Source organism: Schistocerca gregaria, chromosome 1 (assembly GCF_023897955.1).
Source record: "Schistocerca gregaria isolate iqSchGreg1 chromosome 1, iqSchGreg1.2, whole genome shotgun sequence".
Lineage (NCBI taxonomy): Eukaryota > Metazoa > Arthropoda > Insecta > Orthoptera > Acrididae > Schistocerca > Schistocerca gregaria.
In genome coordinates, this window is record NC_064920.1 from 863,273,926 (window position 1) to 863,338,222 (window position 64,297).

Genomic DNA, 64,297 nt, shown 5'->3' on the forward strand with positions numbered 1-64,297 from the left:
TTAGCTTTGGTGGAATATTTCTGAGCAGACAAGTTACAGCCAGGTGCGGGCCTGTTGACAGTAAGTTACCCTACCAGCGGTTGCGAAGTAGAATGAACACCACAGGGCGGTAGATCCACTAAAAGGAGTAAACGCAGTGGTTTGCATGGCACAAGTTACAGGCAGAAGTGGTCCACTGGCCCAACCCAAGTGTTATGAGTACATAACTTGGAGCGGCTCATTAGCAAAACAGGTGCACAGCCGCATATAAATAGGCGTCAGTTGCCTGACAAGGATTCAAGTGTGACAGCTCTCCTGGATGGCAGGGCGTGCCACACCACTGGCGGCACGCAGCAGGAAGTGGGGTGCCAGCACTCCAGTCGACGGCAGGTCGCTGGTTTGACCCTCTGAGGCCAACACGGGATACACAGCCAGCCAGCGGCGGGCCAGGCCACGACTCCCTACTGCGGGCAGTCTTGTTGGCTCCCAACACGCGCCGGAGGCATCCTGTGGCGAGGGCCACATTCAGACGACGGATCATTGGCGCCTGTTGTCGCCACGATCTTAGACACGCCGGCGAGAAAGCACGCCACGGGCCACTTTGCAGTAGCTCCCAGCGAGCGGGGCTGAGGCGGCAGAAGCGAACACCGCTGAGTGAAATGCCAGTGCATCCTGACGTCGGCACTACTCCGCAGTCGTACAAGGCCGACACACGCAAACATTTGGGGTACACAGGTACAGAGGTACAGCTGCCCAAGCAGCTTCAACACGATACCACAGTTCATCAAGAGTAGTGACTGGCGTATTGTGACGAGCCAGTTGCTCGGCCACCATTGACCAGACGTTTTCAATTGGTGAGAGATCTGGAGAATATGCTGGCCAGGGCAGCAGTCGAACATTTTCTGTGTCCAGAAAGGCCCGTACAGGACCTGCAACACGCAGTCATGCATTATCCTGCTGAAATGTAGGGTTTCACAGGGATCGAATGAAGGGTAGAGCCAAGTGTCGTAACACATTCTGATGTAACGTCCACTGTACAAAGTGCCGTCAGTGCGAACAAGAAGTGACCGAGACGTGTAACCAATGTCACCCGAGACCATCACGCTGGGTGATACGCCAGTATGGCGATGACAAATACACGCTTCCAATGTGCGTTCACCGCGATGTCACCAAACACGGATGCGACCATCATGATGCTGTAAGCAGAAAATGGATTCATCCGAAAAAATGACGTTTTGCCATTCGCGCACCCAAGTTCGTCGTTGAGTACACCATCGCCGGCGCTCCTGTATGTGATGCAGCATCAAGGGCAACCACAGCCATGGTCTCCGAGCTGACAGTCCACGCTGCTGCAAACGTCGTCGAACTGTTCGTGCAGATGGTTGTTGTCTTGCAAACGCCCCCATCTGTAGACTAAGGGATCGAGACGTGGCTGCACGATCCGTTACAGCCATGCGGATAAGATGCCTGTCATCTCGACTGCTAGTGATACGAGGCCTTGGGATCCAGCTCGGCGTTCCGTATTACTCTCCTGAATCCACCGATTCCATATTCTGCTAACAGGCATTGGGCCTCGACCAAAGCGAGCAGCGATGTCGCGATACGGTAAACCGCAATCGCGATAGGCTGCAATCCGACATCGGAAACGTGATGGTACGCATTTCTCCTCCTTACACGAGGCATCACAACAACGTTTCACCAGGCAACGCCGGTCAACATCTGTTTGTGTATGAGAAATGGGTTGGTAACTTTCCTCATGTCATCACGTTGTATGTGTCGCCACCGACGCCAACCTTGTGTGAATGCTCTGAAAAGCTAATCATTTGCATATCACAGCATCTTCTTCCCGTCAGTTAAATTTCGCGTTTGTAGCACATCGTCTTCGCGGTGTAGCAATTTTAATGGCCAGTAGTGTAGGAACTGCCAGATATCCCAGTCTGATGGGTCACTAGTCGTCGCAGGGTTAAAGCCTCACCGGGCAAGGACGCGACAGCCTAACAAAACGGATATAGAGAAAGCTGTTAGTGTATTTCCGCGCACAGGAGGAAGAAAACGTGCGCTCCAGAAACCAAGCGCTGATTCACTCACTGCCAGCAATCACTGACAAACCAGATAGTCCACAAATAGCCTTCTTAGTACACTCTCCCTCTAGCCATGACTAGTCTGTTATATTCTAGGACCAATAAAGTCTCACATACATGACATATTGACACTGATTGTTTGCAAAATATAGGGGTACCTTTCCTCCTGTAAAACTGGTCTTGTTCTGAGCAGAGCCGCTGTAATATGGCCGAAAGGCATATTTCATGATTTATATTTGAAAGTATTTTGTACAATGACGCAGTACAACACGCAGGAGAATATTAATCAACATCGACTAGATTTCACTATCTCCTCAAATCACTGTAGCACGATTCTTACCTTGTGACACGGGCAGTTATCCTACTGGATGATGCCATAGCAGTCGGGAAAGAATTAAGGGATGCAGACGATCCGCCATAATGTTCACGTAGTTCGTAGTTGTCATACTGTCGTTGATTACTATCACAGATCCCGCTGAAGCCTAGGTAATTGTCCCCCAAAGTATAAGACTTTTGGAGCCGGCCGCGGTGGTCTCGCGGTTAAGGCGCTCAGTCCGGAACCGCGTGACTGCTACGGTCGCAGATTCGAATCCTGCCTCGGTCATGGATGTGTGTGATGTCCTTAGGTTAGTTAGGTTTAAGTAGTTCTAATTTCTAGGGGACTGATGACCACAGATGTTAAGTCCCATAGTGCTCAGAGCCATTTGAACCATTTTTTTTATAAGACTTTTGGCAAATATCCGTGGCACAGTGTAGATTTTGATCAGCCGCTAGCCTGGATGACAGGTTATCCGGACACGACCTTCTACCCGGTGTAACGAGGAACGTGATTCATCAGACTAAGCGCCTCGTTCCCAGCGGTCCAGGAGCAAATCTCAACGAAACTGTGCCCACTGCAATAGGGGTCTTCTGCTACGGAGCACCATATTCAATCAAGTGTGTTTAACGGTTTGCTCTGTGACACTTGTGACTCCATTATGGCTGTACACTGTCGTCAGAATTACCACATATCGCCGCCTATCTTGATTTACACAGAAGGAAAGCCTTCGACTCAACGTTCTGTGTTGAGGTGTGCACGTCCAACTCCGTGTCGTCTATTCGTGACTTCGCCGTCCTTTAACCAGTTTCCATAGACAGTCAGGAAAACAGCACGGGAAAAACTGACCATCTTCGCCATTTCCGAGATGCTCATTTCCAGGCGACGGCCAGAGCAATCTGTCCTTAGTCAAAGTCACTCATGTCATTGGATTTCCTCATTTGCGACCCGCATCGTCGCTATAATGATTCCTCATTCGTCTCTGCTCCGTTGTGTACCCTCCTTGCAGCTTCATGTCCCCATTACGCCACCAAAGAATATTCAATCTCGCGGTGGCTCACCATGTTATGTGCTTTGCTTCAACAACATTATTGCCTGACGACTCTCAGGAGAGACGGTCTGTGTATATAGGGTGAATCACCTTAAACTTGCACTGCAGATATTGCGCAAATGGAGAGTACTACTGCCGTGCGGTTTTTGCAGAATGGATTGTTTGTCAGACGCCCTTATTGTTAGCCAATCATCAGGTCGTAATAATACTTAGAAAGTGTTTTTCTTTTTTTGTGCAAATATAAACTTTTAAAACGGGACAATGCCTATTGACTTTAACAGACTAAAAGTATGGCACATTAGAAGTCAGTGGCGTTTGTTGCAGGATACTAGTGGGGCTAGTTTACGAGGTACAGTAGTTTGAAAAGTGTCCACTCCGACAGCCTGCGTCGTTGCTAAGTGTGATGTCATCTTTGCTTAAAATGTGCTTGTGTCTTCCTTGAGTGTACTGCGACTTGCTCATCAGTTAGCGTGTGACAGTCCAAGCAGTAGGTCGTGAGTGGACGATGAGATTTACCATTGCAGGAAAAACCGAAATCTGATGGTGTCTGGAGAGTATAGGAAGAACGGAGAGAGCGGTAGTGTAACACCTAGAGAGAAGAAAACAAGTGACGACTGAAGAGGGGCAAATTAATGTTCTGGCTTCTGTTGCACTTGATCTGCACGATACGCAATCGCACTAGGAAGTGGCATAAGTCAGTCAAGCATCGTATGAATTCTCTGTCGACGTAGCTTCGATCCCTATCACTTCTCTCTCCGTCAGGAGCTGCACGGAAACTATTACGAGAATCGTGTTAACTTCCGTACATGGGTATTCAGACAGGATACACCAGATGTATCCTGTATCTTGTTTAGTAATTTATGCCACATTTAGCAGTCATGGTCAGGTAAACCGCCGAAACATCCATTGTTGATCTATTGAAATTCCTCGTTGGCTTCGTCAGGATGAACGTCAGCGTCCATGGAGTGTAAAAGTATGATGTGGGTTTTTCATAGACGGAAATCTGAACGCGCGCACGTATGGCAGTCCCCTGCCAGACGGTCTTCCACGGATGCCCAAAGATGTTCCTTTGCAGACTAGGAGAGCATGTAGTAACAAGACGATGTCTTCACGAATTTTTTCCATATCTTTCGATTGGACTCAGAGGACATGTACCTTGGCCGGCCCGTTCCCCGATTTGACGCCTGTAGATTTTTTTCTGTGGGGAAAACTGGAAGACGCTGTTTACAAGAACATGCCAACTACACGTGATGATATGCAACGACGTATCACTGCGGCCTGCTCGGACATCTGAGCTGAAATGCTAGCAAGTATGCAGCAGTCGTTCCTTATCAGACTGGAAGTGTATATTGGGGCTGCCGGTAGTCATTTTGACCACAATGATGCTCAGTTGTCTTGTTACTGGTCAGAATTCACGTCGCTATTATATATACTAGTGTTGTTCTTTAGCATCTTCTACCACAACTATTGTTCTACTGTCGAGAAGTGAACTTTGTAAAATACGAAACCTCTTAAAAGACTCGCTCTAGAATACTGCAAGAGACACAACTGATATTCTAGACCCGCCAGGGTAGCCGCTTCCTGGACTCGGGCAGGCGCGCCGGCCCTGGATCGAATCCGCCCGGCGGATTAACGACAAGGCCAGCCTGGATGTGGTTTTTATGCGGTTTTCCACAGCCTGCTAGGTCAATACCGGGCTGGTCGCCATGTTCCGCCTCAGTTACACAGCTCGCAGACATCTGAACACATTCGCACTATTCCATGGATTACACTCGACGCAGACAGTTGGGGTACACCAATTCCGTCCCGGGGGTACGGGATGGCGGTAGGAAGGGCATCGGCCACTCCATGACCGTTAACATGCCAAATCCGATTAACGATGGCTGAACCTGCGGGACAAGGCTCAAGCGATAAAACACAACTGACATTCTTATTTATACTACTATTATTTTTTAATGTCAGTAGGCATTGTTCCATTTAAAAGTGTATGCCTGCACAAAAAATACACTTTCTAAGTATTATTATAACCTCTTGATTGGCTGCCAAACAATTCTGTGAAAACCGCACATCAATTGCACTTCCCACTTTCGCAACATTTGCGATGCAAGTTTTAGGTGATTCGCCCTGTATAATGCGAACCACAACTCCGCCGATAAATTTTTAGAGGTTGGTTAGTGACTCCTTCTGTGTGAGTTAATATAGAGGAGGCACGATCTCCGGCGGCTCATGACAGATTAATAGTATAATTAAGATTTATTCATTTTGCTATCGCAATTTAGTTTGTTTATGCGAAAGTACCTTCAGAAAAGGAAAAAATGACTGTAATAAGAAATTATCTGAATGTACAATATAAAACACAGAATTTGGTTTCTATGCGCAGCTGAGGCGACGTGGCTAGTGCCGCTGTGGGGACAGCGGGACTTTGCGTCGTTATGCCGCTCTCCCACTGCATTCAGTGAACCCATAAAAGAGGTGCATATCGTCCAACTCTTGATCAGTAAACCTATCCATAGTTCTATTAAGTATCACTGTTGACGTATTACTATCACCTCAGGAAACCAAAACACTACACAAACTTTGAAGCAACGAGGTAGAGAGGGCATTACTGTTATCAACAACAGGTATCGTGAGCGAATAGAAACAAGAGACACAGCACATACCGCCGACCTTTTCAATGTGCAAAAACGAGGTGCTGGAGACTGTGGGTCTCTTATACTGCACTAAGCTACTCAGGAGCTCTGAACAACATCCGAAAATTTTGCGATAGATTTCTGGTTCACCCTGTATGCGGGTGTTTCATAATTTCTGATACAGGGATCTACGTGTTGTAGAGGAGACTTAGGAGATAAAGTTTTGATAAGGAAGTCGTGTTCAGAAATGTACCAATAGGATATAAGACAAGTTGAAAGAGCGTATCGCTTTCGAATCTCCTGTTTCACGTTATGCACGTACACTGAGAACAGGGCGCCGTCATGTGTAATATGACATCAAATACCGTTTTCGTCTGGCTGCAACACTGACTGCGAGAAACTGGAACGTTCAGAATTAGAAGGGGTGGCTGTGGGGGCAGTGGTTGTGAAGGGAGTGAGACAGGGTTGTAGCCTATCCCAGATGTTATTCAATCTGTATATTGAGCAAGCAGTAACGGAAACAAAGGAAAAATTCGGAGTTGTAATTAAAATCCATGGGGAAAAAATAAAAACTTTGAGGTTCGCCGAAGACATTGTAATTCTGTCAGAGACAGCAAAGGACCTGGAAGAGCAGTTGAACGGAATGGACAGTGTCTCGAAAGGAGGATATAAGATGAACATCAACAAAAGCAAAACGAGGATAATGGAATGTAGTAAAATTAAATTGGGTGATTCTGAGGGAATTAGATTAGAAAATCAGACACTTAAAGTAGTAAATGAGTTTTGCTATTTAGGAAGTAAAATAACTGATGATGGTCGAAGTAGAGAGGATATAAAATGTAGACTGGCAAAGGCGAGGAAAGCGTTTCTGAAGAATAGAAATTTGTTAACATCGAGTACAGATTTATGTATCAGGAAGTCGTTTCTGAAGGTATTTGTATGGAGTGTAGCCATGTATGGAAGTGAAACATGGACGATAACTAGTCTGGACAAGAAGGGAATAGAAGCTTTCGAAATATGGTGCTACAGAAGAATGCTGAAGATAAGGTGGATAGATCACGTAACTAATGAGGAGGTATTCAATAGGATTGGGGAGAAGAGAATTTTGTGGCACAACTTGACTAGAAGAAGGGATCGGTTGGTAGGACATGTTTTGAGGCATCAGGGGATCACAAATTTAGCATTGGAGGGCAGCGTGGAGGGTAAAAATCGTAGAGGTAGACCAAGAGGTGAATACACTAAGCAGATTCAGAAGGATGTGGGTTGCAGTAGGTACTGGGAGATGAAGAAGCTTGCACAGGACAGAGTAGCATGGAGAGCTGCATCAAACCAGTCTCAGGACTGAAGACCACAACAACAACAACAACAGGGGGAATGATATGAAGGTACTTCACTGCCATCAGAGATGCATGCGCGATGATTTAGGAACTCCACAGTAAATCTTGATTATTCGGTGACTACATTTGGGAATCTTTCTCGGTAAAGTCTCTTATTGAAGCATGGGTAAACTAAATCGGAATGATTAGAAGGGGTTTTGGGTTCTCCTCCTCCCCTCCCTATATCTTTCCCCCCAAAATCAATTAAGTCTCTCAACTACTCTCTAACTTTGTTTGGTAGCACTGCTGAAAATACAATCATCTTCCGATATTCATACACCATTCGAGCAGAATAAACGACAAGCATGACATGAAAACTATTCAAGGTGAAAGACTGTAGGGTACGTGACATTAAAAAAGGTACACTGTTCTTAAAAGAAGCACAGCAGGAGTCCCTCTTTTAAGAAGAGTCTTTAGTGGAGGGAAAGGAAGAAGATGAGACGCCTGTAGTTATGAGGACCTCGGCTGCGCTGCACTACGTTGCGCTGAGTTACCTGTGCGCGACCCTGCTGTAGGCAGACTCGACGAGAGCGGCGCCTCGGCCCCCGGAAGGCAGCGCCAGCAGCACAGACGCAGCCAGGGCCACAGCCAGGGACCCCACCAGCAGCAGCGGACGCCCCATCTCGACTGCGCGCGGCGCCGCCTCCCTGCTCCTTATATACCGTTCCTCCACGTCTGAGTGTGACGCTGGCGCTCAAGGCACTGTCTGATTAACAAAATCTTCTCAGCCTACTATAGCGTGCACCTGACTCTGTGCCCAGTAGTGGCTAACACACCCTAATGACGTTGCTCTCCACCCGGAGGAAGTTGTTTCTGATCCTGCAGCCTAGATCTGGTAGACCTTCTCATCGCCTGTAAGTCGGATCGAAAGGGACGAGGTCACGAGTCTCAAATTGTGCGATAACGCCTTTCGTCAAATGTCAATCTTCCAGTGGAGCGAGAGTAGATGACATTGTGGTTTCGTCCGTCGCCCGTGGTCATTAGTCGGTGGCCCCTGAAGTGCTATCCAAGAAGAGCAAGCTACATATTGGGACTGAGTTTCACAGTCTTCCTTCTTTTCGTTCCCGTGATAATTATAACGTACCACACCAGCACACTGCATTCGTATTCATAAGAATCACTTTTGTATCACAAATGTGCCCTTGACACGCCTCATAGAAGAAATAATATAGGCGTCATGTAGTATTGCACTATGTCCCATAAACTGCCAGAGAAACTGATTTTGAGACACAAATTAGAGACTTGTCACTATCGTGAGTTTAACAACAATTAACATATTCCTATGGACGTGCTGGTGCCTACGTCCATGCTTTGGTTGAGAGGTTTGAGTTGTATGTCGTCTTTGTGCTCATTTAAATTTTCGTTACGGTTTAGATTTTTCAGATGACTCCGTCCAAAAATTCAAGTGTATCATAGGACGACAACTCTAACAGGTCACAGATAATACTTTGGCCTGTCCCTCTGCAACAAAACTGGTGCTACGTCTCTACTGGCTTCGATATCCGTGTTATGTGACTCTCATTCTCTCAGTACACTTTCAAGCGACATCAAAACTTTCATTTCACAACTGAAAGTCAGGATCTGGTTATATCACAGACGACACTTGTTCAACGGCGTTACTATCTGCCGCTTTATAGCTTGTTACTCACTAAAATTTTTTAGAAGAGAATTCTCTTTCTTAACTGAAGTTTTCAGTTTTTATAGAATCGCAAACAATAACAACTCTCTCTACAATAGGCAAGATAAACTTTCATTGACAATCTTTACAGAGATACAACTAATAAATATAGTAGTACGTGTTAAATAGAAAATCGTAAAATTATTGTTACACTCAGGATATTGTACGTGTTTGGTCTCGTTATTCATTTTTACGTGATTACCATCGTCCTGTTATTTTGAACACATTTGTTTAAGTTTATGTTTTAAAACTGAATATCTAGAAACATTTCAGTACTTTGCTTTTTGATTGCAAGAACGCGATACGATCCTTTGCGCACTTAGATGATGTCATAACAACTGCGAAGTCTCATCGAGTTTCATAAATTGCTGGCGTCTATTAATTGTGAAGCGCAACGCCTTTGAAGCTCAACGTCTTCACTTTACATTCGGGAGGACGACGGTTCAATACCGCGTCCGCCCATCCTGATTTAGGTTTTCCGTGATTTCCCTAAATCGCTCCAGGCAAATGCTGGGATGGTTCCTTTGAAAGGGCACGGCCGACTTCCTTCCCCATCCTTCACTAATCCGATGAGACCGATGACCTCGCTGTTTGGTCTCTTCCCCCAAACAACCCAACCCTCTTCACTTTACCACAGAGTTAATGATTACAATGTGCACAGTGTTCGGATCGCCTATCACCAATTAAGAGAGAAAACGTAATGAAACCTGGACACGAGGGTAGAGAGCTTTCACAACACAAGAGAAACTGCGGTATTATAAGCAACTGCGCTTCTTCTTACGCTGCAGTATCTACCACATGAGTTTACGATAGCACAGAAAACTACTCGTATCTCGGCATTATTCTAAAAGTGGAAGCAGCTGCAAAAAGTATTAGCCTACTTGCTTCAATTTTTCGCGTACTAAATTTCCACACTTTCACATTAAGCTCTCCCCAGAGTTGTCCATCTTGTCTTTAGCATCAAAATGTTTATATTATTTGGAACATAAAAAAGGTATAATCCTTCCACCGTGTTCCTTAGACTTAAAGTTTCCAGCATACTTCGTTTCATAACATATAACTTCAGGATTAAATTTCTGCTCAATGTACCGATTTCTCTGGTAAAATATCAATCTTCCATTACCGCATGTTCCTTCAGTTATTCTCCATTTAAGCATAAAATTACGAGTAGTGCGAGCAGGACAGTAATGCGCAGCTCATGTTAATTTCTTCCGTCATGTAAATGGTGGACATGCTTATGAAAATTGACCCGACATCCATTGTGACAAAGTCTACTACTTTTTTTCAGATATATTTTTTGACAGCAAAACGATGTAGAAAAAGTTCTGAATTCCTATTGATGAAGCTCAGCGGCCGCTAAACACCAGCGTTCACCGTAGACCGTATCAGTATCATATGATTCTAAGATAAAGCCGCAATGTCTATTACAACCGAGCTGTATCTTAAGGCAAGGATTCGCGATAAAAAAGAAAAAAATCTTGTTTTTGTTTACAAGGAGAAGTAAATTTATTTACAGAATGAATTTTCAATTTTGTAACGGAATGTGTACTGTTTTGAAACTTATGAACATATTAAAACTGTATTCCGAACAGGGACGGTTTTTATGTTTAGTGTTACGCCATTATTTTCTAGTTGTTCCAGTGTCCTATTAGGACTTCCTAACACAGAACGTCAGCATTTGACGTCTGAGTTAGAGCAAAAGAATTTTAATACGCAAGGGGTTTAGTAAAAACGTCAATAGGTTTGTTTATAAATAACTAATCTGCTACCAATCACGATTTTCTTTATTTTATTTTTCACACGACGCGTTTCGGGAAATGATTCCCATTTTCAAGTGTGTTTTTTGTGTTTGTTCTGGCATTTCTATGCGATGTAGTCGATGTGTGAGAGTCTGCTTTATTTCGTTGACATTACTGCAATGTATAAGAAAACACACGATTTTTAGTTGGTTGTGTTTTCTTATATATTGCAGATGTGTGAGAGTCTGCTTTATTTCGTTGACCTTACTGCAACATACAAGAAAACACGCGATTTTTAGCTGGTTGTGTTTTCTGATACATTGCAGCAATGTCAACGAAATAAAGCGGACTCTCACACGTCGACAACATCACATAGAAATGGAATAACAAACACAAAAAAAACGCACTTGAAAATGGGAATCATTTCCCGAAACGCGTCTTGCGAAAAAGAAAATAAATAAAATCATGACTGGTATCAGATGAGTTATTTATAAAAAAACCTATTGTTTTCACAGTTGCAGGCTATCAGAACCATTTATAACGGATCAATCAGATTAAAAACGTCAGTTTTTGCTCCAAGATCAATAGACCTTTCAAAATAACAAAGGATTCAAACATGAATTGCTTCAGCGGAATGGATCAGAATATTGAACGTAACAAATGTAGATTGTACTTGGATCGTGTTATTCGTTCGCTAGTCCATGTACAAATAACTAAATATCTTTGGTTCGAAAGGTTGAAATGGTTCTGAGCACTATGGGACTCAACATCTGAGGTCATCAATCCCCTAGAACTTAGAACTACTTCAACCTAACTAACCTAAGAACATCACACAGATCCATGCCCGAGGCAGGATTCAAACCTGCTACCGTAGCGGTCGCGCGGTCCCAGACTGAAGCACCTAGAACCACTCGGTCACACAGGCCGGCCTCAATATCTTTATTTCTGCGCCAGTCTCTCTCCGGGGAAGCAATCCAACTGGTGAATAGGAAACAGCTCTGTGCAATCCCAGAGACACGAATCAAGATCTTTGCTTTTCGCAGACATTATTCTTACCATTAAAGCTATCCGGACGCGACTGAAGACCTTTCCTCGCAGTACCTTTCTACCACCTACTAAAAGGACGGGGTAAGAGTATTGCCCGCGGAAGAAGGTTTTGGATTCGAGTCCTAGTCCGGCACACGATTCTGCTTTCACAATGGAACATTCTTTCTGAAACCGAAAAAAGTTTAAAATCTTGGTTATACATGTAAAATTTCTTATAACTGAATATATCCTTTTTCTCGTAGTCTTTTTCCTCCCTCACTGCCTCTGTTCCTTTTCCTCTCGTGTGTGTGGGGAAGAACGGGGTGTAGTGGAGGGGAGAGCCAGAGCGGGCGCGTCTTATCTGGGCAGAAGGAGCGGCGACCAGCCGGCCAGCCATCCAGCAGCGGAAGCCGGCCGCCCCTGCTCGGCGTGCCGAGTGACAGCCGCGCGTCCCATTTGCAGCTGCGCGCCGTGACGCTCTCATCAGCGCGCGGACAGCACGCCGTTACAGCCGTTAGCAACCGGGGCACGGCCGCCTGTCTCTGCCGGAGTAAACACTGGCTCATCCGCGGCGCGGCGCCTATCTGGACCACGAGAGCTTGGGAACACTGCCGGTCAAGGCCTGCCCAACATTCCAGCAGCCACTACGGGGCGACATCCCTGTCAATACCGTGCAGGCGCAAATACGTCACTGCTCAACATTGATAGCTCTTCACCCAAACACCGTTCTAATGCTACCGACACCACACTGTGGCAGACCATGACTCCAGATAATTCACCACAGTGACTGCACTTTACATCTACATCTATATTCTGCAAGCCACTGTGAAGTGCATGGCAGAGAGTATTTAAAATTTTTCTAATGGCTCTGAGCACTACAGGACTTAACTGCTGAGGTCATCAATCCTCTAGAACTTAGAGCTACTTAAACCTAAGAACATCACACACATCCATGCCCGAGGCAGGATTCGAACCTGCGACCGTAGCGGTCGCGCAGTTCCAGACTGAAGCGCCTGGAACCGCTCGGCAACTTCGGCCGGCTCAGAGAGTATTTCCCACTTTAATAGTTATTAGGGCTACTTCCCGTTCCATTAACGTACATAACGCGGAAAGAATGGCTGTTTAAACACCTTCCTGCAGGCTGTAATTCATGTAATTTTGTAGCCACAATTCCCACGGGAGCGATACGTAGAGGGTTGTAGTATATTCCTAGAGTCATCATTTAAAGCTAGTTGTTGAAACTCTGTAAATTGACTTTCTCGGGATAATTCTGGTCAACCTTCAAGTGCGTCAGTTCGGTTTTTTTCTGTATCTCCGTGAAACTCTTCCACAAGTGAAAAAACCTGTGACCATTCGTGCTCCCCTTCTGTGTATAACAGTGGTTCCCAACAGGTGGTCCGCGGAAAACCCAGGGGTCCGCGAGCTGTGCTAGAGGGGTCCGCAAGATGCTATTAGAATAAAAAATATATTAAATATATTTCGCATAACAGATTCTTTGTTTTGGTCGCTTCCTGCATGAGCAGTTTTAAGCTCAATATTTTTTCAATAATGAATATGTCAATGTTTTTGCTAAGTACCAAAAATAGAAAACGTATAAACAGACTCTTAATTTGGCTTTTTTAGATACTTTACACTATGATATGGCAAGGTACCAATCATTCTCGATGGGGAGGGGGGGGGGGGTAATTGTTGTAAATGTTGTTGGGAACCCCTGCTGTATAAGTTCAATATCCACTACTAGCCCTACCTGTTATAGATCCCACACAGGTGAGCAACATTCTAGGATGGGTCGCACGAGTGATTTGTAAGCGATCTAGCCGCCCGGAGTGGCCGAGCGGTTCTAGGCGCTACAGTCTGGAACCGTGCAGGTTCGAATCCTGCTTCGGGCATGGATATGTGTGATGTCCTTAGGTTAGTTAGGTTTAAGTATTTCTAAGTCCCATAGTGCTCAGAGCCATTTTTGTAAGCGATCTCCTTTGAAGACTAATTGCATCTACCTAATATTCTACCAGTAAACTGAAGTCTGTCACCACCTTTACCCATGATTAAACTTATGTGTTCATTCCATTTCATATCCTTACAAGGCGCTATACTCACGTATTTTCACGAATTGACCGATTCTAATCGTCATTTGCCGATGTTTCAGTCATAAGACAACATGTTTTCATGTGTTACGAAGTGCATAGTTTAACATTTCCAAACATTTAAAGCAAGTGCCAATCTTTCCAACACTTTGAAATCTTATCAAGGCCTGACGAATATGTGGGCGCTTTGTTCACACAGTAATTCATTATATGTAACTGCATCATATGTGAAAAATTTGAGGTTACGTTTAATATTGTGTTGAAGATCATTAATTTACAACATGAACAGCAAGGGTCCCAACACACTTCCCTGAGGCGCACTCTAAGTTACTTTTACATCTCAGGACGGCTCTCAATTCCAAATATCATGCTGTGTACTCCCTACCGAAAAGTCCTCCATCCAGTCACAAATTTGGCTTCGTGCCTCATACTATCGTACTTGTGAGGATAATCGTAGGTGTGGTGCTGCGTCAAATGCTTTCCCAAAATCGAGAAATAGTGCATCTACTTAACTGCCTACTCCATGGCCATGTGAGAAAAGTGCGTGTTGAATTCCACATGGCCGATGTTTTCGGAATCCGTGCTGGTTGGTACGGAGATACCTCATTATATCTGAGCCCAAATATGCCCTAACATTCTACAACAAATGGACGTCAAGGATATTGGACGGTAGTTTTGTGATCACTTCTGCTATCCTACTTATAGACGAGTGTGTCCTGTGTATCAGTACAGCAACTAAACAGAATCTCACTTTATACAATCAAAGAAATACATAATTCATTAGGAGTTTCGATAATCCACAATTGACATAAAAATTACAATACAATATTCGTGATGTTAATATTACAGATAGTATTGTATTTTATGTATTGGTACAGGATGTTTATAAATGAATATCGGGGATTTAACGTTTTATAATATTTATTATATTAAACTTACATTTATAAATGATATGTCAGTGAAAGAACAACTCAAACAGTTTTACCAAGAGCCTTATAAATGTTCAATGTAAGTACACGACGAACATCAGGTCTATAGCCGAGTTCTTCCCAAACGTTGATAACTATGTCTTCAGTGATTGTAGCAACAGCTGCTTCAGTCCGGTTTCTTAATTCAGGGAGATCTACTGGTAGCGGAGGTACGTACACACGATCCTTGATCAAGCCCCAACGGAAAAAAAATTGCATAGCGTTGGGTCCGGTAAACGTGGAGGCCATGCAAAGCAAGCTCTGTCATTGGGCCCCTTGCGACCTATCTAGCGCTTGGGTACAGTGAAGGTCAACCAATCACTATACCAGTGAACATTTATAAGGTTCTTTGTAAAACTGCTTGAGTTGCTCTTTCATTTAACATATCATTTATAACTGTTAATTTAATGTAATAAATATTATAAAGCGTTTAAACCCCAATATTCATTTATAAACGTCCTGTATAATGAAATATAGCCGATGGTTCTCTGATGGCTGTCCAAGATTGAAGAAGGTGCGGATTTGATATGTGAGTTGAACAACATTATAAATAAGGACTTTTCTGCCAGTTGTATGAACGTTCTATTGGTTGTACTCAATTTGGACAGGTGGCGTGGGGGGAAAGGGGGGGGGATGAGAGGGAGAGCGAAGAGACTAGATGAAACACTTGGATCATTGAATTGCCTCTTAACTTTTCTCTTTTTTTTTCAATTCAGTCTCGAAACTTTTTGGAGTCACATGGTACATAGCTACTACACGGTAAAGTCTCATATTTAAATTTTGACGAGTGAATAACTAATTGCGTTTAAAATGCCTTCTCCCATTCACACAGTTTTATGAGACATGATATCATTGTATCTTGTTACTTCATTAATCCATAACGAGTTTTATGTTTATTAGAAACGGCCACTTTTTAAAATGTACCAGTTGTTTTCGTAGCCAGACCGACTGCGAAGTTTTCAGTGTAGTTCTTACGTTTAAGAAGTGCATTTCATCTGTGGATCTAGATTCTATATCAGCGTCATTCTTATTTCCATAGTTATATCATTTATGAATTTCACGTTCCAGTAATAGTGAAGACATTGCTAACCCAAAATAACAGGTGGATAGTGGGCTGGAGTGGAAATCAGCCGTAATTTCATGAACGAATCGCACTCATAGGAACAAAGGTGAAAGGTAAGCAAAGCACACTTTATTGCTCCTCAAGTGAAACCAGGCTGCTCGCGCATTCTACAACACCACCTGCTCTTCTGATAATGCCGCATACATTGGTATTCTGGTTTTAACTTGCAGACAAGATTTTTTTCTAACATTCGGCCGTTTTACAAGTATTTATTAATACTGTGTGATATCGTATTAGTCTCTTTATAACTACTGATTCTGTCTGCCAATACAGACATTATATAAAAGTAATTTTCCGCTTTTTGTGGCTCAAAATGTGGTCACATGTAGTATCTCTACAGATGGTTTCGTGACTGTTTCATGTGCTGACAAAAATGAAAGTGGTATACACGTTACACGTCTGCACTTCTTTTTCGACTGGTGTAGATACCACCGGGGAATCATTCTTTCAGGTAACTTGTGCAAGAAACAGCACATGGGGCAAGACGTAATTGGAATTTTCTATGAGCAGCTGGTGACTATCATTCGTCAAGACAACCATGTCAGTCATTTAAATCGACGTAACTGGGCACCATGAGCAGTTTATACTGAAGTTTTGCTTTGTCACCAACATATCATCTCTGCTGTTGCACTTCTTCTTTGAGAAATTAAATACTCGTTAGGACGTCCGCAAATTAGTAAATTCTCTCATTATTATCACTTGTCTCTTCACAGGAAAAGGATGCAGATTCTTAATACCTCAAAGATCCGCCTCAGTTTGAAACGTCCCCTTTGAACAATTATACACGACTGTGCTTAAACTGACACACAATATTTTTAGTGCAACGCAGTCTGACTTTCAATAATCCCTACAAAAGAAAGGCACTGACTAACATTAACCTATACGTTTCACATATCACTTACCTCACAAAAATCTTGGTTACTCGAACTACTGCAATACAGCGAGCGCCACTACTGCCAGCTAAATAAAAGATTCAAACTATTGAAGGCACTAACTACTGATAGGCATAGTTAGCAAATGAAAGATTTTAATAGAGAACAAACAATGTATTTACCTTAGTAGTCATAATATATATAGCAGTTCATGAGACCCAGTCTTACAAATGTACTGTTTCTGATGGACACACCTCCAGATTATCCATTCTCAAAAATCCGCCATCTCACTTCCCCACATCCACCACTGCTGGCGGCTCACCTAGAACTGCGCAACGCTGCTACGCGCTGTCCACATCCAGCTGCCCAACACTACAATGGCAGGCAACAATGCAAACTAGCCACAGACTGCACACAGCACAGCCAGTGATTTTCATACAGAGCGCTACGTGGCGTTACAATAAGAAAACCTAAACAGCCTACTTACAAGTTGCGAAAAGTTACTGGTCTTTACCCAGGTTTCAGCAAGAGTAATCTAGCCTTCTTCAGAAGCTTCTGGTCTTTACCCAGGTTTCAGCAAGACTAATCTTGCCTTCTTCAGAAGCTTCTGGTCTTTACCCAGATTTCAGCAAGACTAATCTTGCCTTCTTCAGAAGCTTCTGAAGGAGGCTAGATTACTCTAGCTGAAACGTGGGTAAAGACCATAACTTTTCGCAACTGAGGCGGATCTCTGACGTATTAATTTATCATAGTTGCTGACAGAGCTACAACATGTTAATAATTCTTAGACGCAGATTCTTACTGCTCATTCGAGCAAGTTGTATAAGACTCCTCTTCGCGAATGATAATTTATGAGAGCCACAAGAAAATTCAACAGTGATGTCATATTAAAGGCATATATTATGCAGAACAGATGCAAATATCGTAAGGATCCTTAATGAAAACTTGTCCGTTGCGGGATGTATATTTATGTCATTTATTTTTTGCGCTATTAGTCAGTTTTGACTAACACGTCATTATCAAGCACATGCGAGGTCTGTTCAAAAAATTCCGGAACTTTGTCCACTACATTTTTCTACGCTTATCTTTTACTTATCGCTCATGGTCTCCTTCGAAATACTCTCCTCCACAATTGATACACCGCCCCCAATGCCGTTTAACCTGCCGGAAGCAGTCTTGGTACGCCTCTTGATGGATCACGTGAAGCTCCATCTCCGAATTTTCTTTTGTCTCGTTGCAAATGTTTGTCCTTTCAACATCATAGCCGTAGGCCCGCGTCTCATCACTAGTTCTGATTCTCTTAAGGGACATCTCGTTCTCATTTGCGAGGTTGGAAAACTCTTCAGATTGCGAGGTGAAGGTCTTTCTGGTCTTGGCTCATGAGCCGTGGGACGAATTTGGCGGCAACACGATGAGTTCCACGATGCTGTGTCAGGATGTCATTATATGATCCCACTGAAATGTTACATTCTTCTGTAATATTTCGGATAGGCAGTCTTCGATCAACACGCACGCTTTCGTTCACTGTCTTGACTTGAGCGTCGTCGGTAGGAGTCGAAGGGCGTCCTGGGCGAGGGTCTTTTTTAACTTCCGTCCGGCCATTTTTAAACCGTGTGAACCGTTCGTAACACCGAGTACGCTTTAAGCACTCATCACCATAGGCTCTCTGCATCATTTGGCGTGTCTCTGTTGAGGTTTTCTCAAGTTTCGCCTAAAATTTAATGCTGACGCGTTGCTCCTCTAACTTGCCATCTCGAAATTCGCATACTGTGAGACTTAACTTTCTACTCAATAGAACATTGAACAAATACTAACACATACAGCATTGGAACTTCCGGCAGTTACACATTAACCACAGGCGTGTTCAGGGATGCCAACTGCCTTTCACCCCTAAACATCACTGGCGCGAAGTTACCAGTGTTCCGGAATTTTTTGAACAGACCTCGTATACGGTAACAATAGCACCACGTCGCACGAAATGTTACATGCATATAAAATGATCTACGTCGGGAATGTATTTGCTAGAATGTAAGAACATACTGCTGCAGTTAATCCTTTCATGGTTAAAGTTTATTTAGTACATATTCGAAAAATAAATGTTCGAAACCCATCTTCTTTTGTGTTAAATAATACACTTTCACAACCAAAAAAAATTTGAAGGTGACCTATTTTTAAAATCGGTGAAGGGGCAAATGTTTGCCACGAATCTAACTAAAGCCATGTTTTCATATGAATCTAGGATTTTCAGAGTTTTTTTAAAAATTTTAGAATGATTGTATCAGGATGATAATTATGGAAAAAAGTACACCAAATAAGTTCCAAAACACATTTATAATCCTGAGAGTGAAAAACATGAAATGTCCCACACAAGTTTTCAACATAACATTTGAAATGTCTGTAACATACCACACATCACTATTTTCTACGCTCTATGAAGTTTCCTGGCGCATATATTTCCCAGGAGAACTACTAATGCGTGTAGTAATGTTTCAAAACAATGTCTGTGATATATAAGAAAACACAGTTTCTTCTGGTATTCTCGTAATGGATAACGTGCTAATTCGATCTGATTTTTGTGAAACAAAAGCAGAGTGCCAACTATGAACATACCCCACCTCGTTTGATCGCACACAGCCTTCTTTATATCCACCCCAGATCTGCAGCATTTTTCTCAGGGTTTAGGAAGCATTTCGCTACATGCTAGCGCTAGACCGATATCAGATACAGACATCCCAACGCTAAAAAGTCCATTTTGCTTTAAGGGGACATACGTATCCCATCAATCACGAATAAGCTGATAAGAATGGGAGATATAAATACATATGATAGAAGTTTTACCCTCACAATTTCAATTTAGAATACTGAGTTTATTAAAACGATTTTCTAAATCTTACTCAAGTTAGGACACCTGCGACCACAGAATAATTCTTTTATCACTCAGAAACCAACATGTAGGCCATCTTTGCCATAACGATATGACTTTCGATTAAAGTTGATAGCATACGTAACTTAAATCGATTACAGTATTATGCAGTTTAGTATCTTGGATTAGATTGCTTTAGTTAACAGCTATTAGCAGTATACGTTTCGTGCGGTTTTTATAATTGATGAAGTAATTGCATTAATGATCTAGAAGGCATCCAAAGCCAAACTCCAATAATAATAATATTTGGTAACTGTATATAATTGTCTGGAGTGAAAATGACGTAGTATTCATGCTGGAGTAACAAGTATGAAACAAAGAATGCGACATTTGAGGCTCGACTTGTGCTGACACATTCACATTTAAATTCCGCCTTTTCATTTCATTCATAATGTCAAATTAGAAATAATGAAAATCAATGAACGTTTGTGAAGTACCCAAATCCAATTGCAACGACTGGGTGGTTTACAATAACAGATAAACGAAGAAAAATTAATCGCCAAATGATAATTAGTTGTACATAACTGCCAGAGAGCGACTAGACGACCACATTTCAGTTTAGTGGCTCGTTTTTGAACATAGGAGTTTGTTGTGCACTGTTACATTGCGCTCTTATGAACTCCTTTAAATAATGAAAGCTCTCCCTAGTGCACAATTACTGAACACATTATAAAGCACAAGTAAATGTGAATCATTAAATAACGAAGATACCGGAATAGTCCAGGACAGAAAGTAACCTAACCACAGCACGAAGATGCACTTCAAACTTTATTTAGCATCAGAAAGCAACTTACATCGAATGGTGGCCTTAGACAGACTAATATTATACACAGTGAAACAAGTAAGATTGGAAATAACTGACCAAGCAAGCGAGCAGAGAGAACGCAGACGATTACTGTGTGTTAAAGGCATTGCGCAGTGTACGAAATCGTTGCTCAGAATAAATTCCTAACATTTAACCAGTTGCTTAATGATGTTTGCAATGGCCACTTCTTTAAATCACAGTGTTCAGTAACAGATGTCTATGCAGGCAATCAGAAATTTGACACTTTCAATGTTGCAAACTATTCCAGGAAAAAAACACAAAGTCCAAACTAACCACACACCACGCTATCACTTGATCACACGTGGCTCACAGACCGCTCAATACCTTACCAACGGCACCCAACTAGACGAGAACATCAAAATACCTTTACACTATTTCAGCTCGCTTATTTAAAGTCTCCGTCACCTGACGAACTACCGTGTTCAATTTGCATCTCTCAGCGCCATTTTGATCTATACAATTCTTTACAAGTTTAAATTTCTGAAACGTATACACGAAACATGTTCGAAAAATTGCAATCAAATATATGTTCATTCTTGTAGCACATTAGCAAATAACTAAAATTAAATTAATTTTTTTATTCTTCGCACAAACCGAAACAACAATCACTAGTCAAGTGAGAAACGCTATACCTGTCGTTGGTGCCTCACTACGTTATTCAAATGCATACTTCACAAACATTGATTCACCAATATGTTATTAAATAATATTAACTATCAGAAGCATAAGTGCAGAGGCTAACCTACAATTTTTCGCATAAACGTTAATAGCTTCGTTAATATTGGTTTTGTTAATGTTGTGATAACTTTATTGTAACTCTCGCTTCATTACGAATTTAAAACTGAGTTCAGGCATCTTGTAGCTTGTCTGGGATCAATTTAGATTTTTGGTGAATATTTGAGACTTCACGTATTGGCGCAGTCAGACTTTGGCCAAGTTAGCTCATTTCTCACGAGCGAGCGGCGGTAAAGATTTCATGGATCTCCAGCTTGCTGCTCGTCAGCAGTTTACCACAACGCCACAATGCCCATCACCCACCTGACATTGCTTCCCCGCTGAAATTCGCCATCGACATGAGGCACAACGTTCTTTTTACATCATTAGTTTATATCTCGTTTTTACAGCTTCTAACCTCGTACAATCCACGCTGACGGAACTAGTTTACCTATTTTCCGTTTTTGCACATCTCATATTAACATATAAAATATCATTTAATAAAATACTTCAGCTCATTCTCTCTGAATCTTCTGCAGTTCTATTTTACTAGTATTTTCAATAATGATTAATTTCAATTCGTAAGAATAACATTTTGCACAAATCTGTATTGTTTCATTGTTATAAAATGTGCATGTTGTATTTTTTTGTTTATTTCTTCTAACTTCTGTACAACTGAAATTGTTCGCAAGTGTTTGTCCTACAACGACTGTTACAATGATATTTATTTAACGCGAATTCCATGTTTTTCGTCTAGCTCTTTAAGAGACAAGGAGCGTTAATGAAAGTTCGTTTATTTCCTTTTCAATCACTTGCAGCCACACTAACTGCTAATAATATTTTCAAATTATTACCCGTTATTCGTGAACGCGTAATTTAACCTTTGGTTTTACTTCGTAATTCACTTAAAAGTGTATCTACTCGCTTTTTAGCTTTCTTACTATCACTTTTCTATGTCTTAGTGCATCTTTATGTTTTAATTACATTCTGTGACTACAGGAATAGACGAAAATATTCTTTTATTCGAAGTAGAGTATCTCTTGAAAGCCTCTTGTAATGGCAAAGGCATGCAGCATCTTATTACTTATCACTTACTTATTATTTCTGTTACTCTGTAGCGTCATGTAACATCCATAATCTATCAAATCCAGGTAAGTTTATCTTCACTGTTTCATTAAACTGTCTTTCAGTGACTAGGTTACGAGCAGAATCCAGTCATTTGCAAGTCTAGTACACAAGAGCAAATGAGCACACGAAGATCGCAGAACTATGCGCTACATAACGAATGAAGTAGTTAGGAGTTTAACTAAATACACAAAATGGTGTTTCACCTGAATAATAAAATTAGAGCTGTATGAAAACGTATAAGGTTAGTATCTTCCTTGTTGCTCCACTTGTTAATGGCTAGTGGTGAGCCATAACAGGAATAATGATTAAAGGGTGGAATGAATGTTAAGTGCTTGCTGAAGAATTACTGCGATATACTTTCTTCAAACACTTTTGAAATACATTTATCTGAAACAATATGTCTGTTTATCTGTCAGCTCCGTTTTTTCGTGTTTTCATAGATTAATGCAGAAGAATGAGACTATTAATTTATAATGGGTATTTTATTTTATCCCCCCCCCCCCCCATGAACCATGGACCTTGCCGTTGGTGGGGAGGCTTGCGTGCCTCAACGATACAGATAGCCGTACCGTAGTTGCAACCAAAACGGAGGGGTATCTGTTGAGAGGCCAGACAAACGTGTGGTTCCTGAAGAGGGGCAGCAGCCTTTTCAGCAGTTGCAGAGGCAAGTCTGGATGATTTACTGATCTGGCCTTGTAACATTAACCAAAACGGCCATGCTGTTGTGGTACTGCGAATGGCTGAAAGCAAGAGGAAACTACAGCCGTAATTTTTCCCGAGGGCACGCAGCTTTACTGGATGGTTAAATGATGGTGGCGTCCTCTTGGGTAAAATATTCCGGAGGTAAAATAGTCCCCCATTCGGATCTCCGGGCGGGGACTACTCGAGAGGACGTCGTTATCAGGAGAAAGAAAACTGGCGTTCTACGGATCGGGGCGTGGAATGTCAGATCCCTTAATCGGGCAGGTAGGTTAGAAAATTTAAAAAGGGAAATGGATAGGTTAAAGTTAGATATGGTGGGAATTAGTGAAGTTCGGTGGCAGGAGGAACACGACTTCTGGACAGGTAACTACAGGGTTATAAACACAAAGTCAAATATGGGTAATGCAGGAGTAGGTTTAATAATGAATAGGAAAATAGGAGTACGGGTAAGCTACTACAAACAGCATAGTGAACGTGTTATAGTTGCCAAGATAGGCACCAAGCCCATGCCTACTACAGTAGTACAACTAGCTCTGCAGATGAAGAAACTGGAGAAATGTATGATGAGATAAAAGACATTATTAAGGTAGTGAAGGGAGACGAAAATTTAATAGTCATGGGTTACTGGAATTCGACAGTAGGAGAAGGAAGAGAAGGAAACATACTAGGTAAATACGGATTGGGGCTAAGAAATGAAAGAGGAAGCCGTCTGTTGGAATTTTGCACAGAGCATAACTTAATCATAGCTAACACTTGGTTCAAGATTCATAAAAGAAGATTGTATACATGGAAGAAGCTTGGAGATACTGACAGGTTTAAGATAGATTATATGATGGTAAGACAGAGATTTAGGAACCAGGTTTTAAATTGTAAGACATTTCCAGGGGCAGATGTGGACTCTGACGACAATCTATTGGTTATGAGCTGTAGATTAAAACTGAAGAAATTGCAAAAAGGTGGGAATTTAAGGAGATGGGCCCTGGATAAAATGACTAAACCAGAGGTTGTACAGAGTTTCAGAGACAGCAGAACAATTGAGACGAATGGTGGAAAGAAATACAGTAGAAGACGAATGGGTAGCTCTGAGGGATGAAGTAGTGAAGGCAGCAGAGGATCAAGTAGGTAAAAAGACGAGGGCTAGTAGAAATCCTTGGGTAACAGAAGAAATATTGAATTTAATTGATGAAAGGAGAAAATATAAAAATGCAGTAAATGAATCAGGCAAAAGGAATACAAACGTCCCAAAAATGAGATCGACAGGAAGTGCAAAATGGCTAAGCAGGCATTGCTAGAGGACAATTGTAGGGACGTAGAGGCTTATTTCACTAGGGGTAAGATAGATACAGCCTACAGGAAAGTTAAAGAGACCTTTGGAGAAAAGAGAGCCACTTGTATGAATATCAAGAGCTCAGATGGAAACCCAGTTCTAAGCAAAGAGGGGAAAGCAGAAAGGTGGAAGGAGTATATAGAGAGTCTATACAAGGGTGATGTACCTGAGGACAATATTATGGAAATGGAAGAGGATGTAGATGAAGAAGAAATAGGAGATACGATACTGCGTGAAGAGTTTGACAGAGCACTGAAAGATCTGAGGCTAAACAAGGCACCGGGAGTAGACAACATTCCATAAGAACTACTGACGGCCTAGGGAGAGCCAATCCTGACAAAACTCTACCATCTGATGAGCAAGATGTATGAGACAGGCGAAATACCCTCAGACTTCAAGAAGAATATAATAATTCCAATCCCAAAGAAAGCAGGTGTTGACAGATGTGAAAATTACCGAACTATCAGTTTAATAAGTGACAGCTGCAAAATACTAACACGAATTATTTACAGACGAATGGAAAAACTGGTACAAGCCGACCTCGGGGAAGATCAGTTTGGATTCCATAGAAATGTTGGAACACGTGAAGCAATACTGACCTTACGACTTATCTTAGAGGAAAGATTAAGCAAAGGCAAACCTACGTTTCTAGCATTTGTAGACTTAGAGAAAGCTTTTTACAATGTTGACTGGAATACTCTCTTTCAAATTCTAAAGGTGGCAGGGGTAAAATACAGGGAGCGAAAGGCTATTTACAATTTGTACAGAAAGCAGATGGCAGTTATAAGAGTAAAGGGTCATGAAAGGGAAGCAGCGGTTGGGAAGGGAGTGGACAGGGTTGTAGCCTCTCCCCGATGTTATTTAATCTGTATATTGAGCAAGCAGTAAAGGAAACAAAAGAAAAATTCGGAGTTGGAATTAAAATCCATGGAGAAGAAATAAAAACTTTGAGGGTCGCCGATGGCATTGTAATTCTGTCAGAGACAGCAAAGGACTAGGAAGAGCAGTTAAACGGAATGGGTGGTGTCTTGAAGGGAGGATGCAAGATGGACATCAACAAAAGCAAAACGAGGACAATGGAATGTAGTCGATTTAATTGGGGTGATGCTGAGGGAATTAGATTAGCAAATGAGACATTTAAAGTAGTAAAGGAGTTTTGCTATTTGGGGAGCAAAATAACTGATGATGGTAAAAGTAGAGAAGATATAAAATGTAGACTGGCAATTGCAAGGAATGAGTTTCTGAAGAATAGAAATTTGTTAACATCGAGTATAGATTTAAGTGTCAGGAAGTCATTTCTGAAAGTATTTGTTTGGAGTGTAGCCATGTATGGAAGTGAAACATGGACAATAAATAGTTTGGACAAGAAGAGAATAGAAGCTTTCGAAATGTGGTGCTACAGAAGAATGTTGAAGATTAGGTGGGTAGATCATGTAACTAATGAGGATGTATTGAATAGAATTGGGGAGAAGAGAAGTTTGTGGCACAACTTGACTAGGAGAAGGGATCGGTTGGTAGGACACGTTCTGAGTCATCAAGGGATCACAAATTTAGCATTGGAGGGTAGCGTGGAGGGTAAAATTGGTAGAGGGAGACCAAGAGATGAATACACTAAGCAGATTCAGAAGGATGTAGGTTGCAGTAGGTACTGGGAAATGAAGGAGCTTGCACAGGATAGATTAGCATGGAGAGCTGCATCATACCAGTCTCAAGACCACAACAACAACAACAACAACAACAATAACATTTTATTTTATATGATACCCTTTGAACTTTGTATGATTTACGCCTTACTGATTGTAACGGAATTTATTTAATGATTTTTGATCTATTTTCTGTAATGCAAATTCAACTTATGTGTAGAACTTTTCTCATCATTTTTTAAGATATAATTTGTCGGCACCAAACATTTTTTGACTTGGTTCCAATATGTGCTTCAGCTGACAAAGATCCATTTCACAAGTTTGTATTTAGTTATAATATGTAACACTATTTTGAATATTTATCGATTTCCAAAATAAATATGTGTGATTTGCACCAACCTGTTCACTTTGACATCAACATGTAGCTGTTGTTTGATGACTGCTCCGTATATCAGAAGTACATTTCAAATAACATTAGTGTTTGTTCAGCACCTAAAATTTAAGTCTCTTTTTATCAGCTGTGGATATAATCTTTCTCCTCAAAGCGAATACCGAGTGAGACGGTGTAGTTTCGAAAACACTCATCATTCATTCTCGGGCAGTGGGGTTTAAATCCCCATCCAGCCATCCGAATGTAGGTTTTTTGTGTTTTATGTAAATCAACGAAGATCACAGGTTCTTTGAAAACGACATGACCGATTTTTTCCCCATCCTTGTCTTATACAACCCGATGTTCCGTCTCTAATGACCTTGTATTTCAAGGGACGTTAAACTTTTCCTCAATTTCTTCGTACAATTATCTAGCTCAGTTGACAATGCAACTAAATCTGCACGCAAGCACTGCAGTCAACATATCCTACAGGGGGTAGAACCACAGCTCTAAAGCATACCTAGGGTTTGCATTTAGACTAGAAATTACATAGAATTTCCACTTACATTTGCAAAGGAGTAAGTATTATGCTTCACTAAACTAAAATTTACAATGTTGTATGTCCAGTATTCTTTAGCTTACAGACCGATCTAGCACAAAAATTATGAAACGTGACTCATTTCTGAATTTAAACGACATTCCATCGTCTAGATATAAAGTATCCTTGGTTTTTGTACATCGTTCCAGGTTTATACCCCTAAGATTCTGTCAAGCATTTTCCTCTCTCACTTTCCACCAAATGAACTAGTACTTCTTCCTTAACTCCATGTGTAGGAGTTTAGTCCTCCTGCTTCTTCATAAGGAAGTTTGACTCATTTCTAACAACACCTAAGTTTTGACTTTGCCACTGTCTTATCCATGCAAGAGTGTTTTTCTGTAACCTACCCAATTTTAATTCCAGTTAATCATTATGTCTTAATAATCAATCCAATTGTCAAAATTTTTTCGTAACAATTGTTTGTTACATGTTCTCTGATATTTTTAAAGCTCAATTTCTGTTGCAGACGTTTGTTACACATCCTTTTATATTTTTTAATGCCCTGCTCCCTTATAGACGTCTGTCTAATTGAGAAGGGGAGAAGTTAAGTATTTTAAAGTCTGAAGATGTAATAACTGAAATATATATATTTTTTCCAGAATGAATTTTCACTTTGCAGCGGAGTTACTACTGATGTGAAACTTCCTGACTGCCATAGGGTTCCGAGCTCGAGTCATAGTCCAGCACACAGTTGAAATCTGTCAAGAACTTTCATTCAATATTATTCCAGGATCAGGATCTAACAGAAACGATATTTTCCAGCGCGGATCATCTTTGTGTTACTAAATCTTTGCGGTCACATAAATGAAGCAGCATTCTCAGATACATTAAAAAAAGTGGTAATTGACACAGTACTGCATCTAATTTTTCACTTAAGTAAACAGGTTATGCTAATCGATAAATGTATGGGCTAGTAAGAAGTACGTGGAGTGTCAGTTTTCATCCAGTTTGCATACGATAATAACATTCTTCTCCAATAGCTTTTCAGAAATATACCTTATTTGTTTGTTCTAGACTATGATTGAGCCATCCATCTGTTATAGAACCGTCTCTTATCTAACCACCGTCCGGATGCAAACTATATTTCTTTCTTTCAGTCATCACGTTTTCGATTGGTATTCTGAGAATTAGCTCAAGGAATAACTTTTCGGTTGAATAGTTGTATTTTCTCGCATGGCTTTTATTTTTCTTTTGCTACAAGTTAACTTCTTGTTTATCAAGAGGATTATTTCGTAATTTTAGACTCTTGCCACTTCAGGATTGCGAACCTCCGCTGCAAAAGCATTTTATCCTATTTCTCGCTTCATCTGTTGTCAGTAGGATACTGTCAGAGTTGTCTGAAACAATACATAACCATCTTTCTCTTTAACACTACCTGCAGCTTCTTTTACGGTCTTGTTAGAGTTGAGTGTATGAATAAGGTAAAGTTAAGAATTCCTTACGAGCAAGGATAGGTGTGCTTAAGTATTTACCAAATGTAATAGGTGCCGCCAAATGATGATTTATGGACGAATAGTAAGCTGTTACATGCAGGAAACCGACAGGTGACAATATTTGTCTAATTTACTCTTCGAGCTCATATCTAACTACGTAAATGAAATGCCTCTTGCATGCATAGAAGTATATAGTTCACTATATGAAAATAATGATCAGTGGTGACTTTATTTTATCATTATAAATTTCTTGCTTGTAATTGATAACTGTAAACTTCCCATACAGCGAAGACGTTTCGTGCTGGATCAGTTACGAAACAGCCAGCATAAATTATTGTTTTACAAAGGTAACTGTACAACTCAGCTAGTCAGTCACAGATACAACACGTAACTTTATTATTAAATTTTTGTGCGTTCAGTGGTGAGTTACACTAGTCATGTGATTGTATGGTGTTATATACTACATACTTAGTTATTAGTGTTTTGTGTGCTTGTGAGCTTTACTACGATATTTTTCAGTAATTAGGTATTTTTTATGTGCTGTATTGTTAGAGTAGTTGTATACAATTGTTCACAGTTTCCTCCTCGTACGTTTATATAAATCCTTAAAGGTGTCTGTCTTAGTTCTGTAGTTCAGAGATGGAAGGTACCGTTACTGGTGTGAAAACATGCTTGTGTAACCTGAATCCATTTTTCAGATCAAGAATCTAACGTCGATACCAGTCTTCCACGGCAGTTCTGTATGAACTGCCGACGTTCCTTTACTGCGTTTTTACTTCTGAGTTTCTTTTTGTAGTTTTTAAGACCCAATTTTATTCTCAATGTCTAGGTATTAAAATCAAATTAGTGGGTGACTTAATTTAGTCTACCAGTTTAAAACTTGCCAACAAAATTCTACAAAAAAACATTTTACATTTGAATCAGTTCTAAATACGTTTTCCACCATTGTGTGATAAATCTGTTCATGTAAACCAACCCACACACAGGTTCTCTCCATTATTTAATGAATGTGACTATCCTGGTTAGATCCCTCGTGCCTACAGATACCGAAGGTCCGATCTGATATTTATATGTAATAGAATGAATTTTTATAAAAATTTATTTGCGTTTTCAGGCTTCCGGTTTTACATTTGACGATTACGGTTACGCTCCATTCAATGTTTATTTTTGGACTAGTGCGGTTTACGCTGTCTAAGGTAAGCTATTTTTATAAATTACTTAAGTCAATAGTACACAGTAGCGGTTGGATAAGCTCGTGGCCACAACTTTATATAATACATACGTTATTGTTAATTTATGGGACGTCTGAAGACGCTCCACTAGCGCGAAACGCATTAACTTTAAAATAAATATCTCCAATAGAGACTGCCTTTTTATTTCAAAATTAGATCAACTTTTTTTTTTGTGGAAACTCGACTGTTTCTGCTAAAGAATAAACAGATGACTTACAAACACCATGACAATAAAAAACGTCTTTACATACTCATTGTCCAAAACCCTTTCATTTCAAGATAAAGGTTCTTTGAATAACTATAGCTACGTTCGAATTCGTGTCGAATATCTAGCGTGTAGGTCTAACTCAAAAGAATGCTTGTATTTGAGAAAGTCAGCATGTGCAGTTTGACCACTTCCTCTGTGCCAACCTGAGCCAGAATGAGGCATGTAGCACACCATCGGTGCCACCATAGCTAGTGTGTTCGGCAGGTATTGTTCGTGTAACTTTCTTATTACAGTAACACGAAGTACAAATTCACATATGAAGGATTTGGTTGACATTTATAGTTTGACTGACAGCAGTGAAATAGAAGCACGGAATCTGAGCAACGATTTCTTTTTGCATGATCTCATATCATGAAACCTATACAAATCCTCATTTCAACATCAGAGTAGTTATAAGTTTTACTCCACATTACTTCAGCCCAGGCAGACTCAATCGAAAATTTGAAAATTTGGTCACTAGGATTTCAGCGGTAGAACACGGCAAGCTGAACGTCTGCTCCGATAGCTTTGCTTTGATGATTACTGCATGAACAAGAGCAATAGTTGCACCACAACCAACTAGCTTGTATAAGAATGGGTAATATGCTTTTCAAATAGATACTTTCAAATGATGAACGCAAGAGGGACATAGAATTAACATTTTTCAAAAATATTAGGGACTGTTATCATCGTCCATCAACACTCTTATGGAGTTTTTAGCATTTTTACACATAAATGTACTTGATGTACAAATATTACGAATACCATTTTACATTCTTCTGGCGAAAATATGTTACTAAATTTGTTTTACATGCAGAAACGCTTTTAAAAATCTTACTAGCAAGATTTATGTTTAAAAGTACGAAATGAAATGAATGGGTAGGATAGCAATTCAATTGCAAATTTTATACTTATTATTCCAAGTCGTTTTTAAGTTATCAGTTATTGGAGTTTGTTCTGTTTAAGGTGTTTACAACCAGCTACCTGAAAGTACAATGTTTCTTTTCCATATACAGCCGTTTTCCTTGTAGTTGCTAACAGCATTTCTCTCATAAATTGGAGATGATGCGCATTTGAATGCTGACGTAGCTATGAAAACAGCTACACTAATTCCTTAACGACACGATGTCTGTAGGTCCATGCTTCTTTTGCATTTTTTATTAAGTACATAGATGACTTGCATCAATTTTCGCAACATTTATTCATATTTAATTTCCTCAACTACGGTCTACAGTTGGACTGACGGGACAAATGCTGCAGATTTCAACATTATTTGTAAATAAAATACGAATTGGTCATACACTAACCACATCGTACTGGATTGATAGTGCCGCGTTCTCTACGGTAGATAGGTTCGATTACATATCGTTATTTTAACTTAACCTTTCAATTATTCTAAGATTTTCCTGATTCGATCCCATAATATTTTGCACTGATTGCCTTCTGCATGGATTCATAAGTTCAGAACTTCCGGTGATGCATTTTTACTTCAACTTAATGAAAACGGAATAATAAGTCTTCGCGTTTTAGTTTATAAGAAAGCAGCGATGAATGTTCTTTTTAAGCGAGTAATTCCGTTCTTTTCGTGCAACTGTTTCTATTGAAAATTATGTAGTTTCTTAGACTATTCGCATGTTACATTTGAGAGCCTTCCATCCTCTTGCAAAGTGCTACTAAATACTCAATTAAATTTTGAAGTTTTTGCCATAGATTTTGGCCAAATTTTAGGCACGGTTCCCTGACAATGCAATCTGACTCCTAAATTTTAGTGATGATACTAGTAGTTCTTTCGCAAGTGCAATGAGAATTTCATTTGAAATTTTCTGGATTGGCACATGCATAGGTTTTGAACAATAACAATAAAACTCGCGCTAGTCAGTGTATTTGCCATCTGTATATTACGAAGTTGACCAAGTAGGATAAGAATTTTTAACTCCTACCAAACAATGACGAACATTATATTGAAGGAACTGATCAGGGGATCTCGTTACTCTGCGCTGCATTCATCAGGAAACTTCGACTCAGTGACTTACCTGACAACAGTAAATACTACTAATACAACAAGATCATGCATGACGAAGTAAACGGAGTGTGACAAAACATTAAAAAGGTGACCAGTGCACTGTTGTAAGAACATAAAGCCACGCGGTTGTGAAATCGGACTAAGGCTCCATTTATTGTAAAGAGAAGACGAAAGCCGAACTGTGCCAGAAAGAGATTCTATTGCTCGGAAATACTGTACACGATAGATAACTCTCTGTGATTGTTTACAACGGGTTTCAAAAATCAAACAGAAATCGTGAAATACATCTGTGTTTCACATGAACAAAAATATTACAGTAAAATCATTACTTGTTTCTTTCGTCTAGAGAAAGAACATTTATTTACCATCATTGTTCACGGATGTGATTATCCTAAGTGGATACTGCCACCTACCAGGCCGCTTCTCTCCCATCTCATCACAATGAAAAGTAGGCTTCCTCATAATTTGAACAAATACTTGTCTTGAGAATTTAGTCTGTATTTTGCAAAAAGCGAAAGTTATACGAATGAAATGCTCTGCTCCACTCCTTAATCCAAAATGATGCATCAATCTCGCACAAATATGTGAAACAGTATGAAGATCTGTATTGTCCATCAGAAAACTATAACGAGGACATCCACACCACTCGAAAGGTGGTCCAGGGCACTTTCCTCTGCAAACTACGTTGTCGCAACTATAATGCCTGAGCCTCTCGTAGGGCAAAAACTCTTAATTTCACTAGACACACAATACGAGATCGTCCAGTGGAACTGTGAGAAATGGCCAGAGTAATGCTCTCAGACCTCACAACTTTGACACGAAAACAGAACACAGGCGCGTGGCGCACTTGTGCACTCAATTGAAGGAAGTCGTCACGAGGAAACAACGCCTTTCACATTTTCAGTATCTACAGTCTAAGAAAAGTTCATTGGAAGTATGTGGAGATTAAAGAAGAGAGGCATTACTAGAGAAGGCTCGATCCTGTAAGACATCAACGAGAAAAGAAAACTAGCGATCAACAAATAACAATGTTAGGAACGTTTCTCTTATTTACAGAGGTAGACTGTAGTCGAGAGTACTGCACTACGAACGTTAATGTTTCTCAAATGAACATATTAAGATTGTTTCGTGATTTCCTTAAAGAGTTTTAGAATTCTGCGGCAGAGGTACTACATCTACGAATATAGAGATCGTTCGAAAATAGGGGATTCTTCTCCATCAAAATGAACTCATATCGATCGGTATTTACTAAACTGTTTCCCAGGTTCGTCACAGCTGATGTATTTTAATACCGCTAGACAAGAGCCTTTAAAGCTGAAACTGGTCAGCCTTGGTGTGGAAATAAATTTTATTTTTTAATATAAACGTACAGTGTTGGCGGAACCATGATTTCAGCTTTTACCAAAATTTTATTTGGCTACCAAATCCTGTCTGTTTTAACAAATGAGGTATAGTAGCTAAGTGAACGTGTAGATATTAGCAAAGGTGGCCTACCATAAGTTTTATTGTTGCGTTAGTGAATATTATGTCCCTCTGTGCGTATCACCACATATAAAATTAGAGTCTTTTTCTATACTAGTAACTGTATCGTTAAAAATACAAGAGTAGAACGACTCATAAAATCCTGTAAAATGTTTGGTGCAATTTCTTTTTAATTATTTGTTTTATTTAACAATTATTTATTGATGAATTTCTTTTTCCCTCACATTACTGCGCTGCTATAATATGAAAATATATGATACGAAAATTGAATAATTGAGAACTTCTTTATCTATTTGTGGGAAGAACTTACGTAATTTTGTCATCCTCAGTTTTAGAGATGTACAGAATTACTTCTATTTCAGTATACAACAGTGGTCAATAAAACACATGAAACAGCTTACTTCATTTAAACTGTTTTATTTTAAAAATAAATAAATGAAATGAGAATGAAGTACATAATACACAAAGAAATAACAGTTTTACTGTGCTGTACAAATAAATAAATAAAATGGTCGTGAAAAATGTTATATACAGTGAAAATGTCTAATATGAATCGTAGTGCTATCAAGACAATCTGTTACTCTTTTGAAGACACATTAAATCCTGTCTCGACAGAACCTGACCAGCATGTAAACAGTTATACAGATACTTGAGGCCTCCTTGACCAAAGGTACACATTTTGCACTTCAGAGATAACAAATAACTTTACATTGTACGTAATACAGTTGTTAAGAGTTTCCAGTTGTAAATCAACTGTTTGAGAGCTTATTCAGTAGTTACAGAGATAACAGAAGCCTAAACGCTGGAAGTTATTGACCATTTATTAGCAATTATTGTGCTTTTCCAACTAAATGGCAAACAGATTGCCGTGTTGCAGAAAGTGAGAAAAAGGTAAAGAGGGAGTTACGCTGCAATTTTTAGTAAGTAAGTGTTCCCTAATTGCTCACATTCAGCCAAGACCACAGAATTCCAAGAATTACAATGAATGACTCGACCAGAAACTCTCAAGGGATCTGTTCCGTGCATATTTCTTACAATTAAAGTGTTCGGATTCAATTGTCACTGGGAGCCATTGAATTATCTCATTGCAGAATTTTGGTTATGTCAGAGAAACATTAGAAAGAATTTAGCAGAAACCTTAAATTTTTCTTTACTGTCTGACCTATTCCGTTCAACAGTTGGGAAGGCATCGTAACGTATGGCAGAACTCTCTCTCTCTCTCTCTCTCTCTCTCTCTCTCTCACTCACTCTCTCTCTCTCTGTATGTGTGTGTTTGTTTGTGCGTGTGTGTGTGTGTCTGTGTGTGCGTCGTTTAAGACTTTTATATACAACGCCACAAAACATAGGAACAAAGGCAAACAACAATAAATAGGCTTTTTGCAGTGGGAAAATGAGGTAATTGAGTATGATTTAGATACCACAGAATTCATAATGAAGAATACACTGCGACCTGTGTTATCCGAATGTCTGTAACTAACTGTAGCGTTTTCCAGACTGAAAATCCCTCGGTGGTGTACTGGAATCCGAAGACAGCTGCTAATCTGTGCAACGCTCTACTGTTTGGACAAGTCCAGCAGCTTTCACAGTTCAAGAGACATTTCACCAAATACGTGATTCAGTCGTATTTGGAGGCGGCCGCCCGCAGGGCTCTGTGTACAGTCCTAGCTAGAGCAGTGCCGACCGTGTCGGCCAGTGACCTCTTGTCCCAGCCATGATGTTTCTCGGCCTCTGGGTACTCTATCTTGTGTCTGGAGATAGACTTTATGACAAGGGACGTCAGGTAGATTATATAGTATACGCTGAACCACAGGGGAACGTACCAAAGTTTGCGTCCCAATCCATAGTATGGCACGTACGACGGCCTGTTCAGTCGGCTCCCCTCCTGGTCTTTCGTAGAGTGATCTTTTTGGTGTTCAGGCTCCTCCTTCCGTTCCCCATCGTTTCCTCTGCGGTCGGAAGCTGGCCGCTGATCAGCTTCTTGGCGAGCTGTTGAAGAAGAAACATCACTGGACGGCACCGGCGGCGTCGTAACTCGCCCATGAGCCACGCCACTGTCGTCGTCGGCTTCGCTGGCACCGTCGCTGTCATCGTCACTGCCGTTGTCGTCAGCGCCGTCTTCGTCGTTGTCGCTCTCGTCATAGCTGTCATCATCGACATCAACACTGTGCGATCTGTCGTTAATTTTGTTGCTGTTGTTATCGACTTCATCATTTTCCACCTTCAACCGGGAGTGTTCTAGTGGAGTTGGGCGCGCCGTAGACTGCGCTGGTGGCGAGGGCGGGTTATCGCTCTCTGGATCCTCCGTCGAGTCGCCGTTGGCCTCGGTTTCGCTTGCCTGTTCACTGTCCTCTCTGTAGCTCTCGCCTTCCCAGTACGTCGGTGGATAAGATTCAGACGGGGCAGTGAGGCCATCAATACCCTGTCCGCCATCACCGCTTGCAGAGTTCTGCTCCTGTATACCGAGTTGGTGTCTGCTGGGCGAGTATCTGTAACTACCGGAGACCTGCGAGGCGTCGTCTTGTGTGCCGTCTCCCGCCACATCGGCTAAATTACTGCTGGCCAGCTGCTTGTGTGCGCCGAAGCCTGAATACTCCGCGGACTCCGATATGTGGGAGACCTGCTGCCCCAGATGCGACGCGACGTTGCTGTCAGGTGGAGAGTGTCGAGAGGCGGCGTTGTCGTAGGCTCTGGCGCCGCCCACACCTTCATCCTGACCTTCTGTACCGCTGTTTGGATCGCTAGCCCAGTTTTCGCTAGATGCCACCTCGCTGCCCGTCAGCTTGGCAGCCCGGTCGGGGTAGTAACGGCTTTGTGCGTGGACATAGTACGGGCTTCTCTGCGGGCTGTAGCTGCTAACTACCTGCTCTGAAACAGTTAGAGGATTCACGTTAGTACGTTAAGAAACTGCGACTCGTTTCATAGTATTAAGATTGCTACAATAACAATTAAAAAACTAAGAAGGGGAAGAAACTGTGCTGCAACGGAATGTGTAGACAAGTGTTATATGTGTATTAATACACGGTGTCAGAGAAAGGATGTATTTCGAGAAGTTGTAGTATGGACCAAATGAAGAAAAGTATGAGTTCTAAAATGCATACTTGAGAATATATAATGGCCTGTCCGTCTTCGCTACTGTGAAACACGCCACTTCCACTGTAAGCTTTTTGCTATTACAATCGATATACAGAACGCAATAAACAAATGAGTAAAGACATGACAACATATTCTGTTACTGCGAAACAGCAGAGCTTCTAATGAAATCTGCTTCTTGTTACGTACGTTCTATATTTGTGAGCCATCACAAAGGAGGTGCTCAATATGGTGTCCATTCATAGAAAGGCATACTTTTGGCCGGCATCTTAGGGAATCATGTATTGCCGACCATTGTGGCCGACCGGTTCTAGGCGCTTCGGTCTGGAACCGTGCAACCGCTCCGGTCGCTGTTCCGAATCCGGCTTCGGGCATGGATGTGTGTGATGTCCTTAGTTTAGTTAGGTTTAAGTAGTTCTAAGTTCTAGGGGGCTGATGACCTCAGATGTTAAGTCGTGTAGTGCTCAGAGACATCTGAACCATTTTTTTTATCAGGCATAGATGATGCGTTCCTGTAGTGTTTGTAAATCACTAACTGCGCTTGTATACGACAAGGATTTCAAGCATCTCCACAGCCAAAAATCCAAAAGATTAAGATCAGGGGGACGAGCTGGCCAAATAACACTAACAGACATTTGCTGCAGGCCGTTTCTGGGGTCAAAGGAATGTCTACACATTTCTTTACTGCATTCTGTAGGTTTTTGGTAATAGCAAAGAGCTTGCAGTGGAATAGATGTGTCCCACACTACCATACATGAACAAGTGCTCCGAGTCCACGTTTCTGGATATTTTTATCTTATTTCGTTCCGTACCAACACCTGTGAAAATATGTAAACTTTTTTAACATCCTTTGTAACTGGACGAGAAACGGAATTAGTGACACGTGATTAATGAAAGAAGGGTAAATGTATAAAGTACACAACGAGAATTTACCTAAATACATCGACTCTTCCATGCTAGCAAACAAAGCAATAGAACAAATCGGTTCTGGAGGAAGTTGAATGCAAGCGTTATCGATTATGATTTTGGTTGTTACAAGATAGCATTTACTGCTGCCAGTCAAGATTTTTGTTTGTTTGTTTTCGGCGGCATGCGTTTCGGAAAATAATTCCGATCATCAAGTAATATTTATGATCTTTTGGATGCTGCATTATTTTGGTAACTTTGCTGCTATGTAAAACTGCACAATTTTGTAAGTACTTTCGTATCTTTCTCTGTAGGTAACGGTGACCACTACAGGAGCATTCGAAAAAAAATTAACTGAGTCACTTTCGAGTCTTTCATTTGGGATTTTATCTTCAAATTTTTGTAATGTGCAGCTATCTCCAGTTTTTCCAGCGGGTACATTTTATGTCAGAATCGATGGAAGCAACAATTTTCCAATTGTTTTGTGAAATAATAATGATTCCCTATAATTTAAATAATGAGAGCGTGGCAGTGTACAAGCCATGACTCTAAATTTAGTGTGTAGCAGTCATTTTACATTCTAAATCCAATAAAGTATATATCAATATAATCACGAAAGACTGCAGGATTTAATAAAATAATTTTCCATAACACCTGTGTCTTAAAGTCGAAGACGTGCCCGACATGTGTGGTCTTGTGTCTTGCAAAATCAATGATTTTCTAGATTAATTGTTCTGTGCTCACATCGGAAAGAAGAACTTCTTCTTGTTTAGACCGAATAATTAACGAAAACACCAGGTACCAAAACACAAATACAATATAAAAAACCTTCACTAAAAGCGATATCAGTAGTACCTTTGACTCAGTTACCACAATCCAGGATATATAGAAAAATTTAATTATTTAGCATAGGTTTCGAAATATGTTTTAGTTTTATCAATCGGATCGAAGTGAAGCTCATCATTTGTGTTTCTCACGTCGATAGTATACGAACAGGTATCAGCCACGCAATGCGAAAACTTATCATCGTGTAAGTTTAGCCACATTATATTGACAAATTAATACGGTTAGAAATTGATTTCTGTCTTTCCAATCTAAATGCATGTCACGACGCTAGTGAAATATTTTGCACTTGTAACTATGCAGTGTATGAATACTGCAACTGATACTACTGAAGATTCTGATGTTCATCAAATCATACAGATATTCTGCAGATTCTGTTTCAGGAAATTCGTCTTTAAATTCAGTCAACCATTTCAGTACGTGCTGATATAGATGCAGCCTTTTTTCTTATTGACATTTCATACCTTGACGTAACGCAGAAATTTTTTGTGATACGTATTTACAGTAATGTAACGTGGTAACAGAAATTTTGCACGCCCTATGTGCATAATGCTTTTTTTAACATCAAAAAGTGACACATGTGACAACATAAAACGCTAATACAATGCATTTCGTAATGTTCGGCAGCTCGTATGCAATATAATCGTTACCGATCAGCAACTAAGTAGCCAGTAATTGCATGTAGAGATTCGAGTAGAGGCCTAACATCTCTTCATGAATGTGTTGAGATGTTCGTAACTACCACAATTAGTTTATTTTGACCATTATTTGATAATAACTCGTAACAGTGGAGCAGGAAAACAACAGTTATTAAACTTCCTGGCAGACTAAAACTGTGTGCCGGACCGAGACTCGAACTCGGGACCTTTGCCTTTCGTGGGCAAGTGTTTTACCAACTGAGCAACCCAAGCACGACTCACGCCCCGTCCTCACAGCTATACTTCTGCAGGGTAGAGCACTCGCCCGCGAAAGGCAAAGGTCCCGAGTTCGAGTCTCGGTCCTGCACACAGTTTTAATCTGCCAGGAAGTTTCACATCAGCGCACACTCCGCTGCAGAGTGAACAGCTCATTCTGAAAACAACAGTTAGTTTAGAAAAACTTCATCTTTGACGTTCGGGTAGCCTGCATGCATAAGCAAGGGAAATTGCACGATGTCGTCCTGTCTCAACCCCTCTACCCCACTTTTCTCAGCTCTCCTTACCATACCCTTCCACTCCCCTCTCCTACTCCCTCTTGCGCCTGCTCCTACTGCCCCTCACGCTTCCCCTCCCCAGTCCTAAGTCATTCCCCCTTCTATTTAATTCTTGGAAATAGGCCACTCAGACACCTTCTAGTCAATAACATTACGGTAAACACATATTTAACTCTACCAGTCACAGCTCGGTATTTTACAGCCTTATGAGGTCACCCTGTCACATTTCTCATTTCCTACCTAAGCCACGCCCCTTCACCTCTCTCTTCCCCTTCCCTGTTGAACTTCTTGGAAACAGACCAATTGAAGAATCATATGGGAAGGATTTGAGGAAAAAATCATTCTTCAAATTAATTTATCATTCAGCAGCGGAGTGTATGCAAATATGAAACTTTCTCGCGGATGACAAATGTATGCTGGACCTGGATTCCAACTCGGGACCTTTGCCTTTCGCGGGCAAGTGCTCTACAGGCTGAGCTACACAAGCACGACTCACGACCCACCTCACAGCTTTACTTCCGTCTGTACATCTCCTAACTTCCTTCCGGTAAACGGTTGTGATCTGCCAGTAAGTTTCATATCAGCGTGCATTCCACAGCAGAATGACAAATTCATCCTGGAAACATCCTCCATATCTCGTATCCCAGGCGTGTTAGTACACACAAGTTACGCAGGATGACTCGTGTGAAATCTGGAAGGTAAGAGATGAAGTACTGGCGGAAGTAAAGCTCTGAGGAAGGGTCCTGAGTCGTGCTTTGATAGCTCAGTTGGCATCAAAATTGGTGTATGTCGCGCAGGTTCTCACTGTGCCGACGGCGATTGAGCGCAACCTTCAGGCGACCCTTGGCAATTATCTTACGACTGGTCCCACGTTTAAAGTCCATTATGAGACACCTACCCCGCCTCCAGGGGATGGTGGCCTCGGACTCGTCAATGTCAGTATGCGAGCTGCGGCTTTGTATATGAGTACCGTGAGAAGACAGTGGACCGGACAGTGCACGTCCTTAACACTCAACTTGCTTGAGGTCCTCCTTCCTGCGTCCACCTCGCCACCGGTGTCTGGGAGCCACATTGTGCCTCATTTGTCTCACATTTCGACCTTTCTCGTCGACTACAGTTACACACATACCAGTCTCTCAGATACTAAGGATTTTTACAGCCTACTACTGCGCTCTGTTCCCTGGAATGTCATGGAGACCAAACATCCCTCCATCCAGTTTCCCATAGTGTTGAATACCATTCACCAGCCCTTCCTCCCTACAGATGTCCGGCCAACGAGGTATCATACAGTCAACAGGAAATTTGGCACAAAACTGTGACTGCGCAACAATGGTTTGTCGGGTTCTCCTATTTGTCTTCTTTGCCAGCAACTCGACACCGATGACCACCGTTTGACCTGCGCCGCTTCGCACGAAGTATGGCGATTCGTGCAGCGGATCAGTGCCTGCTACCTCCGAGTGCCACCAAACACAACAGAACCGCGAATGTTTCTATACCCGGAGAACAAACATTATGTGGGTCAAGGAGTTTGAGGCCGGTTACTTATTCCGCGAGGGACCTAAATCCCGCCTCGACTTATGGACCTATTTACGAACAGGCCACGCAGCGCTCGAACACACGCCACGTTACCGAACATTATTTGCCAATTATCTTCGAGGGATCTCTGTTATCCCTCCAATAAGTTCGGTGGGGGGGGGGGGGGGGGGGGAGCGTGGGAAGGGGGGGGGGGGGCGGGGCTAGAGCTCAAGGCACTTACCCCTCCACTTGTCGTATCTGAGTTTAAGCTGCCTATGATCGATTCTGCTTCCGACCTCCGCGGATGGGAGAGGGCGCCATAAATGGGCGGATTTTTTTCTTTTTCTTTTCCTTTACCCATCTTTATTTTTTCCATGTGGATGACACATCTTCCATATAATTTCATAATAATAGTGAAAGTTACAAATAAAAAATCAAGATAAATAAACAATGTCAAGCCTTCCACTTCCGTTGATTCCTGTGTCTCCTACTTTCCTCTGCTCCACAGGTTCGGTGGCGGCGAGGGGGACACTTTGGACAGGCCTGAGGTTTCGATCCCTGCCAACTCTGCCCACTGAGAGCTCACCGGTCCACTCCTAGTAAATAAATAAAACTGGGGTGGCGCTTTCGATAATATAGTCAGTAGAGCACTTGCTCACGAAAGGCAAAGGTCCTGAGTTCGATTTTCGGTCCAGCGCACTGTTTTAATGTACCAGGAAGCTTAACACCATTCTATTCTAGTCGTGATGACAATTGCGTAATGTCTGCATGGTTTCGGACATAGCTGCACTGTCGCCAATGGTAGTTCGTTCTCTGTACCCCAGGGGACTAAAACCCTTATACTATGAGCAATATCCGAGAGGATATTACTGGCTTATTTTATTAAATTGTCACTTTTCGATATAAGTAGAGTGAGAAGTTTGTGCCTACACATATGCATGGTGACTTCATTGAGGTAGCAAACAAATGGTAGCTTAATGCTGTAATTGGCTGTATTTCGTATTTTTATGCTTTTTGTGAAAAAAGATTTGAAGTTAAAGTCGTTTTCGTAGATTAACCAATAACCAGTTTTTTATTTGTCAGTGGCACTATAACATTTTCAAGTGAGTGTTAAGTATTTGAGAGCTAAATGTAGAACTGCTTGTTTACTTACTATTTGCTACACTTCCTTTAAACATAGCGCACTACCAAAACAAGAAGGAAGAGGACACGAAAAGCATACAGAAAACGCAACGTAAACAATAGACGACTGCAGAACACTCATTGATAGTTGACATCACTATAAACTGTATACATACATAGCCAAAGCACTGCAAAACTGAAGTATTTACGCTTAATGTGCTCGAAAATGCTGAAAATCCGACATTTTAGTGTATGCAGGACAACGAAGTACAATTCCAGGGCGACACTTGTGTGATAACAAGATCCCAAATTTTATATACAGTATTAAACAGCAAATTAATTTTACGAAACTTCCGCCCCAGAACGTTGTCTCTTACCTAGCTTTACGAGAATAACAAAAAAAATACATCTGGGAATTCATTTATTATATACTTACAACAGACATGTTTAACCTTTCCTGGAAAACATTAACCAAATGTCAGGAGATAAATGTTCGATTTTCGTACCCACCATTTCTTGAACATCAGCTGCAATAGAAAATCGTGAACCACATCCCACACTACTCTATCATCACACTTCAACCCTTTTATTTGAGGTACATGACTTAACAATGCAAAAGTGTAGGAAATAGTAAGTAAACGAGCCGTTCTATATTTTGCTCTCAAATTCCTAACATTCACTTTCAAATACGTCAACACTATTGACAAACAAAAAATAGGTTCTTGATTTATCTATGGAAAACTTTTTTCACAATAAAAACATCAAAATTCAAAATACACCTAATTACAGCGTCATGCTACCATTTGTTGGCGATCTCGGTGAGGTCACCACACATAGGTTTATATTGAAACAGATAGTGCAGTAAAATAAGCCCCTGATATCTTCTCAAAACTTCTCTTACCATTAGTATAATGTTTTTAGCTCCTTCGAGAACAGAGAACGAACTGCCGTTGGCGATGGCGCAACTATGTACGACACCATGCAGACATTAAGCCACTGCCATCACCACTGGACGAGAACGATGTCATGCCCCACCAGTCCTTGCCATATGACTCCCTCCGAGGGAAGTGGGAAAGAGAGTTGAAGGGGTGTGGTTACGTGGGAGTTGACCAATGTGACTGAATGAACTGATATGCCATTAAGATACAGAGCTGTGACTGGGAGAGCAAAACATGTACCTACTGTAATACAATTTGCAACAAGGTGTCTGACTGACCTATTTTCCGGAAATTAAGCAGAAGGGGTCGTGACTTATGAAAGGGGAAGTGAAGTGTCAGAGGCAGGAGGGGTAGGGGAAAGAGTTGGGTGTGAAGGGGTAGGATTTAGTAAAGGAGGGCTAGGGATAGCAGGGACGACGGGAATGGTTGAGGCATGAGGAATTCATGCATTTGCTACTGGCTATGCATGTAGGCAACCAAGTTGTATAAACTCAATCTTTGTCCAAAGTCGCTATTGCCTTCCTACACAGTGGTTTCAGTTTTAGTTTGTGTACGTTAATGCTTTTTTTGAAAGATGATAAACGGCCAGTGTTTCAGCTCTGCACTTCCTCTATACTATCTAATAAGTGATCTTTGCATGGTGCAGTGACGTAAGTCATGGTACCTGTCGTGATATATGATGAGTCGGTCTGACCTGCAGACAACTCTCTCACGATGAAATATTATGTTACACTCTCACAGACGACAAATTAATAGAAAAATTTGTCAGAAATAAAGTGCGTCAGTCTAGAGGACAACGGCCATAAGTGTGCAATGCAACTGAAACACAAGTAGGTGGTGTAGTTGTATAATTATCACGAGTTCTAACATCTCGATAACTTCCTCGTTCTGCAGGACCTGACTACACATCCGAGTATGTCTCTCGTTTATCTCAAAGTCGGGTCTCCGAACCCCCTCCACTACCGAGATTCATTAGCATAACACTCCTTTTTTAGTGTTAACCCAAATCGCCTGAGAATAATTCTGCACTGATCGCTTTAAGATGGCCACAGCTGTGTATCTCCACCATATTTTCTCTAATGACTTCTGTACTGAAAACATGCCTAAGCAGTAACACTTCTTCTCTTATCTTTTTTGTCCCACTGAGTTATGTTCTATCAGCAAGGACCTTCGGAAATTGGAAATTAATGGTAAGTTCTGTGGGACCAAACTGCTGAGGTCATCGACCTCAGTTATGTTAATGAACTACAGTTTAAACAACTACATTGTGTTAGTTTTCTACAACAATGGGCAGTTTGATTTAACCTACTTGTTAATTAACTAATCTAGAATGACTATTACCTGCTGCATCACAGGTGTGCCAGTAAAGTACAAACCTATTTAGAATAGCCAGGCTGCACGAGCTAAACCCGAGGAGCATGCCCCTGGCACTGGGCTGGCCAAGGTTAGTATTCGCTGCAGTTTCCTAAATTAATGTCCTAAATCTAAGTCCTACAAAAAAACTAACTGAACCTACGTCAGATCCGGTGCTTTTGTCATAATCGGTGGTGTTGACCCCCCCTCCCCCCCCCCCCCCCCCCCTGGTCCCGTACGTGGCGGTTTCCAACTATGATGGAAGTCGGCCATTCCACGCACAGCCGGTATGGGAATGGGATCTGGTCTCAGTTGGTTTGATCTATGAGTTGATACCTATTGTTGGTCCCTCAGGTATTCTGCTAACACTTTCCGTGACACCCCATCTGCCAGTGCATTCAAAGTGTGCAAAGTGTCTTCTTGGTATGTGTCGTTGTTCGGAAGTCTGTCTCGGACTGTTGTCGCGACATCATTGAAGAGAGGGCTTTCGAAAACCACATAGTCGGGAGTCCCTCTGCCGCGCCACAGTCACGCTCGGGGGTTGCCCTTTTCCCAAACCGACATAAATATGTCGGATAGGGTCCATGACCAGTGAGCAAGTGAATGAGTCCTCGTGTAGGTTCGAAATATTTCATACCCCCACGCTCTTTTACGTCTGGTAAAAACTGGTTCTTCTCCCATTTTCTTCTTCCTCCCAAGCCCTCTGCCAAAGTTCCTCCCCTCTGTTTAGTATTTCCCTCAAATCCTCCACCCTCACACCCATGATCTCTATTATTTTCTCCATGTTCCCCTTTTTGGCCCAGTACCACGCCGCTTGTTCACGTATCTTGATGTCTAACCGGCAGAGCCCCATTATGACTAACAGAGCTCCCCTGGAGATGTTCTGTAGGCCCCCACAGATCTCAGAATCATGCTTCTCTGGACCCTTCTCACTGTCATGGCGGGCACGACCCTCGTGAGCCTGTGCGCCCAGACTCCCGAGCCGTAAGTTAGAATACTATTGTCATAAAGTTTTATGAGCTGAGGAGGGAGATGAAATCTTTTATGTCCAATGGAGATGAGGCTGTTTAGTAGTTAGAGAGCTCTCTGGGTTACGGTGTCTATGTGTTTCCCGATGTTCAATCTCTCGTCAATTATGACTCCCAAGTATCGCGTCTCCCGTCGCCGAAGAACTGGTGAACCATCGATTCTAACCGTAGGATTCCTGATTAGCTGACCTTTTAGAAGCAGGTATGTAGACTTACTCGGAGATATTGCCATTTTTGTATTTTGACACCATTGGTGGAGTTTCTCTATGGCCCCTTCGATCTTTGGTTCTATGTCTTCCCGGCTGCGACCACCGGCCAGCAGGAGGAGGTCAGCCGCGTAGGCTATCACTTATAGCACTTCTTCACTTTGCTGTAGGCTGTCTAATAACGGTTCCATATGGATGCCCCATAAACGAGGTCCCAAAACTGAGCCTTGGGGACACCCTTTGGTGATTGCTTTCCCAATTCCCCCGCTAGGGGATGATAGTCATACCTCTCGATCCTCACAATAGCTCCTCAAACACCCATATAGCGGCCCTGGACACTCTTTCTCCCGCAGACAGGAGAAGAGCGAAGGCCACTACAGGTTGTCGAAGGCGCCACTGATATCCACCATGATTCCATTACAAACTAACTTAAACTAACTTACTCTAAGGATAACACACACATGCATGCCCGAGGGAGGAGTCGAACCTCCGACGGGGCGAGCCGCGCGGACCGTGAGAAGGCGCCTCAGACCGCGAGGCTACCGCGCGCAGCCAACGACCTTTCTGACGCGTCATTCATCTTTAACGGTAACATAAAATACCTATTCCAAAAAACCGCTCCCTATCTCAGTGAACGACGTTTGTCACATAATGTCCACATTACAAAATTCTATACGTGCCACGACATTGACAAGCTGCACTGTCCAGCTGAAATATCCATTTGTTCCTGAAACATCTGTAGTCAATAACGGGAATTAGACGACCACTCAAGTATCTAACTAAAAGGTCGTCGCTTTGTGATCAGTCCAGTCCAATGGTACACAAACTGTAAAGGAACCATACTCAGCTACCGCTTAACTCAACTCTTAGTGACCGTGGTTTCACTGTACGAGTACATACTCTAATTTCCATATGAACTTCAGAGAACAAATCTGTAAATTATTCTATTCAAATTCATTTTTCTAAATCTTTCTGAATTAAATATATCAAAATCCAAATAAGACAAAGAGGCCAGTTTTCTGCTGGGGAGCACTGTTTATGAGGTAATCTACTGCTGAGCAGCTAATATTTGCAACGGTTATTTACGGTACACGAGTTTCGTTTTCCATTTCCTAGAGTTCATAGAAGTGGACTGCAGCTACCTCACAAACGGTTATTTGTACTATAGTGACGGAAAAAATAACATCACCAAGAAGAATTGGTAGGCGTGTTTCTATTCAGATTTCGCACCAGTCGCATAAGACTGTCGGTCTCTGTGCCACTATGAGGATGAAAATCTGGTTTGCTTTAAATACGTGCCGTAATGGTAGTTATCGTTAGTTACTTTTGAGATTGGACGTGATGAGTTGATGCTAGTCAAGAATGGCTTTAAGGCGACAAAGACGCCATTACCAACCTCTCCGGACAGCCATGAGGCACTACCGTGAGGGAAGACCATCGTGTTCGGCTTATGGCTCTGGAGGATCATCTTCGATCTGCAGCAGCAATATGAGCAGCAGTTGACACCACAGTGAAACAAAGAACTGTTAGAAATCGATTATTTAAAGGACAGCTTCGAGCCAGACGCCAAACCACAGCCATTTGCAACTTCATTGATGTCAAGTGGTAACTCATTGGATGACAGGGCCTTGGCTGTTGTGTTTTCTGTGAAATCTGGTCTTGCTTCGGTGCCAGTGATGGCCTTGTGTTGGTTAGAAGGAGATCAGTAGAGGAACTGCACCCAACCTGTCTACGAGCTAGGCACACTGAACCTAGGCCTGGAGTTATGGTCTGGGGTGAATTTTCATATAACAGCAGGAGCGTTCTTGTGTCATCCCACGCAGCCTGACAGCAAATTTGTACGTCAGTCTGGTGATTTGATCTTTTGTGTAGGAATTCATGAACAGCATTCCAGGGATGTTTTACAACAGGATAACGCTCGCGTACATGCCACTGTTGTAACTCAACGTGCTCTACAGAGTGTCAGCATGTTGCCTTGTCCTGCTCGATCACCAGATCCGTCTCCAGTTGAGCACATATGGGTCATCCTCGAACGACAACTTCAGCGTCCTCCACGAACAGCATTAACCGTTTCTGTACTGGCAGATTAAGTGCAGCAGGCATACAATTCCGTCTCGCAAACTGACATCCGGCAACTGTACAACACAATTCATCCACGTTTGCATGTTTGCATTCAACATTCTGGTTACGTCGATTATTAATGTACCGTTATTTCACATTTTCAATGGCTTATATTAACCTGTTGTCTTACAATGTTAATCACTGAAATATGTTGCCTACATCTAGTACATCTAGGCCTACATACATACTCCGCAATCCACCATACGGTGCGTGGCGGAGGGGACCTCGTACCACAACTAGTATCTTCTCTCCCTGTTCCATTCCCAAACAGAACGAGGGAACAATGACTGCCTATATGCCTCTGTACAAGCCCTAATCTCTCTTATCTTATCTTTGTGGTCTTTCCGCGAAATATAAGTTGGCGGCAGTAAAATTGTAATGCAGTCAGCCTCAAATGCTGGTTCTCTAAATTTCCTCAGTAGCGATTCACGAAAAGAACGCCTCCTTTCCTCTAGAGACTCCCCCCCGAGTTCCTGAAGCATTTCCGTAGCACTCGCGTGATGATAAAACCTGCCAGTAACAAATCTAGCAGCCCGCCTCTGAATTGTTTCTATGTCCTCCCTCAATCCGACCTGGTAGGGATCCCAAACGTTCGAGCAGTACTCAATAATAGGTCGTATTAGTGTTTTATAAGCTGTTTCCTTTACAGATGAACCACATCTTCCTAAAATTCTACCAATGAACCGAAGACGACTATCCGCCTTCCCCACAACTGCCATTACATGCTTGTCCCGCTTCATATCGCTCTGCAATGTTACGTCCAAATATTTAATCGACGTGACTGTGTCAAGCGCTACACTACTAATGGACTATTCAAATATTACGGGATTCTTTTTCCTAATCATCTGCATTGATTTACATTTATCTATATTTAGAGTTAGCTGCCTTTCTTTACACCAATCACAAATCCTGTCGAAGTCATCTTGTATCCTCCTACAGTCACTCAACGACGACACCTTCCCGTACACCACAGCATCAGCAACAAACAGCCGCACATTGCTATCCACCTTATCCAAAAGATCATTTATGCAGATAGAAAACAACAGCGGACCTACCACACTTTCCTGGGACACTCCAGATGATGACCTCCTATGAACACTCACCATCTAGGACAACGTACGCGTAGACCGATGTATTCTCGAAATTTCATAAGTCTACATTAATTATTTTTTGGTGTTGCAATTTTTTCCGTCAATGTATTTTTTGTACATTATCAATTCCTTCTCCTATCACCACCATCAGTGATTCAACTGGTTACCCACATCACAACACACAATTATGACCACAGAATCAATGTTCCATCCTTAAATGTCAGAAATACTGACGTTGATAACAGTAAAGATGTAATTTTCGCCATGCCAGCTGATTTTTAGATTCTTATCTTCCCATCAGACACAAACACAAAACAAGATGTCCTGTCGACGTCAGGATCATCGGAAACATTACATGAACACTGAAGTGGTTTAGAGAAATAACGGAAAAACTGAATCACTGTGAACGGATTTGAACTCTACTCATCGCCTCTAGTGTATTATGGTATGCGTGGTTATGACAGTTAGGTACTACGAGCAAAATCATCATACCAGGCTGTTGCGGTGGAGGCTGCAGCTCTGCCAATCCAGCCGACCAGAGCCTTCCTCCTTCCCTGGCTGCGAGCAGGCGCGCTGGACCACTGAAACAGGTCACACGTACACTCCTTTCAGATATCCCAGTTGTTGATTTTATTTACACCCCAATTAATTCGTTGACGTTTCAGGTAGTCGAGCGATTATGGTCATCCGCCACATGCTCGCTGTTTTGCCTGTTTAGCAAGTACTGAGTGGTTATAAATTAGTTATTCAAAAGTAACTAATTGCGAAAATAGTGAAGAACTTAGAGAAATGTTTGATACAGCACTGAATGCAGTACATCTTCTCGGATTATTTACAAAAGTTCAGTATGGCTACCTTTTGTAACACGACAAGTGTGGCATCTGTAATTAATTCCGCCAAACGATGTGAAGCAAGTCTTGACTAATGGTGGCAATTGCTTTTGTTATCCGTTGTCGCAGCTCGTCGATGTTTCCCGGAAGCGAAGGAACACTTTGCCTTTAATGTAATCAATACACAGAAGTCCTTTCGGGCTCAATCAGGGATAGTGGTGGCCATAGTTTCGTTCTGTCACGTTCAATAGAAGTCGACACATTCCTACAGCTTCACGACGTTGATGTGGTGGTGCGCCATCTTGCTATAAAATAAATTCTGCTTCTATATCCTGTTGTAACTGAGGAATTAGATAAGGTTCAAGCATGTCCAGGTACAATATTCCAGTTTTAGTTGACTCAAAAAAAGAAAGGACTCTAAATATTTTTTCGGCTTACAGCGCAAAAAACTTTTACCTTAAGAGAGTCGTGTACAAGCTCGATTGCGTGATGTGCTTTTTTGCTCACCCCATATCCCAATATTATGTCGATTCACTTTACCACAGGTGTGGAATGTGGCTTCGTCACTTAAGGATGCAGGGTACTTTTCCGGCTCAATATTATGTAAAAATCAACACCTATTTCTTTCAGGCACTGTTTATAATGTATATGCTTTACAGATTTTTTGTTGATATCAGGAAATTGTTGTGTACATAACTCCGTCTAGTCAGCGCGTACACAACTTTCCCACTAGAGCGCGCCCCGCTAAGCACAACAGCGCAGGCGCAGCGCTCGTCCGTCTCCGCACTACGAGATGGCGCTGTCTTAGTGATGGACCAAATTCTGCTTCCGCCGATACGCGTATTAATATGTAACGCAGCCAATGAGAATGCTGCTAATGTAGAACCTTTTCTCCTCGCGGATCACACTGCTATTATAACGAGTGTACCGACCTCCGATTAGTCAGTCTTCATTAGTCTGCATTTGTCTGTACCGTTCTATAGTCAAGTTCATAGCCATGAAGAGAAATGTGTAGACACTTTGTCAAGTATCAGAGATATGTGAGAATAAGATTAACGTACCAAGACCAAAGGAACTTCAGATTGTCAGTTTAAATAGCATCCAGAATCATGTTAAATAAGGTTTATGATTATTATTATTTTAATAAATGTGTGTGAAAATTAATCAAGTTCTGTTTAAAGTTGGTCACCGTCAATCTGCTAGTCTGACCTAACGGCAGAAGATAAACACGCCACGATAAGACCACGAGACATATTTCTGACACTGGCCTACTTCACTAGAGCGACAAGTCAAATAATCTGATGGTGTGTGTACCGAAGGACTTACAGTACGAACACCACAGTAATGCAGCACACTTTCTAAACAAATTAGAAGTATTCTGAAAATTTTTGAACCTGCTTCGGGTTATTAAAACAATTACAAAGAAATCGATGCATTTTTTTTTCAAAATGTTTCCTCAAATTGAGGTACCATTTACTCCAATGTTATACATTTGAAGGACACGAAATTTTTACCAGATATGCATGACATGATAGCTGAGGTACTAGACCTAGTTAATTCCACTTATTATGTATATTACAAGGATAAACAATATCACATCTTACATTTTAACTTTTATAATCTTTTTGATAATAAAATGCTCTTTTTTCTATAATTTAGTTGATTCTGCAATAAAGCTTAGGTCTCCTACGAAAGTATGGACTATTGCCAGTTACAAAAAAATAGAACAATGATTTATAAACTTTATGAAATATTTGTACCTGAATTCTGAGAAATAGAGCCTGCGGGAAATTGTGAATGAACATATGGGTCCAATTAGACTGTGCCTCAGAACATTCCTGATGCGTAGTTCTTCGTCCTGCAGCATTTCTTCATCTTCAATCTTCCTCTTGACATTCCTTTTAGCACTTCTTGTTTCTTTGGTAACTTGAAGAGCTAATCTTTTAGCTTCATGCACCCGCTGTCTGTCACACCCAAACAATTTATCTTCCACATTAGAGCTACATTTTCTTCCTAAATTTCTCAGGACTTCCAACCTTCCTAACACTCCATCATTTAAATATATCACTGCATCTAGTACACCAAATTTTAATGTATTTGGCCCTGAAAAAACATTCTTGGGTAATCTTTCCCATATGCAATGGTTGAAACTTTCATTTGTATTCGGAGTGCCCCCATGAAGCCATTTACTTAGCAAAACAGGGTCACTCAGGTCTCTAAAAATTGGTTTTATTTCATTCATAACAGGCTCAGGAAGAGAATGCTTGTGATGGTATATTTGACCACTTCCTTTTGCGTTTTGGTAACCACACCAAGAATCTGCTCCTTTAGGGCAAAGTCCGTGAACAGGATGGTCATCTGTGAAAAACTTATGAAAGTAGGTGACCCATACATCTTTTCTCCTTGCTGTAACATCATTCAGAGGCGCAGTTCGCCTAATGGCCAGTCCATAATAACCCTTAAGGAGGTCTATTTCAGTTTCTGTCAATCTGAATCGGCCAGACAGAGATCTTACATCAGATAGCAACTTTCCTTTCATTTCTCTTCGTAGCTTCCTCTATCTAGCACCCATCCTCTTTTGCACATGTCTACAACATTCCAGTTTTGTTACCAAGACATCACCATAAACATTGAACCCTTTAATTTTATTGAAAGCTTTAGAGTCCCCATCGCCTAGGCAGTTTGTATATTTAACGTTGTAAACGGGCACCGACCTCTGAAATATTTTTAGAGCACCATCACACCCCATACTTCCACTGTAACCATCACATTTCTTAAAACACTGATGTTCAATATGTCCTTCAGTGTTACCATGGCAGGTGTGGCAGTACGTAGATAAGCACTCAACATCAACAACTTTTCCGTTCTCCAGAGAAGTAGCACTTACAATACCATTCAATGAATGACGTCCTCGGCGTTGGCATGTTCCATCAAGTGCAACAGCAATGTCCCTCGTTCCACTAATATTTACAGTTTCTTCTACTGCACGTTTCATAGATGCTTTAGATACAACCGTCAAGGCACCTAAAAGTATTTTCGTATACTTGATGAACCTACTGGGAGGAGGAGGAAGGTCCATCAAACCATAAAAGGTTTGAGAAGCCTTTTTTCCTTTTTCTACTGCACGCATAGCATACACTAACTTCAAATTCACATCATATGAATTATGCGCAATGTTCGAAATCATTTTCGAGGTAGATTTATTGCAGAACAACTAATTTTGACGCTAAATCCTTCCTGCTACTTTGTTGTTCAGTTATTTCCGGACAGCCAACATCATCATATTGTTTACATTTCGCCAGTTCCTTTATCAAAGAAGATAAGATGCCCATATCAACAACAACAAATCCATTACAAACAGTGTCATTGTTAACACAAAAATTTGAATCACCAGGAGGCGTGCCATGTGGCAGTTTCTTGCCTAAAGAACGGATACATAGGTTACTTTCAACAATGTGGCTTGCTTTGTTTGTGAATTGGTTACCACCTAATTTCCTTTTATTGAATTTCTTGACGCGTGACATAGTTCGTATTTATTGCAGACTAAAGGATATGTACTTCCACAAACATACGTACCACTTGGGCAACAAACATTCAGTAACACGTGAACAAACTGCTTCAGCGAAACAAAAGTAAATACTAGCAAAGATAATAATTTATAGACACTAGAAACCTGCACTGTTACCAACATATACAATGTATCATACGCATAATCGATGGAAACAGAAAGTTCACAGTTCTGTTCGAAATAATACTGGTTTCTGTGAGAGAAACAAAGGAGGCGTAGTGGCATACACGAGCGTAACTTTAAAATTTGGTATTTATTAGTCATCTTTCATGATGGGGGGACTGATGACCTTAGCTGTTTAGTCCCCCTTAAACATCCCAACAACCACCACCAACCCTATGATGTATATGTCAATGTAATCAGGAAAGACTATAAAATTTAATAAAGTAATTAAAAAATTCGATTTTTCCGCCATTTATAAGTACCCTGTATCCTTAACATAATTTTCTTAAGAAAATTGTCCTCAGTCTGTTTTTCATCGTCTCTTTGTCTTAGATCTTGCAACATTTCCAAATTGTAGGGTTTAAATGATAGACGTTTCCATAATACCTTCCACACTATACACAAAACATATTTAATTCAAAGCTGGCACATCACGTTACTTTACTGGGACTACGTATGTAAGACTGCCTGATTTGTTAAGTTGCTGCAACAGAAACTGCTAGCCGATCCTGATCCAGCGGTATATGTGATACACAGCCAGTAACGAAATAATTTCATAAAACTTTTCATCTCCTATTTCATTCCCTTCGTGGTTCAATTTCCAAAAATAATGAAGAACATATTTTTTAACTCCAAGCCAGATGTCGAATAATTTTCACAGATGTAGCTTTAGAAATGTTTTAGTAGTCCTTTAATAATTATTTATTTTCAAAAATAATTCACTCACTATTTTACTCCCTTAGTTCTTGAATTTCCAAAGAGGTTGAAATATGTATTTCTTTATTTATGACTAAGAAACCAAATATTAGTTTTCGTAGTTCTAGCTCCAAAATTGCCTATATAGCGACATATTCTCAAAAAGCCCGTATTTCACCCGTTTAGAAATGGAATTTCTAACAGTCCCTTCTTAAACCATGGTGACAGGAGTTTCTGTCCTTCACGGTTTGGGCTGTGTGATAATGAGTTACACTACTGGCCATTAAAATTGCTACACCAAGAAGAAAAGCAGATGATAAACGAGTATTCATTGGACAAATATATTACACTAGAACTGACATGTGATTACATTTTCACCCAATTTGGGTGCATAGATCCTGAGAAATCAGTACCAGAACAACTACCTCTGGCCATAATAACGGCCTAGATATGCCTGGGCATTGAGTCAAACAGAGCTTGGATGGCGTGTACAGGTACAGCTGCCCATGCAGCTTCAACACGATACCACACTTCACCAAGAGTAGTGACTGGCGTATTCTGACGAGCCAGTTGCTCGGACACCATTGACCAGACGTTTTCAGTTGTTGGGGATCTTGTGAATGTGGTGACCAGTGCAGCAGCCGAACATTTTCTGTATCCAGAAAGGCCTGTACAGGACCTGCAACATGCGGTCGTGCACTATCCTGCTGAAATGAAGGGTTTTGCAGGGATCAAATGAAGGGTAGAGCCACGGGTAGTAACATATCTGAAATGTAACGTCCACTGTTCAAAGTGCTGTCAATGCGAACAAGAGATGACCGAGACGTATAACCAATGGCACCCCATACCTTCACGCCGTGTGATACGCCAGTATGGCCATGACGAATACACACTTCCAATGTGCGTTGACCGCGATGTCGCCAGACACGGATGCGAACATCATGATGCTGTAAACATAACCTAGATTCATCCGAAAAAAATGACGTTTTCCCATTCGGGCACCCACTTTCGTCGTTGAGTACACCATCACAGGCTCTCCTGTCTGTGACGCAGCGTCAAGGGTAACCGCAGCCATGGGCTCCGAGCTGATAGTCCATGCTGCTGGAAACTTCGTCGAACTGTTCGTGCAGATGGTTGTTGTGTTGAAAACATCCCCATCTGTTGACTCAGGGATCGAGACGTGGCTGCACGATCCGTTACAGCCATGCGGATAAGATGCCTGTCATCTCGACTGCTAGTGATACGAGGCCGTTGGGATCCAGCACGGCGTTCCGTATTACCCTCCTGAACCCACCGATTTCATATTCTGCTAACAGTCAATGGATCTCGACCAACGCGAGCAGAAATATCGCGATACGATAAACCGCAATCGCGATAGGCTACAATTACACGTTTATCAAACTCGGAAATGTGGGTACGCATTTCTCCTCCTTACACGAGGCAGCACAACTACGTTTCACCAGGCAACGCCGGTCAACTGCTGTTTGTGTATGAGAAATCGGTTGGAAACCTTCCTCATGTCAGCACGTTGTAGGTGTCGCCACCGGCGCTAGCCTTGTGTGAATATTGTTAAAAGCTAATCATTTGCATATCACAGCATCTTCTTCCTGTCGGTTAAATTTCGCGTCTGTAGTACGTCATCTTCGTGGTGTAGCAATTTTAATGGCCAGTAGTGTAATCAGTCAGGACAATACCTTTTATATACAATAACGGAAAAAAATCGTAACACCAAGGAGTTGTACGACATAAACGAAATTGGTAGACGTGTTTCTGCATCTGAAAGATGAGTCAATTCCAATTTCGCACCAGTCGCATAACAGTGGCGCTAGTAAAACCACTATGAGGATGTAAATCAGGTTTGCTTTAAATACACTCTGTAATTGTTTTAAGCATTATTCACCACTGAGATTGGACGTAGTGAGCTGATCAAGAATTCCTTTAGGTCGACAAAGAAGCCATTATCAGACGCCACTTTGAAAGATTTCGTGTAATAAGGCTGCGAGAAGCAGGATGGTCCATCTCCGATATTCCAGTAAGACTTGGCAGTAATCTAGCCACTGTACATGACTGCTGGCAGCGGTTGTATCTGCAGCAGCAGCAGCAGCTGGAGCAGCAGCTGGCACTACAGTGACACATCGAACTGCTGCAAATCGAACACTTCAAGGACAGCTCCGAGTAAGACGCCCTGTAGTGTGCATCCCACGGGTCCCACACCACCGTCATTTGAGACTTCAGTGGTTTCAAGCGAGCGCTCACTGGAGGGCAGGATACAGATCCATTGTGTTTTCTGATGAAAGCTCGTTCAACTTCGGCGCCAGTGATGGCCTTGTGTTGGTTAGGAGGAGGCCAGTTGAGGATCTGAAACCAATCTGTCTGCGTGCCAGACTCACTGGACCAACACCTAGAGTTACGGTCTGGGGTGCGATTTCATATGACAGCACAAACACTCTCATGGCTATCCCACGCATCGTGAATGCTGTAGGAGGGAAAAGAAGGGAACCACGGGAGAAATGCTCCTATAGGACCACAATAAAGGCTAATATGCTCCTGCTTTTTAAGACTCCGTAAGGTAACGTACCAGGTGCCCTCCTCAGTGCCTTTAAAGGTGTTCCCAAAAATTTTGGCATGACAGCATATCAACACTTTTTATGCTGAGAGAGAAGGAGGTAGTGACAGTGGGAAAGAGACGGAAAACTGATACACACAGAAGATAACAGACAGTGGTTGCGGTGTAGAAAGAGTGATGAATACAATGGCAGTATGAGAAAAAGAGTGAGACACAGTGGCCGTGGGACATATTGACAGTAACAGACCAGTGCTACGAAAAGAGTAAAGGAGACAGTACCAGAGAAAGGGGAATAAAGAGAAAGAGAAAGTGGAAGTGGGTAAGAGCCAGTGATAATGAGAGACAGAGCCTATGACAATCACAACGAGAAATAGAATGACAGTGACATTGAGAAGAGACAGCAGCAGTGAGAAGGAATGAATGAGATAGCAGTAGTAACGGAGAGCAAGAGGGAGACAGTGGCAGTGAGACGAAACTATAGTAGTAGGACAGTCCAAAGGACATTATGGCTCTGAGACAGGACATAGTTCCAGTTAGAGAATAATGGTAATATGTTATTCTGAATGAGTGAGTGAGAAGTACCAAGTGGAAGTGTTTGGGTTAGAGCGACTTAGGCGGTGGACTAGTGGGTGTGAGGGAGTTACAGTTAGAGAAGCCTGTGCGTGTGAGGTGTGAATTGCATGTTAAAAAGAATGCGATATGTTTGCATGCCAAAACTTTTGGGAAAAATTTTAAAGATGCTGAAGAATGTAGAATGAGGCAGCTGGTAACACACTTCTCAGTCAGAGACTTTTGAATTATGAGTATATTAGCCTTTTTTGTGCTCCTATATGTGTAATTTTCCGCTGGTACACAACATGTGCAAGATCCAAGGGGCAACAATAAGGCTGGAAGAGCTAGAAGGAAATGCTTCGATTACAAAGGATGTAAGACAGGGATGCAGTCCCTACTGTTCAGTCTATTCGTAGAAGACGCAACGAAAGAAAAGAAAGAAAAGTTCAAGAATGGCATTAAAACTCAGTGTGAAACGGCATCTGTGATAAAATTCGATGATGACATTTCTATCCTCAGTGAAGAAGAAGAATTACAGGATCTGTTGAATGGGATGAACATTCTAAAGGGTAGAGAATATGGACTGAAAGTAACCCGAAGAAAGATGAAAGTAGTGAGAAGCAGCGCAAATGTGAATAGCGAGAAACTTAACATCAAAACTGGTGATCACGAAGTAGACTAAATCAAGGAATTTGCTTCCGCGGGAGCAAAATACCCACGACGGATGAAGCAAGGAGGACATAAATAGATTAGTACTGGAAAAGAGAGCATTCCTGGCCAAGAGAAATTTACTGTTATCAAACATACGCTTTCATTGGAGGAAGTAATGTGTGGGAATGTATATTTGGACCACAACGTTGAAGGATAGTGAGTCTTGAACTGCGAGAAAACCAAAAGAAAAGAGAGTCAAAACCTTTGAGATGTGGTGCTGCAGAAGAATGTTGAAAATATGGTTATCTGATAAGGAAGGAACGAGAAGGTTGTACACAGGATCGGCGATGAAAGGAACCTATGGGTATCACTGACAAGTAGATGGGACAGGATGATAAGACAGTGTTTATATATCAGGGATAGAGCTTCCATGGTACTGAAGGGAGCTGTAAAGGGTAAAAACTGTAGAGGAATACAGAGACTGCAATAAATCCCGCAAATAACTGAGGACGTAGGGTCGAGTACTGCTTTGAGATGAAGGGGCAGGCAACGGCCTAAATCGAAAGATGTTATTCCTGGTGATAGATAAATGAACCGAGCTGCCAGAATCATTGAATAGCGCAAATTTGCTGTCGGAGCCTAAGATCGTGGCTAGCAATGTTCTGTTTGAAGCGTCAGTTATTTTTATGACAGCAGCCGATATTGGGGAATCTCTTGTCAGATACTTCAATGGAAACTCCTAATTCACTGGAGGAACCCTGATCCCTGTAGCTGTTCACTGGAAAAACTGATGCGCCACCTAACAAACGCTCAGAAGTATTAATAAACGAGCCTCAATCAGCAGATGATAAGGCCCCAAAAATGCTTTACAACAGGCATTTGAAGAAAATTTGAAATAACGGGAAGCAACTGAATGAAGAGTAAATGTGTAAGAGGCAAATAGGATTCGATAATACCGTATTAAGGGCAGCAACATGAAACAGGGGTTGACGAGGATGTACAGGGAAAATTACGCAGATGTTGGGTGATGCTAACCTGAATACCTCCAGATGAGGAGCTAATGAATGGAAGTAAATATTAAGTACTTTATCGACAGAAACAACTTTCATCTTTAAATAATGCCTTAAGCAGATATCACATGCTTTGTATTCAGTTAAATGAGGAGAGACTTTGGTAGAAGCTGCTTTGATTAAAAGACATTACTGTCTCACTTGTAATTTGCTGTAGATATTGAAGGAATGAAACAGTAAAAATTCTCTGGTATCGGTGATCTACGAAAGTATCTAGCGCTAGTATTACATGTTTAAATAGCTAAACTCTATAAACGCCGATTCAGTGTAGAGAGTATTGCATTGTCGACAGGTGTTTATTCCCGCTGAAGAAAAGAATAAAGCGAGCTGCCAGAAACATCCAAGGAAGGGGATTATAAGTATTTGAGCCTCGTTTGCTGTCAGAGACAAGTGACTACCAATAAGTAAAGTTACGTTAGAATCTTTAAATCCCCTTTCGTCTTCTTAGTTATACTCGTACATTTCATCAACAATATTATTATTCCTAATTCACTAGATGATCACCATTCCAGACGGCTGTTAATTGCTATGAAATTTCTCATTACAGAGTGTATTACTTTTATTGCATCAGTGCCTCTTTCATACTTATTAGTTTGTTATACCTCAAAAAATAATTCGTTCAAAACGTCTTGAGATGTACAAACGGTCTTACGTATTTTATGCAAGTTCTGAAACGAATAAAAGGAATTGTCGCCATCAAAATACATTTTTAAACAACACTGAAAACACAACTGTTGGTATTTTGATACATTTATTTCTTTTATGAACCTGCTTTAGGTTTGCAGCGCACTCCTTGGACAATAACCTATTATTTATTGTTTGATGGTGGCGTTGCATTGGAGATGCTGAAAATGGGATCACAAAGTAAATAAAATTGCTGAAAATCAGCTACTTCTGAACACATTATGGGAGTGACAGTGATCAATATGTTACAAATATTTACAATTAAAAACAGTCTTGATCACAATTTATTTCGTACGGTGACCGGTTTCGACCACTACTGTGGTCATCTTCAGACCTTATGCTAGAGAATCACTACTGAAATACGAAGTACATTGTGATCAAGACTGTTTTAATAGTAAATAAAGAAAATCAACTGTTTATATTTTCGTTGCAATTATGAAATATTTCTACGAAAGAGTGACGGAAAATCAATCAACATAAGATTATTTGTCTTTTATGGAATAAATTCCCAAATGTAAGATGAGCACCTGCACATTGTGAGGTCCTCCGCTACGTTACGGTGTGTTACCTGTGCGAGACCCTGCTGTAGGCAGACTCGACGATAGGCGTGCCTCGAACGGCAGACGGCAGCGCCAGCAGCACAGACGCAACCAGAGCCATAGCCAGGGTCCCCACCAGCAGCAGCGGACGCCCCATCTCGACTGCGCGCGGCGCCGCCTCCCTGCTCCTTATATACCGCGGAGCTACGCCCGCCTGTCGCCGCTGCTGTTGGTACTCGGTACAACTACTCCAACAGGACCAGATCGTTTTGCTTCGTGCGTGGGTTGCTATCTTTCTATTCATTTTATAGCAAGCTTACTAAAACCTCATAATATTTGCGATTTCATATGGTACCATTTCACGGTTCCCGCCAATCTGGTGTTATCAGAAAGGGTGAAAGGTATAAAACAGACATTTTCTACTTACTCTGAAACATCCCCTTCGAAAAATTTATGAGTTACTGTGCTGGTAAACCTCTTACGTTATTTGATTTTCAAGCAGCTGAGCAAAACTGAACGTACTCAGACATTTCTCTCTTTACTTATTCTGATCATCACGAAACTGACACACAACATTTTTAGCGCAAGAATGGCCCTGACTAACAATAGCCTGTACCTTTCATGAATCACTTACCTCACAAAAATCTTCGTTACTCGAACTACTGCAATACAGCGAGCGCCAATACTGCCAGCTAAATAAAAGATTCTAACTACTGAAGACACTAACTACTGATAGGCACAGTTAGCAAATGAGAGATTTTGACAGAGAACAAACAATATATTTACCTTAATAGTGTTCAAAATTCTATATATATATATATATATATATATATATATATATATATATATATATATATATCAGTTCATGACATCCAGTCTTACAAATTACGTTTTTCTTATGGACACACGTCCAAAAAATGGCTCTGAGCACTATGAGACTTAACGTCTAAGGTCATCAGTCCCCTAGAACTTAGAACTACTTAAACCTAACTAACCTAAGGACCTCACACACATATATGCCCGAGGTAGGATTCGAACCTGCGACCGCAACTGTCGCGCGGTTCCACACTGTAGCGCCCAGAACCGCTCGGCCATCCCGGCCGGCGACACTCGTCCACATCGCCCGCTCTCAAAACTCCGCCATCTCTCTCCCCACATCCACCACTGCTGACGGCACACCTCCAACTGCGCAACGCTACGCGCTGTTCACATCCAACTGCCCAACACTACAATAGCAAATATTCCAACAATGGAAATCAGCCTCAGACTGCACACAGCCCAGTCAGTGATTTTCATGCAGAGCGCTACGTGACGTTGCCAACATAAAAACCTAAACAGCCTACTTACATCTCTGTATGTGGCATACCATAAGAGACCTTATAACGGTAATTAACTAGTGCATAAAGTATAAATAATGACTTATTTGAATAAAATATGTAGTAAAATTCACGATGGTTTAGTAACAATGTAAGAAGAAGGCCCAAAGAACAGTCTTAATCAGCTGTTCTATAATAGAAGGTGAATGGGGAAAGTAATGAGACTGACAATACGAGCGATCTGGGAACGTAGTGTTGTTCTAGTTGAGTAGACTGATGTTTTCATCCCTTCCAGATGCTCAATCCGAGTTTCAGCTACGTACAGGCATCACGTGGTTTTAGAGAGCGTCATCAATAAAACTGTATTTTTTTGTGTGTTACGAAAATGGAACATAGGATTTAGAGGAACGTTAAGCCATCATCAAGTTTTGTGTTAAGCCCAGGGAATTCCCGAGCATGACCGTTGAAAAGTAGAAACAGGCCTACGGGTAAAATTCTTTATCAAGAACACAAGTTCTTCGTTGGCATAAATCATTTTTGAAAAGCTGAGACTTTTTGTTTTCTCGAAATTGGAAAATGTCATTTTGCGACTTCGGACAACATTCAAAAGAATGTGACCAACATGTTAAAAGCCTTCCAGAGCTGCTACCAAGACTGGGAACAACGACTCCACCGGTGTGAAGCAGCCGAAGGGAACTACGTTGAAGAGGACAATATTGTTGTTTGAAAAAATAAAAGTTTATAGATAAAAAATCAGTCTCATTACTGCTCTCACACACCTCGTACTCCACGTTAACAGTATGTATCCAGCAGAACATCTTAAGTCATGGTGTCTCCTGGATCGACGACGATGGCGTACGGGGCACCTGCAATGAACCAGCACAAATGCCTAGAGTGGGAAGAGGAAGTGCGTTATGCATACCATTTTGACTCACATCCGACGAAATCCTGTGAATGATTTCCCAAATACGCCTGTACTTCACTCAGCGACGTGAGTGCTCACTGTCAGGATTAAGATTGAGCTATCATTTATATGACCCGTAAGTGAATCTATATGAAACGTTATGAGTGAATACTTCCAAGCACTATTTCTTACAGACTCCGGTATTTTAAATAATTTAGAAAACACGTCTTCTCCAAAAAGGTTATGTGGGGTTTAGAGGAATCTAGTGTTCGCTTTCTTCAAACACAATTGACATTAAATCTTGGACTAGGTAAACAGATTTTAGCTTTATAGATTTTTTTTTCACTGGTGTTTGAAGTCACTTTGCAATGTTGGGTCATAATAAACACGTGATTTCACATGGGATCTTCCCGAATACGCTACTGGCTATTATTTTTTAGAGAGATAGGGCCCTGTGGGCAATCGTCATTAGTTCGTGCTCCTCAGAAGCAACTGCATCGTTGAAGGCGCACAGATGAATTAATTACTTCAGTAAATACAAGCGACTAGTTAGTTTCAGAACAGTTGGAGATTATTGTCTGGAAATGGTATGGCCTTTGGATGCCATCATCGCTAGAGGGCTGCCCATATATAAAAAAATAAACATATTTTTTTCACTCAGCGTGCTGCTAATAGTACATATATACAGACAGAACTCCACCGATAAAGCTTTCAGAGACTTGGTCAAAGCAAGAAAGAGTTGTACAGCAGACATGGGCTCTAAAGTGCGCATGTTAAGAGCTACGACCACTTGTTCATCTTTGCTATCCTCAGTGAAATCTCTTTTATTGAAAAAGTGTCCACAGCTCTTAAGGATGCATTTTAGAACCCATCTTTACTGGATATGTTTTACTTGTCTTGATTCAGACTACCTACTCCCATAATACGGAAATCAGAAATCAAAAGGATCGCACTAAAAGAGATGTGTTCCGCTGTATCTAAGTTGAAAACGCGCTCGTAGATCTTTATTCATTTTAGAGCCCAGGTTTACAACACATTTCTTTCCTGTTTTGGTCCAAACTAACACCTTTGAAAAGTTTGTGGGTGGATTTCTGGTTATCCCTACACAACCGCTAGATTGAGAGAAAAAAATTTCATAGTTTTCTATCTCAAGTTCATCAAAAACATCTGTAACGCAGTGAGAGTTGAAAAGGAAAATGAAAGGGCGATACTGTTAATTTGAAATAATTCTGGGATAATACACAGCATCTGAAATTGTTCAAATGGCTCTGAGCACTATGGTACTTAACATATGAGGTCATCAGTGCCCTAGAACTTAAAACTACCTGAACCCAACAAACCTAAGGACATCACACACATCCATGCCCGAGGCAGGATTCGAACCTGCGGCCGTAGCGGTCGCGCGGTTCCAGACTGAAATGCTTAGAACGGCTCAGACACGGTTCTCATGGGCTTCAGGAAAGAAGAATGAATTCTTAGACGTACTGCTAGGCTTCTAATCGGTCAATTTAGGCGTCGAGGACGTTGTAGAGACGTTCGTACGATGACCGGCAGTGGAACGTATTGTTGTGGAGAAATAATGCTGTATGTACTTAGGAATTAGAACTTTATGCATGAAGTACAGCTAAATTCTAACTATTCCGTCGAACTGAGTGACATTAGTGTTCTTCTTTGAATGTTTGTTTATTCCTATATTGAAAATGATTATTCTCTAGTAAGTGTGGTAAATGTTGATACTGGAAGGTTGTTCCAGAAGTGGTTGACTGTTCAGATTCCGTCGCTG

The 64,297-nt window shown here is 41.5% G+C and overlaps 1 protein-coding gene across 1 annotated transcript; it reads right to left on the reverse strand.

The window, feature by feature from the left end:
* Positions 1 to 33,972: 33,972 nt before the first annotated feature.
* LOC126278255 (clumping factor A-like) lies at positions 33,973 to 60,451 on the reverse strand. Its single transcript, XM_049978294.1, has 3 exons — positions 60,324 to 60,451; positions 49,469 to 49,557; positions 33,973 to 36,436 (listed from the first exon to the last, which is right to left on the reverse strand). The coding sequence occupies exons 1-3, from the start codon at positions 60,449 to 60,451 to the stop codon at positions 35,187 to 35,189; spliced, it is 1,467 nt and encodes a 488-aa protein (XP_049834251.1). The 3' UTR covers positions 33,973 to 35,186.
* Positions 60,452 to 64,297: the final 3,846 nt, after the last annotated feature.

What these genes read in the sequence shown, in the direction of transcription:
- LOC126278255 (XM_049978294.1), bottom strand. Translation starts at nt 60,451, where the DNA reads ATGGGGCGTCCGCTGCTGCTGGTGGGGACCCTGGCTATGGCTCTGGTT. An exon ending in TACAGCAGGGTCTCGCACAG is followed by an intron (nt 49,558 to 60,323) that starts GTAACACACCGT and finishes GACCTGTTTCAG; the next exon opens with TGGTCCAGCGCGCCTGCTCG. An exon ending in GCCTCCACCGCAACAGCCTG is followed by an intron (nt 36,437 to 49,468) that starts GTATGATGATTT and finishes TAACTGTTTCAG; the next exon opens with AGCAGGTAGTTAGCAGCTAC.